Source organism: Nansenia antarctica (assembly GCF_963989245.1).
Source record: "Nansenia antarctica genome assembly, chromosome: 1".
Lineage (NCBI taxonomy): Eukaryota > Metazoa > Chordata > Actinopteri > Argentiniformes > Microstomatidae > Nansenia > Nansenia antarctica.
Genome location: NC_137674.1, coordinates 12769724 through 12841812, shown reverse-complemented (window position 1 = coordinate 12841812; position 72089 = coordinate 12769724). Strand labels below are relative to the sequence as shown.

The following is a 72089-nucleotide window of genomic DNA, read 5'->3' as shown; positions in this document are numbered from 1 at the left end:
CCCTTTTTCGCCATCTCAAACTCACGGCTTCGTGAGTTTGAGATGGCACAAGGTCCGTGACCTTGAACTCTCCCCGGTCTATCTACACAGAACAACTGTGCAATCATCAGTCCTCACAATGATCCGGCGCCCGCCGTGAGTTTGAGATGGCGAAAAAGGGCGTGGCACCCGCCCTTTTTCGCCATCTCAAACTCACGGCTTCGTGAGTTTGAGATGGCACAAGGTCCGTGACCTTGAACTCTCCCCGGTCTATCTACACAGAACAACTGTGCAATCATCAGTCCTCACAATGATCCGGCGCCCGCCGTGAGTTTGAGATGGCGAAAAAGGGCGTGGCACCCGCCCTTTTTCGCCATCTCAAACTCACGGCTTCGTGAGTTTGAGATGGCACAAGGTCCGTGACCTTGAACTCTCCCCGGTCTATCTACACAGAACAACTGTGCAATCATCAGTCCTCACAATGATCCGGCGCCCGCCGTGAGTTTGAGATGGCGAAAAAGGGCGTGGCACCCGCCCTTTTTCGCCATCTCAAACTCACGGCTTCGTGAGTTTGAGATGGCACAAGGTCCGTGACCTTGAACTCTCCCCGGTCTATCTACACAGAACAACTGTGCAATCATCAGTCCTCACAATGATCCGGCGCCCGCCGTGAGTTTGAGATGGCGAAAAAGGGCGTGGCACCCGCCCTTTTTCGCCATCTCAAACTCACGGCTTCGTGAGTTTGAGATGGCACAAGGTCCGTGACCTTGAACTCTCCCCGGTCTATCTACACAGAACAACTGTGCAATCATCAGTCCTCACAATGATCCGGCGCCCGCCGTGAGTTTGAGATGGCACAAGGTCCGTGACCTTGAACTCTCCCCGGTCTATCTACACAGAACAACTGTGCAATCATCAGTCCTCACAATGATCCGGCGCCCGCCGTGAGTTTGAGATGGCACAAGGTCCGTGACCTTGAACTCTCCCCGGTCTATCTACACAGAACAACTGTGCAATCATCAGTCCTCACAATGATCCGGCGCCCGCCGTGAGTTTGAGATGGCACAAGGTCCGTGACCTTGAACTCTCCCCGGTCTATCTACACAGAACAACTGTGCAATCATCAGTCCTCACAATGATCCGGCGCCCGCCGTGAGTTTGAGATGGCACAAGGTCCGTGACCTTGAACTCTCCCCGGTCTATCTACACAGAACAACTGTGCAATCATCAGTCCTCACAATGATCCGGCGCCCGCCGTGAGTTTGAGATGGCACAAGGTCCGTGACCTTGAACTCTCCCCGGTCTATCTACACAGAACAACTGTGCAATCATCAGTCCTCACAATGATCCGGCGCCCGCCGTGAGTTTGAGATGGCGAAAAAGGGCGTGGCACCCGCTCTTTTCCGCCATCTCAAACTCACGGCTTCGTGAGTTTGAGATGGCGGAAAAGGGCGTGGCACCCGCTCTTTTCCGCCATCTCAGACTCAACAGGATATGATAACCTAAACAAACACAGGTTTAATTTTAGTGGTTCTTACTAAAGTATGTGTCACTGACGACAGGGTGGGGGTGTGTTATTCTCATTTTTAGACACTTGTGTTTGTAGTTTATTTGTACTTAAACACACACACATGCATGGATTGTATATGATATGGACCTGTCTGTGGGGGAGTGTTGTGGAATGGCTCTTGCGTCTGTGACCTGCCCCCTGACTTAAGGCCAGGTGACATCATATTGGGCTCTCCCCTTTTCACCCCTTGACCATTTCTAGTGAAGGTGATAGGCTATGGTCTGGGGTAGATATTTGCATATGACATGAAAAGGAGAGCACAAGGGCAGATCGGGGTCTTCTCTCTCACCTCTTGACCAAGCAGCTCCCCCCCCCCCTCTCTCTCTCTCTCTCTCTCTCTCTCTCTCTCTCTCTCTCTCTCTCTCTCTCTCTCTCTCTCTCTCAGGCCGCTCCTCTCAGGCCCTCTCTCTCTCTCTCTCTCTGTGCCTGACCTCTTGACCAAGCAGCTCCCCCCCTCTCTCTCTCTCTCTCTCTCTCTCTCTCTCTCTCTCTCTCTCTCTCTCTCTCTCTCTCTGTCCCCCTCCCCCTCTCTCTCTCTCTCCCTCTCTCTCTGCCAGACCAGCGTCCAGCTTTGATGTCTGTATACTTTTGTATTTTGAATAAATGGTCTTAACCTGCTCAATAACTATTCTTCATTTTAGTAGCCAACAGGTTAGAAATATACAACATGTTCTATCTTCTACAGGCACTGAAGGAGAACCATAACTGTGGGAGAAGGGAGCTGCAGAGAAAGGTAAGCAATTCAAACCCTCTCATTTACTTAATTTCAAAATGTTTTTAAGTAACTCACTCCATCTTACATTTAATTTCATTCTGCAGCCAACATGCATTTTCAAATGGTCTAACTGTCCCAGTGGAGGTATGGAGGAGTTGAGGGGCATACGGTGCAAACTGGCAAAGAAAATCTCTCAGGTGAGTAACTGAAACATCTGGAACATCTTTCATCTATTCCATATCTTGTCCTCAATTATTATCATTAATTGGACATGTTTTATCTGTTTTCCACATGCATTTGACAGGTTTTCAGACAACAAAGGCATATAATTTAATAGGCTTCTGATTTTTCACAGGTTCCAAAATGTGAAAAAAAGGGAAAGCCGCACAAGAAGCAAAGAATAGGTTTTCGTAAATTTTTTGACTGTTGGTCCAACTTTATATTTGCAAACCTCACCACAGGATGAGATACAAAAACATCTGTTTGATCCTAGGATAAACCCTGTTCTGTTCCTTTCTTCTCCTTACATTTTTAAAATAAAAAATACAATGTGTGTCATCGTTTTTGTGTAATTATATATTAGGGTTGTATGTATCATCACACTTCTTATAATAGACATTGTAATGTATGTAGAAAATCATCAAAATTAGTCTCTTGCTGTAACAACAATGTTGAAGATTATTTTTTGTTATTAGTGTGTGTGTGTGTGTGTGTGTGTGTGTGTGTGTGTGTGAGTGTGTGTGTGAGACAGACAGACATACAGACAGACACCTAAGAATATTTGTTACCATGCCGATTGTACGTTATTGTTTCTAATTATGTTATTGGAGTATTACAAACAACACAATGGTATAAAAGGAGGTATAAAAACAACACAATGTAAAGTGTGACCGTTTTGTTATTTGTAAATATGCTGGTACGGGAACATCATTGTGTGCTTGGTTTGGTTTTTCTCATTCTCTAGATTCACAGCGAGAAGCTGTTTGCAGAACAAAAATTCCAGAGCATCACCCCTGTCTCTCTGACTCTGATGCACACATCTGAGGCCGGGCCGAGCCAAGTGCTTGCATCCATAGCTCCGTCTATGAATTTGAGAGTGGTCACATTTCTCCAGCCTCATCCCTGAGCTGTTTACCAAAAAAGTGGCAGGGAGACTGTTTTGTTATCCGCTTGTTAAGTCTGACGTCAAAAGTGTCGTTTAGGATGATTGTTCACGTATAAATCCCCTAAATCCCGGTGCGCGGGTATCATGCGCCCTTTAGGGATTTAGGGTGACCCCGCCGTACCGTCGGTGAGACCGCACGAAACGTCGACGCTCGCGGGCCCGCTGCTCTCTCTCCCGTTTTCGTGATTTCGGCCTCCGTAGCGTCGCGACCGCGCGACCGGGACGTCCGCGCTCGCGGGCCCGTGACTCTCTCTCCCGAGCCCGTTCGTTCTCTTACGGGAGGCCGAAATCAGGAAAACGGGAAAGGGCCTCTCGCTGCTATAAGGAGGGGGGGAGGGGGGGGGGGGGGGGGGGTTGGGGTTGGTTACCCCCCGCGTCACGCTCGCCACATAACAGCTCATCCTTATATCATATAAATCCCCTAAATCCCGGTGCGCGGTCGCGACGCTATCATGCACCCTGTATAAATCCCCTAAATCCCGGTGCGCGGTCGCGACGCTATCATGCACCCTAGAACCTAGGTCTTTGCTGTGTTCAGGGCCTGAATGCGTTAACCAGATTTGGGAACATGTATTTTACTGTTGTAGATACAAGGATACAAGCAAACATCAACATTAATACAACGTCAGTTTTTTTATTCTAAAATGTGCACAGGTTAATTTTAAGTTAATAGAATGTTATTTCTACAGTTATTACAGTGTTAATACATAGGATAAGCATGTGCTAATTCAACTGGCTTTCCGTCCTCCTTACCTGCTGTCTCCTTCCCTCTGAGTCCATGTCTGGTTTCAATGACACAGATTAAGACTAATCCTTGACTAAAATGCATCTTCAATTTAGATTTTCTATTGTATTTAGTCAGGATTTGGCTTAATCTGTGTCCAGGAAACTGGCCCTAAATCCAGAATTATATAAATGACATAGTTTTGAGTGTTCTGTACAAACTGCATACAGTGTATGGATTAAGGAAAAACTCATAGTGTGAAATTATGGTGAAGGTTTAAGCCACATACATTGAATAAATTATGTCTGTGAGAGCATTACACATAAAGGTACCCTGACTGAGTACAAGAAAACCTCATGTGTGGGAAAGGCACAGCTGTGTCACAGTCATGTTAAATGAGCATACACTCTGAAGATGTCCAGAGAGTACCAGCCTACCTGAAATGTATGGTATGAACAAGAGAAAACTAGAAAAGATAGCATTGTCAAATATTAAGGGAAATATTTGTATTAAATTTGACCACTTTAAACCCATTAACAAGCATCATAATGACCCATTTAATGCATATACTTCTACATTCTGTAGAGTTGAGCGTATCATTTAAATTAGGATTACATTCATTATATTAAGGGAAATATCTGTATTAAATTTGACCACTTTCATTTAACATAACTTTTACAGTATATACCATCTACCTGTTACATATTAGGTGGTAACAGTAAATTGATTATGCCCACACTATCTACAAACAGCTAATCAAAATTGAACAGTGAGTTGCATTTAATAAAGAAATAGCAAAGAGCACATGTGCAGTAAAGTATGTAACATGTACTAACCATTAATATATTCAATCAAATGCTTACTACAGTAGCCTACAACATTTCCTTATGATTACATAATTATTTCTATATTTCTTACACCATCAGAAGAGCTGGAATGATGATCAAATACAGGTGTAACTAAAAAATATATAATATCGTGCAAAAGTTCATTTATTTCAGTAATTCAACTTAGAGGGTTAAAGTTAGATATTATATAGACTCATTACATGCAAAGCTAGATATTTAAAGCCTTTATTTGTTATACATTTGATGATTATGACTTACAGCTTATGAAAACCCCAAATTAAATATCTCAGAAATGTTTAATATTACATGAAATCAATAAGAAAAGGATTTTAAATACAGAAATGTCAGCCCTCTGAAAAGTATAATCATGCATATGTACAATGCAATGAGTCTATATAATATTTAAGTTTAACCCTTTAAGTTGAATTACTGAAATGAATGAACTTTTGCACAATATTCAATTTTTTTGAGTTGCACCTGTATGTACTGGTTGGGATCAAGAAAAAATTACATTGATTTCAATGGAAAAGTAAATGTTCACTTCGAGATTCTCTTGACCTTGGCGGTCCACCATTTGCTTCCCAATGGCTAACTCTTGACCAATGAAATAGTCCCAAAGAACGGGGCGGCTCTCACGATTGTGGATATATAGCAGGGTGCAGGTGAACACCTCTCATCGACAGGATCACACAGCAACCATGATTTCTCTGGTCTTTGTTCTGCTCATCGGAGCCGCTTGTGAGTATGAATATTGCCATTGGAAAAAAGGGAAGACTTTCACCTTGTTATATTATTGACAATACAGTAATATTTATATCATATGAGAGCAAAGAATACTTTAACTTAAGAAGATTGTGGCAGAATTGAAATTGTCCCACTTCAAAGGGACTAGCCATGAAGATATAAGCTAAGGTCTGCCTTTCCTCTGTTTTCAGTTGCGGAGGAAGACAAGATCGTCGGAGGGTATGAGTGCGAGGCCCACTCCCAGCCCCACACGGTGTCCCTGAACTCTGGGTACCACTTCTGTGGAGGCTCCCTGATCAGTGAGGACTGGGTTGTGTCTGCTGCTCACTGCTACAAGTCGTAAGTACTGTACTGTAGGCTACAAATAATTTGTTCTCAACAAATAACAGACAAGTATCAAGCCTGACCAGGGGACAGAAGTTAATGTTACACACAAAATCATGAGACAATTGACTCTGCTCTTACTTTGACTCTTTCTATCTCTTTCAGCCGTGTGCAGGTTCGTCTTGGCGAGCACGACATCACAGTGACAGAGGGTACCGAGCAGTTCATCACTTCCTCTAAAGTGATCCGTCACCCCCAGTACAGCTCCTACAACATCAACAACGACATCATGCTGATCAAGCTGAGCAAGCCCGCCACCCTCAACAGCAACGTGCAGACCGTGGCTCTGCCCACCAGCTGTGCCGCCACTGGCACCATGTGCACAGTCGCTGGCTGGGGCAACACCATGAGCTCCGGTGAGTACAGCACAAGGGGCAAAGGTTAAATGTGGCAGTAGATCATCTTCATGATGAATGAGTGTGTATAGAGATGACAGGGAAGGTCAGATTACCTTTACAAACACAATGTCAATATATCTAACCGTTTCTCTCTGTCTTCCTTCTTCCCCCTCTCTCAATCCATCCTTTCTCTCTGTTAATAGTCAGCGGTGACCAGCTGATGTGCCTGGAAATCCCCACCCTGTCCTTCAACGCCTGTGACATTGCCTACCCCGGCATGATCACCGACGCCATGTTCTGCGCTGGATACCTGGAGGGAGGCAAGGACTCTTGCCAGGTACGCACTTGACAACAGAGAAGACTTTATATGAAGTCTATGATCCTTCACTACATGCACTTCAGTTGTCAATTGTTTAGATGTTGATATTGAATAACTACTTCATCTTTATCTGAACTAAATACTTCACTCTTACTACATCATCTCTCTCTCTCTCAGGGTGACTCCGGTGGCCCCGTGGTGTGCAACGGTGAGCTGCAGGGTGTTGTGTCCTGGGGCTACGGCTGTGCCGAGGCTGGTAACCCCGGTGTCTACGCCAAGGTGAGACTGGAAAGAGATTTCATCTTGGGATTTTTTGGAATAAAGTCGCTATCACATTATTTCCTACTTGGTTTGACCACTAATGTCTCCCTTTTCCCACTTCTAGGTCTGCATCTTCAACGACTGGCTCACCAGCACCATGGCCAGCTACTAAGTCTGATGCTTTGTACCTTCAGCACACTCTGACAACTTATCAACATCCTGAGCAGTCCAACTTCCACCTTTTGTACTGGAGATGAAAACCCTATGACAAATAAAACATCTCAAACTAACATGTTCTGTCTCTTGAGTCTACATCACTAGAAGAGTGTAGGACAGCATATTTTATTCTCTGTTCAAGGGGTTATTGTTACATAGAAAACATGAATGTTGTATTGGTAACATTTTACATGGTAATACTTTACAATATGATACACATGGATTAATGCCATAGTAACTTATGCATTAATAATGCCTTGTTCATGCTTCGTTAAGGCACTAACAAATGCTTTATAGTAGTTATTCATGTTAACAAAGGGGTGAAATATTAAATATTAAGAGGTACATTTTTGGGGTTTTACCACTGAGGCAATACTATTGTATGTGGTGTTTTGACAGTTAAACTACACAAGACGTGTTCAAGACGTAACTAATACATTACAAACATGATAGGAATGGGTGACATACATTTGTATGACTTGTTCTGTATACTGTATGTATGGCAGGTGACTAATTTTGACAATATAGAGGAATGTTCAATTTAATTAGTCATTTTGGCACACTTCTGGCATTTTATTTAACATACACAACAACACCATTGAATATAGTCTCTCTCATTATCTAGAGAATGCTTACAGGCGTCCTAAGCAGTCACCTATGTTAATAATAACTTTGAGCTAAGTAAATTAACCAAAATCTAGAATTGTTGACTCTATGTCCGGACTCTATGACTGCTTTCTATGCAAAACAAAATACATGTATACACTTATAACTGAATATATTATTTGAGGGAAATATATGTATTAAATTTGACCCCTTTAAACCCATTAACAAGCATCATAATGACCCATTTAAATTAAATGATTTAATGCATATACTTCAAAGTTCTGTAGAGTTGAGCGTATCACTTAAATTAGGATTAAATTAATTAGCCTTGAGGGCATTTTTCGTTGTGTTCCAGTCGCTGAAACTACTGAAATTGTGTGCCTGGACAATCGCACACATTCCAACTTGCATGTGCTGGTTGACACATAGCTTTAGGCTACTGGCAGGTGATTACAGGTGTAACGACTTGCATTGCAAACCGCAGATAGCTGGTTCGAATAGCGCTATGGAGAACAATATCTGCTCATTATTGTTGCTACTTACAGTATAGTGTAATTTAACTGTCAAAACACCACATACAGTAGTATTGCGTTGTTGGGCTCCATAGAGTCTCCTCCCACGAGTCCTGCTGTTTGAGATCCAGGAATGGAGCCAAGCAAGTGCATACTCCAGGGGAACAAGTGCGTACTCCTGGAGAACAAGTGCGTACTCCTGGAGAACAAGTGCATACTCCTGAAGAACAAGTGCGTACTCCAGGGAGGAGGGCAGAGCGATGACGTGTACTTCTCCCCTCCCAGTCTACCGAGGCCTTGTTTCATTGTGAAGTTTCACTCAACAGAAACATGGAAACTGCTGTGTATTTGTTTTTTGTAGTTCTTTCTTTTTTTTCTATTAATTTATTTCTCTCTTTTTTTCCTTTTGGGGAAGTGCATTATTGTTTGTTGTTGAAGCACACATACCGTTCTGGAAGAGTGTATGATTGCAATAGACCTTTGTATCTGCTGTAATGTTCTAATAAAAGTTTTTGGAATCTGTCACAGTGTTGTTTACACTTTAACCAAAGCAAATGAATCATCTATCCATCAGTCTCCATATGAAAAACAAATGCTAGGACCAGGGGCCATTGGAAGTCATTCTTTGTTCACAATAGAGGGCCTCTGAAACCTCCACTGCCCTGCCATCGTCTTTCGTCCAAAGCCGACCGTGGAATTTATAATGTCTGACGCAGAAAGAGCCCCAAGATGATTTTAGTGCTGCAATTAATTAAGCTCTGAAAACTAGGCCCTGTGTGGTTTCTAAGGAGTTCTTCAAACAACATTTGTTTTCATGAAATTGACGTACAGTCGTACAGAATCAGAATTATAGAATCTACAGAGCAGGAACAAAGATGATAGACCCTGCAATAAACGTATAGCTTTAGATCATTCTGATCTAGATTACATTAATGCTGGGCCCTGGTAACCCTGGTAACTGGGAATGCTGGGCCCTGGTAACCCTGGAAACGCCGCAAACCCTAGTGGCCACTTGTTGTACTGTTCTGGTTCTCACTTGTAGTAGTTCTGCCCAAAAAGACAATTCCCAATGTAATTCCGATGCAAGTGTGCAGTAACACACTTGTTAGTCCAGAGGATTCACAGCCATCAGCTGGATTCATAGTCGTTGCTTTACAACGCTCCTGTTTTTCGAAGTCATGTGGTTATTGGGGGGAGAGTGAGCGTCAATTACAGCGGCTTAAGACCCTCCTCCCTCAGTGAGGCAGATGTGATAGCTGCCTGCCCTAGTGCTTTTTCATCTCAGTTTTATGACAGGTCAGCGAGCCTAAATGTCTTTACACCAGTGGCGGCCTGGCGGGCTGTGAATTTTTTACACATATGCCTTCAGTGATATCCTCTCGCAATTACATTTTGCAGAATATGAGCCACTGAGTCAGCAGTTGTGGAGTAAAGGCCACTTGTGTTGTGTTTCCTTGTTTGCTGTAATGTGTCCTAGGTTCTGCAGTCTCTCCCACAAATTGATTCAAATGTGGTTGCAGTTAGGTTTAAGGTTCAGGGGAAGGGTTTGGTTGAAGGTGTATCACCTTATGTAGGTGTTACACCGAGATACAGCGTGTGCAAATGTGAACGTGCCCGTCAGCCCAGTAATGTAACCTGTTACTCCAGAAACGTGTTGAGCATGGATGCAGAATAAATATCCCCCCCTCCCGTTTCTGCATAGAACTTCAAATATATTTTCAAATGATGTTGAATTTGTGAGGGGGCACATATTTCTCATCATTTTTTATAATATATATATTTTGTATTATTATCAATATATCCATACAACAAACTATTTCAAGGCAAGGCAAGTTTATTTATTTATTTGGAGATCTGTTATGTATTTTGGTCCAAGGCCACCCTGACCTAAAGGGCAGCCTCTTCTTCATAGTCCGGGAGCCATGGGGTTGAACCTTGTTTTGTCGGGTAAATAAAAAAAATAAAAATAATAATAAAAATAATAATAATACATTTTATTCATGCGCCGCCTTTCAAGGCTATCAAAACATTAAAATCAACAAAGCAAAATGAGACAAAAACAGAAAAATCTGATAACAACAAACAAAATGCAGGAGATCAAACCAAGTGAGCCATTGTGAAAAGGTGTGTTTTAAGACTGGATTGTGAAAGTGGTGAGATTGTCAATATTACGTATGTTAGGTGGGGCAGAGGAGATCTGAGACTATGGGAGGGAGTGTGAGTAAGAAGGAGTTCAGAGAGGTATGAGGGTGCTAGGTTACGGAGAGCCTTAAAGGTGAGAAGGAGAATCTTAAAATGAATACGGAATTTGATGGGGAGCCAATGAAGTTGTTGGAGAACTGGAGTGATATGGTGAATGGAGGGATTTCTAGTAAAGTTTTTTTCTCTGCTAACCCTAACCCTAACCCTAACCCTTGTTGCTTGGGGGTACCAGATATTAACCCCTTCATGCCCGAAATGCCAAAATCCCAGATTTTTATTTATTTATGAGATTTCATGCAAAATACTCAAATCAAATGCATCAAATTTATGTTCACTCATGTTTACTCATAAAGGAGGTTGTGTACAATGTATTTTTTGTGTTACTATTCATTACTTTTTTTAAGTAAGTAAGTAAGTAAATTATACAGCACCTTTCATACAAGAAATGCAGCTTTACAACAGGAATAAGAACATAAAGAAAGGCAGTGGCTTGGTCGAGGACTTGCTGGAACGGTGCATCCACATTACCAATGGCTGATAGTTCGTACTCAGCTTTCAGGACTTTGATGACAGAGCCTTTTCCAAATCCCGATATGGCATGGGCTGATGAAAGGTTCTGAATGCTTGGCCAGTGTCGACTTGATGTCCACTATTGCCCTTTCCTTGCGGGGGGATTCCATGATGAGCGGTACATCCAGTCCTGCCTGAAGGTGATGGTGAAGGAGGAGGACAAACACGTCTGTGTCGTCAGAAACCACAGAGATCTGATGGGCTTCTCCAGCACACATCAGGACTTGTTGGACAACGATGGTGTCAGCTTCTTCCTGCTGATCTTCTTGATCATAGTGGTTCCTTCTTTCTTCCATCTTGATCTCGATGGGGCATGGGTCCTCCCCTGTCACCACCAACTTGTGTTTGTTGGTGCTCCGTGGATGGAAAAGCCTGTCTTGGGTCAGTTTCTCATATAATAACAGGTTCATCTGTTTCTTGTTGTAAATGGATGACAACCTTCTGGGCCGGTAGCTTTGTTGATAGGAGGAGATTATGTTTCTTGTTGACCCCTGTCTCTCTGACATCTCTGGTGACAGACTTGATACTGTAATCACGACAATAACAACAACAAACGCATGCACCAAACGCCTGCTGGATAAACTCCAGGGAAACATCAAATGGGCACGAATGGAGATTAAACCCAGTAAGTCCCGCAGTATCTCCATTGTCAAAGGCAAGCTTGCCAATGAGAGGTTCCACGTCAACAACGAGCCAATACCAACAGTTCTGGAGAAGCCTATCAAAAGCCTTGGCCGCTGGTATAGCGCAGAACTCAAAGACTCGAAGCAGGTGGAACAACTCAAGCAGGATATAATCAGTGGCCTCAAGCAGATCAACAACACTGCTCTCCCTGGGAAGCTGAAGCTTTGGTGCTTTCAGTTTGGACTGCTGCCCCGTCTCATGTGGCCAATTTCCATCTACGAGGTCACACTATCCCATGCCAACCGGCTGGAGAGACTGGTGAATGCACAAGTGAGGAAGTGGCTTGGACTGCCGAGAGGCCTTAGCAGCATAGGCCTGTATGGCAACGGAGCCCTCTCCCTACCAATCTCAAGCCTGGTGGAGGAGTACAAATGTGCCAAATCAAGGCTGGAAATGTCTCTCACAGAATCCCGGGATCCATTCGTCAGAGGTGCAGCTCCAATCCTAGCAACGGGGAGGAAATGGAAGCCATCTGCAGCAGTTGCGGTGGCAAAGACCGCCCTCAGACACCGGGATATAGTGGGGCATGTCCAACATGGCAGAGGGGGCCTTGGCTTAGAAACAACAACACCCACATGGCAAAAGGCTACTCCAACAGAACGGCGGAAGATGGTGGTTGAGGAGGTGCGCCACCAGGAGGAAGCAGCCAGGTGCGCCAAGGCAGTCTCCCAAGCCCAGCAAGGCCGCTGGATGAAGTGGGAGAGCGTGGAGAGGAGGAAAATCATGTGGAACGAGCTGTGGAGCATGGAGTCTAATGGCTAAGTTTCATCATCAGAGCCACATATGATGTCCTGCCCTCTCCTACCAACCTACATCTCTGGTATGGAGAGGACCCAGCCTGTCTCCAGTGTGCAGCCCCAGCAACCCTCAAACACATCTTGGTGGGTTGCAAGACCAGTCTAACTCAAGGAAGATACACCTGGCGCCACAACCAAGTGCTAAAGTGCTTGGCTGCCGAACTTGAGCACAAGAGGGTAACCACCAACGCCATGCCTCTAAATGCCCAGACTACCTTTCCACAGAAAACAACCTTCATCCGGGAAGGGGAGAAACAGCGGACCAAGCCATCACCTCCAGACTCAGGCCCACTGAACGCAGCCCGGGATTGGGAAATGCGGGTAGACCTCAGCCAGAGGCTCACCTTCCCACCCGAAATTGCAGTGACCAACCTGCGCCCAGACCTAGTCCTCTGGTCCAAGTCCTGCCGGCGTGTCTTCATCGTAGAACTGACGGTCCCATGGGAGGAGGCCATCGATGAGGCATTCGAACGGAAGAGGCTGCGGTATGCCAACTTAGCAGTCGAAGCAGAGGGGCGGGGCTGGAACGCGAAGGTGTGGCCAGTGGAGGTGGGCTGCAGAGGCTTTGTAGCCAGCTCCACCACAAGGCTCCTGAGGGCAGTAGGGATCAGAGGACAGGCCCAACGGAAGGCAATCAGAGAACTGTCCACTGCAGCAGAACGGAGCAGTCACTGGCTGTGGCTGAAACGTAGGGACCCAACATGGGCTCCCAAATGACCACGTGGTGCCACCGTGCGACACACACCCAGACCTGATCAGCCTGTGGTGGGCCAACCTCGGCAGAGGGTGTCTTGTGATAACTGGCCGAAACACCCAATGAGGTCGGGGACCACAACTGAAGATGTGTCGTACTGGTGGCACCACGTGATCATTGCAAAATTCCACTTCACCCAAGAGGACATCTCCAACTCCACTCAATTGTTGTGCTGAATATTTAGGGATTTTAACAGCCAGTCCTATTAAGAATCCTGATGTCTGGTGTCAAAACCAGTGACCGCTGCGAAAGGGCAGCTGACAACCTGGGAAAGACCTGGTGACGGCCTGAAGAGACAGCTGACAGGAGGGAACAGACCCCAACGGGGCTGGCATGGGTTAGCTACCCGTGTTGGCAGGAGCCTTTCACTACACAGTGACTTGGTTCCACCCAACTATGGCTACGAAAAATTCAAAAGGAAAAACACCCCTAGAGTCTGCGAGAGCGGGGGCGGAAGATGACTCATCGGCGGATCACACGGTAACAGACCCTGGAACGGAAATGACAACGAATCAAATGATCAGCACGGTAGTTGACATAGTAACAACACTGGCAGGACACAAGCTACAAAGCTGCATCTGTGGCTGGAAAAAGATAACATCAGAGAAGGGTCTCAAGATCCACCAGGGCAGGAAAAAGTGCCTAAGAGAGCTTAGCGAGGTGCCTCGCATTGACCACTACTTCCTCAGAGGTAGGGCAAATCAGTCGAGTGAAGCCCAGTGGCAGGATATTCACCACAGTCCACAGGGTATCAGAACCCCAGACGAAGCTCAACCAAGCACAGATCCATCAACGGACATGAGTCCAGAGCCAATCTAGCCACAGACAGCAGTGGAGAGGAAGATGAATGGACGAAAGCCTCAAATCTTGTGGCCTAAAGCCTGCCAGAAAAAGGAGTGGGAAAACACAGACACAGACCTTGTCCATCTTCTAGAAGGTCTGAAAGGAGGCGTGGAAAGAAAACTGGACAAGATTGGAGAGATAATTTACAGCTATGGAGCAGAGAGGTTTGGGGTGAAAAGTAAGAACCATGGGACACAGAAGGAACCATCAGCCCATCTCAAGTCCAGGAGACAACAAGAGATTGAAAGACTTGTGAAAGAAAGAAGGTGCCTGAGAAAACAGTGGAAGAAGGCCACAGAAGTGGAAAGGAAAGGACTTGAGGCACTACAGGCCGACATCAAGCGGCGTCTTGCAACACTGCGAAGAGCAGAATGCTTGAGAAAGCAACACAAGAAGAAAGAGCGAACGAGGACTGCCTTCTACAGAGATCCCTACAAGTTCGTCAAAGACCTCTTTGTCAAGGAGAAAACAGGGACCCTCAAAGTACCCATAAGGGAACTAGAGGAGCACCTGAGGAAGACCTACTCTGACAACCAGAGGCATGTGCCAGCCAGCATTCCGGATGACATGCCACCAATCCAACCACCTGAGCACCAGATGGAAACAAGGCCCCCTACATGGAGCGAAGTTGAGAGCACAGTAAAACGGGCAAGAACAGCCTCAGCCCCTGGGCCCAACGGCCATAGTACCTGTCGAAGATGAGGTAGACGTCACTGTCTGACAGGTATGAAGTCAGTCTTGTCTTTTCTTAGGGAAAGATTTCAACCACTATGCCTTGTGGCTCTGTTCAGAGGCTCTAAAGCGAGTGGCACTCCAAAACGAGCTGTAGGGGTAGGAAAGGGAATCGGGATCGGGCCCAAGTCCGTCACCAGAGATGTCAGAGAGACAGGGGTCAACAAGAAACATTATACAGGGTCATCCCTATGTTCCCATAACCCAATGGTCCCACAGCCCAATGGTCCCACATTTCTAATATTTCATAGGTGGGCTAGGGATAGGGTTAGGGTCAGTGTTAGGGTCAGTGTTAGGGTTAGGATTAGGGCTAGGGCTAGGGCTAGGGTTAGTTAGATTACTTAGAAATGTGGGAACATTGGCCGTGGGACCATTGGGCTGTGGGACCATCGGGCTGTGGGAACATAGACACACTCCCCATTATACAACGGATAGATCCGGTCCATTGTCTCTATTGGTCAGTTTGCGTTCTAGCCGTGCTGATATCCATGATATACGCACGGCTAAATGGAATGTTGACACATGTTTTCATATTACTCCGCGTTTGTATATATTACCGTTATCGAAGTAACATTCTTACTGTTGCTTAGCAACCAATAAACAACTGTTCAGAGGATTAATACACTTAAAACATAGTTCCATTCAAATACATTAATTAAAAGTTTGTCTTGTCTTTCTTTTGTGAAATATTGATAGATAAACGTGGTAACCGTTGTATAAAAGCGTTATGGAACTCGAAGCTTCTCGTTCCATAAAGCGTAATCATCTCCTCTTATCAACAAAGCTACCGGCCCAGAAGGTTGTCTCGTCATCCATTTACAACAAGAAACAGCTGAACCTATTATTATTATATACACAGTCACCAGCATGAAGTCCTCAATCTGCGCCTTGGACCGCATTCCCTCCTCCCTAGTCAAGGCCTGTCTCCCCACACTCACCCCACTCATCACAAACATAATTAACTTCTCCCTGTCCACCAGCATTGTCCCCCCTGCCCTCAAGTTCGCTGCTATTACACCCATACTTAAAAAACCCGGTCTCGCCCCTGACACCCCCAACAACTACCGACCCATTTCCAATCTCACCTTCCTGTCCAAAATCCTTGAAAAAGTTGTTGCTGCCCAACTCAAATCCCACCTCGACTGCAATAACCTGTATGAACCATTCAAATCTGGCTTCCATTCCAAACACAGCACTGAAACAGCACTACTAAAACTCACCAATGACATACTCCTTTCTGCCACCTCACCATCCTCATCCTCCTCGACCTCAGCGCCACCTTTGACACCATCAACCATTCCATCCTCCTCGCCCGTCTCCAACACATTGGCATAACCGGCACCGCCCTCTCCTGATTCAAGTCCTATCTCTCAGACAGATATCAATACATCTCAATAAATAACAGTAAATCCTCCACTGCTCCAGTCACCCACGGTGTCCCCCAGGGTTCAGTGCTAGGCCCCCTCCTCTTCATCCTGTACATCCTTCCCCTTGGACAGGTCCTCCGCCGCCATAGCCTCCGCTTCCACTGCTATGCTGATGACACCCAACTCTACCTCTCCTCCAAAACCATCTCCCCTAACACCCACTCCATTCTCACTACCTGCCTCAACGACATAAAATCATGGATACAATAACATTTTCTGAAACTCAACTGCAATAAATCGGAAATCCTCATCATCGGCCCAAAGTCCCTCACCCGTTCCACCCAGACATTCTCACTCAACATCGATGGCTTCACCGTAACCCCCCCCAACCACGTCCGCAACCTCATCTTTGACCCCAAGCATCATCTTTGACCCCACCCTCTCGTTCCTTCCCCATGCCAACCAGGTCACTAAATCAGCTTTTTTCCCACATTGCCTGCACCCGACCCTCCCTGTCCTTTTCCGCTGCTGCAACTCTCATCCACGACCTTCATGACTTCCCGACTCGACTACTGCAACAGCATCCCCTACGGTTTAACAACAATAACATCCTAAACAAATTCCAATACGTCCAGAACTCTGCTGCCCGTCTGCTCACCTCCACTTGCTGCTGTGACCACATCACCCCTGTCCTCCAAAACCTACACTGGCTCCCGGTAAAATACAGGATCCAATTCAAAATCCTACTCACCACTTACAAAGCCATCAACAATCTGGCCGCTTCCTACCTTGCCGACCTCGTGCCCCTCCACACCCCCTCCCGTTGCCTCAGGTCTGATGACCAAACCACCCTCAAGACCACCAGGACCAAGCTCCAGACCTGGGGTGATAGGGCCTTTTCAGCCACAGCCCCGTCCCTCTAGAACGCACTACCTCAATTAGGCCCCTATACTTCTATTTACCTTTTGTTTCTTTTTATTATTACTACTCAATCTTTTCAGTTTGTAAAGCGTCTTTGAGTGTCTAGAAAAGCTCTATATAAGTCTAATGTACACTACCGTTCAAAAGTTTGGGGTCACAGTTTTTTTCAATGAAGATAACATTAAATTAATCAGAAATACACTCTATACATTGTTAATGTGGAAAATGACTATTCTAGCTGCAAACATCTGGTTTTTAATGGAATATCTACATAGGTGTGTAGAGGCCCATTTCCAGCAATCGTCACTCCAGCATTGTGTTTGCTAATCGCGTTAAAAGCTAATGGATGATTAGAAAAACCTTGAAAACCCTTGTGCAATTACGTTAGCACAGCTGAAAACAGTTTTGCTGGTTAAAGCTATACAAATGGCCTTCCTTTGAGCTAGTTGAGTATCTGGAGCAGCGGTCGGGAACCTATGGCTCTTCCGGTGACGGCATATGGCTCCCAGACAATTGGGTTGAAAAGTTAAAAAAATAAATAATAAAAAGTTGGAAAACAAAAATCTGTTTGGAACTGATTTTAAAATACTTGTGATATTGCGTAATAATACTGTGTCATTTTAAAGTAAACAGAAATTAGTTTTGAAGTTAAATTTCACGGGACTCTTCACGGGACCCATGACCCGTGACCCGTGGGTCGGGTCGGGAACCAATGTCTCGCGAGAGTGTCAGAGGTCGTTGTAAAGGTGAATAAATAAAAAACTATTTGATCAGATAGTGAACTAGCTTATACGCTTCAACCCTTGTAACGAGAAAGATGGCAAAAAGAAAAAAAGACGATGATTACCGTGCATTCCAGGCTGCGTGGACAGAGGAATTTGCATTTGTGGAGATCGCAGGATCTGCGGTATGTCTAATATGCAATGATAAAATTGCATCGATGAAACGGTCAAATATAAAGCGGCACTTCGATACGCATCATGCTTCATTTGCATCGAAATATCCAGCGGGGGACAGCAGGAAAAAGGCATGCGAGGAGCTACAGCGGAAAGTGCAGACGAGTCAACAGCAACTGCGTGGGTGGACCAAGCAAGGTGACGGGAATTCCGCTAGCTTTGCGGGTGCTTTGGCAATAGTCAGGAATGGAAAGCCATTCACAGATGGCGAGTATGCCAAAACATTCATGCTTGATGTGGCCAATGAACTGTTTGATGACTTCCCAAATAAAGACAAGATAATCAAACGAATAAAACACATGCAGCAAGAACTGTTCACGATCGTAGCATCATGATGGCAAATCAAGTTGAGGAAACACAAATTAAGGACATAAACGCCGGGACATACTTTTCTCTCGCGTTAGATGAGTCAACAGATGTTAGCCATCTATCTCAGTTCAGTATATTTGCCAGGTATGCTGCAGGTGACACACTGCGTGAGGAAAGCTTGGCTGTTTTGCCAATGAAAGGGACAACCAGAGGAGAGGATTTATTCACGTCTTTCATGGAGTTTGCTAAAGAAAAAAAACTGTTGTTGCCCGAGCTTTAAATGATCGCCAGTTTAAAGCTCTGTTAGAAGAAGTTGGGAATCATTATCCCAGTCTGCTTTTACACAGCAACGTGCGTTGGTTGTCAAGGGGAAAGGTGCTCAGCCGTTTTGCAGCTTGCCTGAGTGAAATCCGGACTTTTCTTCAAATGAAAGGCGTCAAGCATCCTGAGCTAGACAACACTGACTGGCTCCTGCAGTTTCACTATCTCGTGGACATAACAGGCCATCTGAACCAGCTCAATGTGAAAATGCAAGGTATTGGAAATACAATCTCATCCCTTCAACAAGCAGTGTTTGCATTTGAAAGCAAGCTGGAAGTCTTTCTCAGGGACATTGAAACAGGTCGTCTTCTGCACTTTGTAACACTGCAACAATTTAGAGATGCATGCTTAGCAAGTGACTTCACTCAACATCTGGATCTCCAGCAGCTAGCTGGCTTTACGTCCAATCTCCTGCAGTCATTCAAAGCACGTTTTGGAGAATTTCGTGCGCGCACTGGTCTTTTCAAGTTCATCACTCATCCACATGAGTGTGCAGTGGACAAAATCGACCTGACATGCATCCCTGGGGTCTCTATGGGAGACTTTGAGCTGGAAGTTGCTGACCTGAAGGCATCAGACATGTGGATGAGTAAGTTCAAGACACTTAATGGAGAGTTGGAAAGTCTTGCGCGACAGCGAGCAGAGCTGGCGAGGGAACACAAGTGGACAGAAATGAAAAAACTGAAAAAAGACCAGCTGATTCTGAAAACTTGGAACGAGCTTCCTGTGACATACCACACAATGCAGCGTGTTAGTATTGCCGTATTGACCATGTTTGGCTCTACATACTGTATGTATGTGAGCAGTCATTCTCGCATATGAGGAACATTAAGACCAACCTACGCTCACGTTTAACTGATGGAAGCCTCAACGCCTGCATGAAGCTCAACCTCACCACGTATGAACCAGACTACAAGGACATCAGCAAAACCATGCAGCACCAGAAATCGCATTAAAAGTAAGACATATTTAATTTATTATATGTTAAAAATACTATATGGCTCTCAATGAAATACATTTAGAAATATTTGGCTTTTATGGCTCTCCCAGTCAAAAAGGTTCCCGACCCCTGAAATTCTGGAGCATCACATTTGTGGGTTCGATTATACTCTCAAAATGGCCAGAAAAAGATAACTTTCATATGAAACTCGACAGTCTATTCTTGTTCTTAGAAATGAAGGCTATTCCATGTGAGAAATTGCCAAGAAACTGAACATGTCCTACAACGGTGTGTACTAGTCCCTTCAGAGAACAGCACAAACAGGCTCTAACCAGAGTAGAAAGAGAAGTGGGAGGCCCCGGTGCACAACTGAGCAAGAAAACAAGTACATTAGAGTCTCTAGTTTGAGAAATAGACGCCTCACAGGTCCTGAACTGGCAGCTTCATTAAATGGTACCCGCAAAACGCCAGTGTCAACGTCTACAGTGAAGAGGCGACTCCGGGATGCTGGCCTTCTAGGCAGAGTGGCAAAGAAAAAGCCATATCTGAGACTGGCCAATAAAAGGAAAAGATTAATATGGGCAAAATAACACAGACATTGGACAGAGGAAGATTGGAAAAAAGTGTTATGGACAGACAAATCGAAGTTTGAGGTGTTTTGATCACACAGAAGAACATTTGTGAGACGCAGAACAAGTGAAAAGATGCTGGAAGAGTGCCTGACGCCATCTGTCAAGCATGGTGGAGGTAATGTGATGGTCTGGGGCTGCTTTTGTACATGCTAAAAGGGATTTTGAATAAGGAAGGCTATCACTAAATTTTGCAACGCCATGCCATACCCTGTGGACAGCACTTGATTGGAGCCAATTTCCTCCTACAACAGGACAATGACCCAAAGCACACCTCCAAATTATGCAAGAACTATTTAATGAAGAAGCAGGCAGCTGGTATTCTGTCTGTAATGGAGTGGCCAGCGGAGTCACCAGATCTCAACCCCATTGAGCTGTTGTGGGAGCTGCTTGACCGTATGGTACGCAAGAAGTGCCCATCAAGGGAGGTGCTTCAGGAAGCGTGGGGTGAAATTTCTTCAGATTACCTCAACAAATTAACCGCTAGAATGCCAAAGGTCTGCAATGCTGTAATTGCTGCAAAGCAATTTGACGAAAGCAAAGTTTGAAGGACAAAATTATTATTTCAAATAAAAATCATTATTTCTATCCATGTCAATGTCTAGACTATATTTTCTATTCATTTTGCAACTCATTTGATATATAAAAGTGCAGGTTTTCATGGAAAACACGAAATTGTCTGGGTGACCCCAAACTTTTGAACGGTAGTGTATTATTATTATTATTATTATTATTATTATTATTATTATTATTATTATTATTATTATTATTATTATTATTATATGAGGAACTGACCCAAGACAGGCTTTTCCATCTACGGAGCACCAACAAACACAAGTTGGTGGTGACAGGGGAGGACCCATGCCCCATCGAGATCAAGATGGAAGAAAGAAGGAACCACTATGATCAAGAAGATCAGCAGGAAGAAGTTGACACCATCATTGTCCAACAAGTCCTGATGTGTGCTGGAGAAGCCCATCAAATCTCTGTGGTTTCTGATCACACAGACGTGTTTGTCCTCCTCCTTCACCATCACCTTCAGGCAGGGCTGGATGTACCACTCATCATGGAATCCCCCCGCAAGGAAAGGGCAACAGTGGACCACTATTATACTAAATCAAGTCGACACTGGCCAAGCATTCACAAGAAATTGTCAAGAACCTTTCATCAGTCCATGTATGAATGTAATACCATATCGGGATGCAACACCGTAGCGTCTTACTATGGGTTGGGAAAAGGCTCTGTCATCAAAGTCCTGAAAGCTGAGTACGAACTATCAGCCATTGGTAATGTGGATGCACCGTTCCAGCAAGTCCTCGACCAAGCCACTGCCTTACTTTATGTTCTTATTCCTGTTGTAAAGCACTTTGAGCTGCATTTCTTGTATGAAAGGTGCTATATAAATAAAGCTTTACTTACTTACTTACTTAAAAAAAATCTTTCAAATTAATGAATAGTAACACAAAAAATACATTGTACATACATGAGTATGAGTAAACATGAGTGAACATAAATTTGATGCATTTGAATTGAGTATTTTGCATGAATATTTGGCATTTCGGGCATGAAGGGGTTAATATCTGAAATGCACAAGGGCTATCACAGGGCACCTTCCTGTATTTTGAAGAGGTACCCCCAAGCAACAAGAAACAGCAGAGAAAAAAAACTTTACCTGACAAAACAAGGTTCATCCAAAAAAAAAGAAGAAAAAAAAAGCTTTGGCTCCCGGACTATCAGTGTTGTTTCACATCTTCACTCTCCTCTTTGGCTTTGAGTCTTGCCCTTTCATAGGTCTCTGCCATCTTCTCTCTGAGTAGCTCCTTTGACGTTGTTTTTGGTCTGTCCTGCTTCTCATTTCTCTCTTCTGCCTCCTTTTCCTCTAATGCACGTTTCTTTTTCGTCCTTCTCCTTCTCATTTTCTCTCTTTCTCTGTTGCTCCTCCCAGTCTTTTATTTTCATATCTGCCTCCTTTATTTTTTGCATCGCAAGTTCAATTTTAGCAAATTTTTTCTGTTCCTCCCATTTCTCTTTCTCTTGCTTCTTCTCCTCTCTCCTCTCCTGATACTGTTTTATCTTCCGTTGATAGTCTAGTACTCTGGTACTCTAGTGCCATTCACACATCATTACTACCAGTCTTTAAAAGGTCTGGGGAACACAGGAAACAACCCAGGTAAAAAATCTATATCTTCTCCTGAACCGATAATGCACTTTGATTTTGTGTGCCTGTCCAGGCGAAACGCCTCCATTTCTACCACTAATACACACACACACACACACACACACACACACTCACACACTCACACTCACACACCACACACCACACACCACACACCACATGAGAACATCATTATGGCGATGCTAGGAAGAGATGGAGCCATCCCCCCACCCTCCCCTCTCCCCCCACCACTCTCCCCTCTCCCTCCACCACCCTCCCCTCTCCCCCATCACCCTCCCCTCTCCCCCCACCACCCCCCTTTCTCCCCCCCACCACCCTCCCCTCTCCCTCCACCACCCTCCCCTCTGCCCTCCACTACCCCAGCACCCTGAGAGGGGTGCCTATCAGCCCACCACCCTCCCCACCACACCACCACCCTGAGAGGGGTGCCTATCAGCCCACCACCCTCTCCCCCCTTCTCTTTTGTTCCTTCTCTTTCTTTTTCTTGTCCTTCTTCTGTATTTTCTTTTCAGTCTTTAGTCTCCTTTTCTCTTCTTCTGCAAACCTTTTATTTCCCTTTTCCTTCTCCTTATTCTCATTTTCAAGTTTCTTTATTCTCTCTTTTGCGTTCTTTTTTTCCTCCTTTAGTCTCCTTTTCTCTTCTTCTGCAAACCTTTTATTTTCCTTTTCCTTCTCCTTATTCTCATTTTCAAGTTTCTTTATTCTCTCTTTTGCGTTCTTTTTTTCCTCCTTTAGTCTCCTTTTCTCTTCTTCTGCAAACCTTTTATTTTCCTTTTCCTTCTCCTTATTCTCATTTTCAAGTTTCTTTATTCTCTCTTTTGCGTTCTTTTTTCCCTCCTCTAGTCTAATCTTCTCTTCCTTCTCTTTCTCTTTCTTCTCTTTCTCTTGCTTTTTCTTATTCTCTTTCTGTTGCTTTTTTTCTTCCTCCAACTTCACTTTCGCTTGCTTTTTTGCCTCCTCTGATTTCAGTTTCTCCTCCTTCTGTCGATGTTTCTCCTCCTTTTCAATCTCTTTTTTTTCTTGCTCAAGGCTCTTCTCTTTCTCTTTCTTCTCTTTCTCTTGCTTTTTCTTATTCTCTTTCTGTTGCTTTTTTTCTTCCTCCAACTTCACTTTCGCTTGCTTTTTTGCCTCCTCTGATTTCAGTTTCTCCTCCTTCTGTCGACGTTTCTCCTCCTTTTCAATCTCTTTCTTTTTTTGCTCAAGGCTCTTCTCTTTCTCTTTCTTCTCTTTCTCTTGCTTTTTCTTATTCTCTTTCTGTTGCTTTTTTTCTTCCTCCAACTTCACTTTCGCTTGCTTTTTTGCCTCCTCTGATTTCAGTTTCTCCTCCTTCTGTCGACGTTTCTCCTCCTTTTCAATCTCTTTCTTTTCTTTGCCAGGCGGTGAGTGACGTCCCACTGGGGCCTCTTGGGGGGGATGAAGGCAAGAGTCAATTCTCTGTGGAAAGAAAAAGCACTAAGGCTTAGGCTGTGTTCGAAATGGCATACTAGCATACTGCATACTAGCATACTCAATGAGTATATACTGTATACTGCCTACTAAATTCATAATAAGTATGCCAATACCAGCCAACCGTTTACACTGCAGTATGCATACTGCATCCCAGAATGCATTTCGCCGGTCCAGGAGCGGGGATTTTAAATCCTCTATTTAAAAATATATTGGCTAAAAGCTGTAATTTTGGCTCTACAAGTGTTAACATGTCATTTTATGAAGTTTTAATATGTTTTCAGGTGAGAAAGTAACCATATATATTCCAAAAATGTGATGTATGTATCTGATCTGACGTTACCTTAGTTACCGTAGATACCCGTAGATACTACTTCGACATAGTCCGAACTTAATAGCTAAACAAGTTGTAAAAAGATTTACAGATTTTTTTACATACTACTCATAAACATTTTAGCTAGTCAGATCTCGCATACTGTACAGTGTGAACGCTCTGGCATACTAAAATCTAGTATGAGTAGTATGCTAGTATGCCATTCCAAACACAGCCTTACAACGTAGCACACAAACCCAACACCAGATGAGTCACATAGCATTTTTCGTTTTTTTCTTTAAAGCCCATGTGACTTCCACCTATGGGTGTTGTATTGCCACAAAGAGCATGGTGGCGCAGTCGGACCTGTATAGGAGGGAAGACTACACCGGGAGGAGATGGCATGTCATTCATCAGGGGAAGAGGGCCAGGCGGTGAGTGACGTCCCACTGGGGCCTCTTGGGGGGGATGAAGGCAAGAGTCCTACAACGTAGCACACAAACCCAACACCAGATGAGTCACATAGCATTTTTCGTTTTTTTCTTTAAAAAAAAAAATCGGACAAAATAAATCCACAATTCCAAACGAATTCTATTACTCAACTACATGGAGAAAATATTGGCTATACCCAGCAAACACAGTTGAACCTTGAAGTTAGGCTGTGGTGAGGTTGTGGACAACATTCTCGGAATAGTCGGCTGTAGTGTGGCAACATGTTGGAAGCCTACCAGATGGGCTAAAGGCTAAAGTCTTCGCAGTTACGTTGTCGCGACCCTCAGTAGTATTAAAGTAGCATTTCATTGGCTACCTTCTAACAACGTTGCAACCTCACAGGAGGTTAACACACAGGCAACAACTTGGCTGTGTTTGCTGGGTACCTTAGTGTCATAGCATTGGCATTATAATAATAATAATAATAATAATAATAATAATAATAATAATAATAATAATAATATTTCTTTGAAAAGCACTTTTCCTGCAAACTTTGCAACTCGAAGTGCTTTAAAATATCCACACAGCATGAAAAAAAACAAAAAAAACAATAGTAATCAATAAAACACAATAGCAATAATATAAACGACATAATAAAACAAGAATAAGCCATACAGTCCACAAAGATAAACAAAATAACAAAATAATATAAAAAATACTATACGATTTAAGTAAATATGCAAATATATACAAATATATAGATTCATCAACTAACATTAAAAGATACATTAGATATTAATAAATAAATGGAAAGAGAAGACAAAGCTAACATACCGAAAGGGGGCGTCGTGGAAATGAAGAATTCCTCCTTTTTCTACCCCTCCTTAACTGTAGAAGTATCTCATTCTTCTTTTTCTCTCTTTCTTTCCTTTTCTCCTCTTCTTTCATTAATGTTGCTTCTTTTTGATTGAAAAGGTTTTCTCTCTTAACAACCTTTATGTGGTCCTCCTCTTTAGTATCCTCTTCCATCATCCTCCTTAATCCTTCCAGTACCCTCTCTTCTTCCTGTAAACTTTTCATGAGAAGCACTGCCTTTATTAGCTCTGGTTCGAGACATTCAAGATTACCCGGATCTGGAAGGCAAGGGCCGGGGCGCTTAGGCAACGGGCGTGGAGGGGGTGAAGGCCGGCCGGCTGGGAAGCCAGACATGAGGGTTAGGGAGCCCATGTGAGAGGAGCCCATGTGAATTCCACCTATGGGTGTTGTATTGCCACAAAGAGCATGGTGGCGCAGTCGGACCGGTATAGGAGGGAAGACTACACCGGGAGGAGATGGCATGTCATTCATCAGGGGAAGAGGGCCAGGCGGTGAGTGACGTCCCACTGGGGCCTCTTGGGGGAGATGAAGGCAAGAGTCCTACAACGTAGCACACAAACCCAACACCAGATGAGTCACATAGCATTTTTCGTTTTTTTCTTTAAAAAAAAAATCTGACAAAATAAATCCACAATTCCAAACGAATTCTATTACTCAACTACATGGAGAAAATATTGGCTATACCCAGCAAACACAGTTGAACTTTGAAGTTAGGCTGTGGTGAGGTTGTGCTAAAGCACAAGGGAATATCATATCATTTAATATATTTAATAATATGATGCAGCCATTTTGCAGAGACTATACAGAGAGTAAACACAGGGCCCATACTTAGTCTCTTCACCGTGTTCCAACTAATTGTGCATTATTGTATCACATTCACACACTCTATTCTCTCACCTTGATCCAAGGGTGTAGTAGACATTCCTCTGCTGTCATTCTCTCTCTGTTTGAGGAGATAATCACAGAATTACTAGTACCATACAGATGTGTACTGATATTAATCAACAAATGTATTGTAATCATATGTGACACGGTCTGGTCAATCGGTCCGCAAGTCAGCATCTGATTTGATGTTCGGACTTTTCTTTCGAAAAATGTTAACACATTTTTTATAATGACACACTCGCTTATCAACTAACACAGCTTGTTTTGTGAGCCTGCTGACAATGTAAAGTAGTGTTATAGTTAACTAGGTAGTAGTGGGAATTACTCACTGAATCCATTGCATTGCAGTATTTTGGCTTGACTAGCGAGTTCGTGTTGTGATTTTCAAAAACTTTGAAAAGTATTTCCGTGTTTCAAAATAAAAGTCGGAACATTTTGATTGGTTGCCGACTTGCGGCCCAAATGACCGGACCGTGTCACATATAAATTATATCAAAATATGAGTAATAGATTGTTTGATTACATTGGGTCTTTAACCAGCAGTTTTTCAATAAAGTCTTTGGCCATGACACTGGTCTGGCTGAAAGAGTTCTCCTCAAACTCGTAGTTCATCCCCACAATGTTCAGTAGTGTCTCATCATCATTATCTCCTTGAAAAGGGGACATGCCACTCAACCTGTAAAATAGGGTGGTGTTAGGGAGACATTAGGGAGCTAGATACTAGCTAACACTGTAATACTGCATCCACAGTGAAGTTCAACCTGTCAGCTTATCTTTGGATACTCACAATATGTAGGTTATGACGCCAATACTCCTGTATAGACAAGAGATACAAAGAGTAATGAAAGACTGTATTCAAAACAAGAAGAACTACATCTAGCCTACCACAACTATGACTACTGCATGGTTAATCCAGGAGTGTTAGGGCCTATCCCTCTTTGTCTTATGAACAACTTAAGATACAAATGAAAATTAATATAGTTTAATTTGTCAGTATAATGCACCTATTTGCTCATAGTAACATGTAAAATGGTTTACCACATGTCAGCGGCCTCACTCAGGGGTTCATAGTTGATCACCTCAGGGGCTGGGAGGGAGTGAGGATGGGGGGAGGAGTGAAATAGCAGAAATGTCATTATTCATTGCACATTTATCTGTGCACTAGTTGTAAAAGTTCATATTCTGACAAATCATACTTAAAATGTGTTGTTGACTCGTCCCTCTCTTGTATTTGTTCGTTTTAGTACACAGAACCTTAGTTTCCCAAATCTGTGCAAAAATGGTGATAATGGACCATTAAAAGTCTAACACAATCATACCCAATACCCAATACAGAGCAATACTGTAATAATGGTGATAATGGATAGGGCAGGATTAAGAACCAAGAGATGAAGAGAAATTAAAACAATCTACTCTGCAACATGAGTGTCGGTCATGCAGTTAAACAAGGCCGAAAGTCACCCTCACTGTGTACAGTTTGGTAAGCACATCATTTTGTAAAAAGCATTGGTTCTGTAAGGCACTGACAGTGTCTGTAGGCTACAGTAGAGCTGCCAGGGAGGGACCTGATACCATAGCTAGCAACCACATTTTCCTGGGAGAAATTAAAGTTTTGAAGAAGCCTCCATGATGCCAAATAACACACCCCAGCCTGTGGAGTCAGATGGCCATAATATGAACACAGAACAAGTAAGTGCTGTGAGCTGTGATTCGGTCATAGGTACGAGGCCGCAGGCAATCACAGCCGTGCTGATATTCAGTATAACAGCACGACCTTGAGTGTGATATTGCTTTTATACAACAGTTCTACAGCGCCATTTATTAGTTAACAGTAATAAGCGACAACAGATTATGATTTGTTTGTTTATTTAATCATAAAAATAAACAAAAAATAGTCCCGCAACTGAACTTCAAATGGACTGTTGCCTAGTAACCTGAACACAAACATGTAGTCTAATTAACGGTCATTTAGTAGAACATCTGTGCGGCGGAGTGATACATAAAGTCCCAGTGCTGTTATACTGTATATCAGCACTCATGGAATGCCTCTTGTCCAATCAAATCCAATCAAATGACTTGGTCGGAACTAACTGTTGTATAATATAATATAACCTAGATTTGCATCAAATGCCTTTCTAAAAGACCAGACTGTCAGGTGTCCTGGACCTTCCCCTGTGGCTGAGCCCTGTATGTGTACCATTTAGAGAAACACGCATGGAGAAATTACTTGTTTTCAACTCTGATATTAGAAACTAATATTTCTGGACAAATGTTATTGTTGTCATATAAACTGTGTAGAAATGGTAGGTGCTAAAAAAAATTGTATGTTCCAACATTTGTAATGTTTTGCATGAATGTGCAAAAGGGATAAGAACTGACAAAATTATATATTTGTATAACAGTGAGAAAGGAAATGAAAGAGTGTTAAGAGAGAAACATGTGGTTCACCCCCTTCGACCATACAGGTCGGTAGCAGGTAGAAGCGTGAATGACTTTTGTTCTTTTGTTCTGCAACTGCCACAGATACAGCAGCTCATTGTATTTGAGTAACACTGTAAGATGCACACACATGTCTATTGCACAATATTGCACACAAGACAGACAAATAGATAGAGAGATATGGGTTCATTCTACTGCAGAATTGTTACAGTGTTTCTGTGACTCAGTTGTAACATGTTCCCCCCTGCATTTCCTGCTGGGCCTATGTAAACTTCTCACCTAGCCAGAAGCCTTCTCTCACTACCCCCTGCTCCCACACCGCACGCTCTGACGTCACATCCTGTCCATAACCACCACCACTACCCGTTTGTTGTCTCCATGACAACCTGCGCAGGTTCCGCAAGGTTCAAGCTAAATAAAGACTGACAGATAGACATAAAGAGAGATTGCTTAAACAAGTCCACATATTGTTCTTCAACATGCTTTCTGTAGCCCCAAATCGTCTCATCTGGTTAACATGGTGGAATGTTGATTTTAGGCCAACATTCCTAGAGCCCTTTTGTTACTGCAACTGCTGTGGAACTTTCCGGACTCTTATATAAAAACAACAGGAAACCTGCAGAACACATTCTGATTACTCAACAATGCACTCTCTTGGCTACCAGTTCTACCCCACTGAAGCCACTCTCAACCACTTCAACACCCAACTATACCACTCTCAACCTCACAACCATCTATCTATCTATCTATCTATCTATCTATCTATCTATCTATCTATCTATCTATAGTAGATATGCTTTGCTATTGACAATACATTGCCAAAATGTCTTTGCCAACCGCATATTGGGGTAGTGGTGGTCTAGTGGATAGTGAGTTGGACTTGTGATCGGAAGGTTGTGAGTTCAAATCCCGCCTGAAACCACACCACTACTAGTGTGCCCTTGAGTAAGGCACTTTGCCCTCAGTTACTCCAGGGGGAATGTCCCTGTAATTCGTACCGTAATTGTAAATCGCTTTGGATTAAAAGCGTCTGCTAAATGTCAAAATTAATTAAAATTAATATTGTAACTGTCATCCTATAAGGCCCGACAGACAGACAGAAAGAAAGACACAAAAGCCAGTAGACACATCAAACATACACGCTCGCATGCTCCTCAATCACACATACCGTACACAATTAAATGTTCTAAGACCACTGAAAACACCCACATCAGACATAGACTTCTAATTGTTCATGTGACCATTGTGAGAATGTGGGTTGTTCCACTTACCAATGTACTCCGGGGTACCCCAGAGACTTCTGTACTCGTCCCCCGGTGTGAAGCGGTGGGCCAGCCCAAAATCAATGATTTTGATGTGGGGGTGTGGCACTGTCTTATCAACCAGCATGATATTCTCTGGCTGAACAGAGAGGAGAAACACTTGTTACTTACGTGAAGCGTTCAACAATGTAAAATATCAAGGTGTCAGAAGAGTGTCCGAAGTTTAATAAACATGTAGTGGAGGTGGTTCAGTGAACCACAGTACAGTACCACAGCACAGTAGGATGATAATAACGGACCTTGCCTGAGATCCGAAGACTTGCATTAGCTCCCAGAACTAATGCCTGGGCTTTAGCTCCACGGGCTAACACAGTCTAATGGAAGACCACGGTTTGAACCTAGTAGGTCACACCAGCTACAAGACCATGATTTGAACCTAGTAGGTCACACCAGATAGGGGGAACCACCTTCCCATTTGTCTATAATACCTCTAATTTCTACACCCATTAAATCTCCCCTTTTTCTGTGATTGCGTCCCAATTGTCTGTCTTCGCTCCCTTCTCAAAAGGATTGGATCATAATATAACTGCCAAGAGGGGTGGGAGGGTACGAGCAGATGGGGTGATTATTATTATTATTATTAGTGTTCCTACTACGTAGTAGTAGGAACAGTATTGTTATTGGTCTTTATTTGTTTTTTACTCTGTGTGTTTACTTTATACTTTATACTACTTACCTTTGCTTTTGATATGTTGAAAACATTTACTTTCTCGAATGCTCCTTGTTGTGCTCCTTTTCTCTTGCTGATTTATTTCCTGCCCATGTTCATCACTACATTTTCTTTACTAAAAGCACATTTCCCCCATTCTAGTGACTCTTTATTTGATCGTGATTTGGATGTGAGGACAGAGGGTGTGAGGACAGAGGGTGTGAGGACAGATGTGAGGACAGAGGAAGTGAGGACCATGCGCCCCCTGTGTGTGCCCCTCTCACCTTGAGGTCAAAGTGGGCGATGCGTTTGCTGTGCATGAAGCCCACTCCCTTCAGGATCTGCTTGAGGAACTCGATGGCCTCTTCCTCTGACAGGTTCTCTTTCGCCACTATGAAGTCTAACAGCTCCCCTCCGCTGATACTGTGGCATGGAGAGGAGGGAGGGGGCGTAGTGAGGGAAGGAGAGGGGAAGGTGAGGGTGACAAAGAGAGAGAGAGAAAGAGAGAGAGGGAGAGAGAGAGAGAGAGAGAGAGAGAGAGAGAGAAAATATGGGAAGTTGATTGTATTAGTGCTGCTTACTGATTACAAGGAAAGTCAATAGTTCTGTCTGTCTATACAGGCCGCTCCATTAACAGCTCAGACAAGTACTGAACCAGCACAAAGGCACAAACTCACTCCCTCACTCCCTCAATCTCACACACACACACACACACACACGCACAGAAACAACCTCAGTCGGCACACTTATTCTGATTACATTAGATTGCATTTGTGACTCTATGTGTGTGTGTATGTGTGTGTGTGTGTGTGTGTGTGTGCGTGTGTGTGTGTATGTCTCACACATGTGTGGATCTCTGCATTGCTGCTATATTTATAGGAAGTGGGCGGGGCCATAGGGAGCCAGTGTCTGGCTGTTAAGATTAGAGGTAGTAATGATAGTTGATTCTCGTTGTCTTCCTATTAAACAGGATAGGTGAGGTGATCCACACAATGTTTTCTATCATACCCACTGTGTCCTGAGGGGGCAGACACACAGACACACGTCACACAGACAGGCACACACATGTGACACGGCATGATTGCATCTGCACATTATGAGCAATCATGTCTGACACCCATGCGATATACAACAGACCACCACAAAACCAAACACACACACACACACACACACACACACACACACGTCACAACAGAGACAGACCCTGTCACTGTACCAAACACGTCATCCAGCTTTGTTCTGATCCAGAGTCTCACTTTCGCCCCATATCAGTTTTCCTTCTAGACTAACATCACTTGGAAGTAACACCAGTCTAGTTTTATCTCTTTCTTTCCTACAAAGTCTCTCTAACTCCCTATGGTCTTTGCCCTTTTAATTTTTCATTGCCTACATTTTCCTATTTTTTTTCTTTTCTAATCTTTTCTTTTCTAATCTAATCTATGGGAGTAACCTTAACCAGTTGTTCAAAACTTAATCTGGATCAGATTGATCCCGATTCTTTTCTCTGATCGAGGATCAAATCGAGCTGGCTGATCCTGATCAGAAAAAAAAGAAAGAAAAAAGATCTGATCCTGGATCAATCCTGGATCAAAGAATCGGAATCCAGATCAAAAGTTTTAAACAATTGGGCCAGATAGACAGATCCCATAATCGGACAGGCAGAGAGAAAGACAGACAGGCTCCTAGACAGGCTTCTAGACAGGCTCCTAACACGCAGTGGATACAGAAGTTGGGCTTTGTTGCCATAACGTTGACATGTTGCAGCACTTCGTGCCTCCTTCTCCATCCCTTCATCACATCCCACTTCATTCACAGCTCCACAATAAGCTGTGAATGAACACCTCCTCTCAAACACCTCACTCTTTCCACCCAACACCCTCTCCTCCCCATCCTCCATCTCCTTTTCTCCATCCCTCCATCCTATACTCACAGCTCCACGATGAGCACCACCTCGGCGCGGCTCTCGAACACGTCCCTTAGCGCCATGACGTTGGCGTGCTGCAGCGCCTGCAGGATCTCCACCTCTCTCTCCACGTCCCTCCTCTCCATACCCAGCTGGCTGCTGGCGCTCCTCCGCAGCTTCAGGAATTTCCCGGCCCAGCGGACTCCCGAGGAGCGCTCCCGCACCGCCCGCACCTGCCCAAAGTTACCACTATGGGGAGGGAGAGGTGTGGGAAACATGGGTTTCTTTGGTTTATTTTCTGGAATACTTTGGTTTGATTGAGCCTGCCTGGAGTGGTAGATGGGCGGGCTTGCACTTTTCAGACTATTCCCGTTAGTTCCATTGTACCAAGCTCAAATCAAGTTCAGATAAGGAGAGAAAACTATATAGGACAGGCACCCAGGTTTCATGTTGGTACTGCTCTGGGTCAAATATGTACGTACAGTGCCCTGCATAAGTAGTGGGACAGTGAAGCATTTTTTCTTCTTTTGCCTTTGAAGGTTTGGCTTTGAAATCAAACAATTACATTTGTAGAGATTATCAGCTTTTATTTTATGGTATTTTGTACATATTGGATACATATATATACACATGCATATCTTCTTTTGCCTCTACACTCCAAAAATGTGGTTTTGAAATCAATGATGGTATTTTGTACATATTGGGTGCACCATTCAGAAATTACAACACTTTTCTCCATAGTCCCCCTTTTTCAGGGTACCCTAAAGTGATGGGACAATTGGCTTGACAGGTGTTTCTGGTGTGTTACGTCACATAATTTTGCAGTTATAAGAGAGCTCTCAATGTCAATTGATTCTAAGCTTTGCATTTGCCTTTGGAGTCTGCTATTGGTGTCTGTCAACATGAGGACCAAAGAGACGTCAATAAAAATGAAGGAAGCTGTTACAGCCATAGTGTGGTTGTGTGTGTGGTTGTGTGTGTGTGTGTTTACTGTTGTAATGTGGTTGTGTGTGTGTGTTTCTGTTATTCCCTGTGTCTCTCCCCAGGTTATTGTCCTTCCCCCTTCCTATCGCCATGGTGATGGCATAAGGGAGCACACCTGTATTCACTTGCTCATCAAGGATGGAGGATAAAGGACAGGTGGAACTAACAGATGGTGCCAGTGGGCAACTGTGTGTTGGTTGCTAGACAGATACTACTGTAGTATGTGCCTGTGTGTTGGTTGCTAGACAGCTAAAGCTACTACTGTAGTGAATTTCTGTGTGTTGCTACAATTTGTAGCGTGTACTGGCGTCAGTAACCGTGACTCATTTTTTAGACGGAGTGTGTCTGTTAGTATTGTGTTTGGCCACTTTAATTGGCTTCTACCTTGTTAAACAATCTATCATTTTCTCCCTGTTTTTGAAAGTAGTTTTCAGTTAAGTGTTTTTCTGAAAACTGTTTATTTTTAAGTTATACAATAGATTCTTGGTTTATTTATATTCTCCTGTCCGCCTCTTTGTCCTCCGGTTCATTTCATTATTACTTGCCGCGTCCCCTGGATATTATTTGGGGACATAACAGAAGCGTTTATGAGGCTGAAATATCAGAAAAGAATCTAGAAGAAACATAACCAAAACCTCAAATGCAAATGCAACTGGTAGGCCAAGGAAGGCTTCTACAGTGGATGACCGAATAATGTGCACCACAAGAAAAACCTGAACTTCACTAGCAGAACTAGAGGCGACATTGCAAGACACAAACCACAAAAACAGGATTATGGTTTGCTAAAAAATACCTAAAGAGCCTGCAGACATCTGGAAAAAGATGAGAGAAAGATTAACATGTACCAGAATGATGGAGTAAAGTGTGGAGAAAAAAGGGAACTGCCCAACCTCCACAGCATAACACCTCATCTGTGAAATATGGTGGAGGGGGTGTTATGGCTTAGCCATAGATGGCCTCCAATAGACCTGAATAATTGTCTTCATTGATGACGTAACCGCTAAGCTAACCCCAGTGTACAGAAACATTTCTTCAGCCCAAGAACGAGCCAATGCCTCCAAACTCATTAGATGGACATTCATCATACAGCAGGACAATGACCCAAAACATACAGCCATAGCAACTAGGGAGCTTTTCAGGGACTGGCCAAGTCAATCTCGATTTAAATCCTTTTGCATTTAAGCATTTGCTAAAGAGGAGACTTAAGGCAAAACCTCCTCAAAAGAAACAACTGAAGATGGCTGACGTACAGGCCTGGCAGACCTTCACCAGAGAGGATACCCAACTTTTGGTGTGGTTAATGGGTTGTATACTTTGTATACAAAGGATTAAATAGGGTACTATATGTCTAAAACGTGTTGTAATGGCTGCATGGTGATAGCAACATCCACAGAACACTTCAATAAAAGCTGAGAATCTCTACTTTAACTTCACTCAACTTTTCAAGTATAGATCCAAACGAAGAGCAGCACTATTTTGGGTGAGGACTGAGGGTTAGTCTAGAGCCAGAGTGGTGAATGTCATAGCTCTCTCCTCTCTCTCTCTCAATGTAACCCCACCTCTACAACTTCTACCTATCTAAATAAAGAAACATAAAGAGTGAAGGAGGGTAGATGTCCACTCTCCTTTAAAAAAAGAAAAAAGAGGAGTCTGAGGATCATCATTGTAGCTGCATCTCTACTCACACCTCCTAGTAAAGATTTGACATGTGTGTGGCCTAGCAGTGTAACAACTGTCTAAACATACACACTTGTCTCTGGAGTTTACTTCTTTGTTTTTTTAATAAGGGGGCGTTTAATTATTATTATTTTTTTAAATCCTAATAACACTTCAACACTTTTTGTGCAGCAGTGTGTTCAACATTTCATATGATGTTCAATTTAGATCAATAACAAAACCAACTAATTTACATACATTTTTTATGTTATTTGCAGTAGAGAAACAGTACCGGGGGTAGTGGGGATGAAGAGGTCTTTAGGAGAGACAGTAGTACTCTGTACGATTATACTCTCTCACCTGCCCAGCACTTCTCCGATCTCATAGTAGTCCTCCACATTCTGTAGTTTAAAAACAGCCATTCTGATGCTCTTCTTTCTCTCTCCCTCGTTGTCCTCCACGTCTACTGCATTCTATATAAGTTATAGGGATGACAGAACATACAGTATATGTAAGGTTAACAGATGTAAATCATATGAAGGATAGGACATGCTTATTTGCACGAATCAGACCATGGAATCCAGGATGATACACAGACCAATGTGAACGCAAGAGAGCCATAACATTCCACTGAGGCATATACAGTACACTAAGGGAGAAGGCAGTGAGACTGAAATGTGTTATGCTACTGATGTGTGAAGAATCCTGGCATACAGTCATAGAAAATACTCTCCAATGGGGTTCTTACAGACACAAACTGTCATTTGGGATGCCTTTCTTGGATATATTAATGTATATATACCCATGTTGATTCTTGAAAGATATTTGTTCCGTCTATGAATTTGAGAGTGGCACATTTCTCCAAACCCATCCCTCAGCTTTTTGTGGCTGGGCTGGCGTTTAGAAATTATGGATTGTCCCTTTAATGGATACCATTGAAGAGAAGCATTTGAAAGGCAAGGTGAACATAAAACATGTAGTAACAGCTTAACATGAAAACTGAAAAATGCATTCACACACAACTACTGGTACTACTACAAACACACATTCAATTTCACATCCTGTACTGTAAATAGACCCATTGATTTGTATCACTTTCTTGAGTTAAATCAAGCTTTCTACTCCCTTTTAAATATGCATTGATCAAAGGCCATAATGTGTGTGTGTGTGTGTGTGTGTGTGTGTGTGAGTGTGTGTGTGTGCGTGTGTGTGTGTGTGTGTGTGTGTGTGTGTGTGTGTGTGGTCATAATGTATAAATAACACAACTATAACCTGTCACAGCCTTAATGAAGTCACTGGAGACACTCTATGAAACTTGCAGAAAATGTGTGTGTGACATCAATTACAGTAAGCTGGTACTGATGTATGTATTCCTGGCAACCAAGATCACAAACATATAAGTTGTCTATTGTTAGCCAATCACGCGATTACAAGGCACGGATGCATGCGACAATGTCACGTGAAGTCTTATTTAGAAAATGAACATCTAGTTGGGGGCCTTAGGGCTATATGAGGCCTAATTAGCATATTTCCAAGATGGCGGCTCCCCGAAAATGAAAAAAAAGAAATTGAAAATAAAAAATAAAAAATCCAATATTGACCCATTTTGAATGTTGGGGAGCATGTGGGAGGGCCAGACCTCGTGAACTTAAAGACGGTTACAATTTGAAGTTATTTTTTCTGAGTGGGGCAGTCCCACTCATATTTTTCCTTTTTATTGACAGTTACAGTGAAGATTTAGACAGGAAGGATGGGTGAGAGAGAGAGGAGGGATGACATGCAGGATATGTCCCCGGCCGGAGTCGAACAATATGACGTTGGCTCCTCCTTAGTAGTGAGTCCTAAAAAGCTTCGATCATGTCAACCCAAAGCCTGTGGCATTCATTGTGTCATAGCCTATGTGAGGGGGAGTATGGATGACCTTCCAAGTATGGATGACCTTCACAAGGCAGTAACAGATAATGTTGATTCCAATCTGAAAAGCTGGGCAGAATCCTGTAAACATTTTTAGCTTCTTGGTAGATTAGTTACACAACCTTCCGATGTGCATGCAGCAGGTGTGTACTACATGCCAAATGTTATCTCATGTTGCGATATGCAGCAAAACGGCAAGCATCTCATGACACTGCCAGACCAGGGTATCAGAAGGGGAAGCATCTACCAGTGAGTGGGGGACAACCTTTGACCATCTAACTATTGCACAAATTGTTGCTCTAGTTGAGGATTCAGATCCTCCTTCACAATCTCCTATTACGGCAACTCTACAGGAACCTTATGAAAGAACACAGGTGTTTGTGTCTGATTATGAACCCCACACAACAACATTCAACAACATCTCCTCAGCTATCTGCCTGAATAGAGTGAACACCAGAAGGGGAGGGAAACCTACATCGCAAACAAGGAACAAGTGGCTAAGAGGAACAATTAGCTCAGGATGATTGTAGTTATCAGCGGCAGGAGAGTGGGGAGGGAGACTATGACCAGGGAGGAGGGCAGGGGGTCAAGTTGGCAGGTGGATGGCTTGGATTTCCGGATGAGTTTAGATAAATCGGCAGCAGAGGGGAGATGGAAGCAGGAGAGAGGTACAGAGAGGGGGGATGGGGAGATAGGGGAGATGGACAACTGGACATAAGAGGGGTCAGTTGTTGGTGGATGTTGGCTATTTTTGAGTTGAAAAATGACATCAGAGAGTTACAGTGGTCAGTGGAGTAGAAGTGTGGGGGAAGGGAGTCGGGGGGGGCGGAGTGAGTTGTTGACCACTGAGAACAGGGCCCTGGTGTTCCCAGCACCAGCAGTGATTTTGTCTGTAAGATATTGGGATTTGGCTGAGGAGAGGGCGTCTTTGTAAAGGAGGATGTGGGCATGGTGCATCTGTTTGTGAACAGTGAGACCGTTTTTTCTTGAAAGCCGCTCCAGCTGACGTCCTTTGGCTTTCAGCAGACGTAGGTGAGGGGAAAACCAGGGGGCAGAATGGGGGAATGAGACAGTCCGGGTTTTGAGGGGGGCGAGTGAGTCCAGCAGAGTTTGGAGTCCATCATTGTAATGAGAGACGAGCTGATCAGGGGTGCATGGGGGGGTGATGATGGGGAAAGTGTCGATGCCTGTTATGAGATCTGCTAAATTATTATGTCTGATGTTGCGGAAGAACATAGTACGTGACTGTTTGGTTTTGGATAGAGACAAACTTAAGTTAAATGAAACAAGCATGTGGTCAGAGATGGGGAGGTCAACAGCAGAACAGTTGAGGGGAGTGACACCTGAGCAACAGACCAAGTCCAAAATATGACCTTTAGAATGGGTAGGGAAATCAATATTGTTGGAGACCAAAACTGTCCAGGCAAGAGATGAAGTCCTTAGTGAGAGCATGATTACTATTATCCATGTGAATATTTAAATCACCTAACAGAATTATGTTGGATGAGAGTGAACAGATGTGGGTGAGAAATGTGTTGAATTCATCAAAGAAATCCTTGTTTGGTTTGGGTGGGCGGTAGATATTAACTAAAACAGTTGGGGTAGGTCCATTTAGTTGTAGAGCCACAGACTCAAAAGAATGAGACACTGGCAGAGTGACAGGAGAGACCTTCCAGGACTCGCGGTGGATTATCGCGAGACCCCCCCCTCTGCCGGTGAGACGAGACCCCCCCCTCTGCTGTTGAGACGAGACGCCCACAGCAGGTTAGACACGCCTACATTAGGTTAGACACGCCCACAGCAGGTTAGACACGCCCACCGCAGGTTAGACACGCCCATATCATGTTAGACACGCCCACAGTAGGTTAGACACGCCCACAGCAACTAACACCAGGACGAGGGTCAGGGGATGCACAATATCAGGCTGGATGCATAAGTGTCTAATCAGGGTCACCAGGTGGAGTATTGTAAGACCTTAACTGGGTTCAAGTTCGTGGAACACTTGTTGATTTATAAATATGTCTGAAGCCTCGGGTTGCACTTACAACTACCATTACGAGGCGGACACACTCACACACACACACACACACACACACACACACACACACACACTCAGACACACACACACACACACACACACACTCAGACACACACACACACACACACACACACACACACACACACACTCAGACACACACACTAACACACACACACACACACACACACACACACACACACACACATACACACACACACACTCAGACACACACACACACACACACACACTAACACACACACACACACACACACACACACACATACACACACACACACTCAGACACACACACACACACACACACACACACACACACACAAACACACACTTTTGGCTCTTAGATATCTCACATACCGAAAGGGGGCGTTGTGGAAACGAAGAATTCCTCCTTTTTCTACTCATCCTTAACTGTATCCCCGCGGACAGTCTGTCTATCATGTACCGTTATACATATTTAAGTAAATATGCAAATATATACAAATATATAGATTCATCAACTAACATTAAAAGATACATTAGATATTAATAATATTAACATGAATAACATTATTAGATATAAGATATTATTATTATTATTAAATGGAAAGAGAAGACAAAACTAACATACCGAAAGGGGGCTTCGTGGAAACGAAGAATTTCTCCTTTTTCTACTCATCCTTATGAAAGTAGCAGACTGTAGCAGAAATGGTATATAATATATATATATATATATATATATATATATATTCTCAGCGGACAATCTCTCTATCTATATATGTACCGTTATACAAGTCTGTATGTACCGTTGTCACACAAAAGTTTGACCAAACCATTCTATTATAGGTTTATCATGACGCCATAGTGCCGTTGTCACACCAACCCATTCTATTGGGTTTTTATGACGTCATGGTGTATTTTTTACGTCTGCGGTCAAACTTCGGAGGGCGCGCTCAAACAGATATGTTTGCATGATAATAATAATAATAATAATGATGATTATTATTATTATTATCATTATTATAATCATAATCATAATCATAACCCTTTTTTGTATAGCACTTTTCCTGCAAACGTTGCAGCTCAAAGTGCTTTAACATATAAATACAAATGATGCAATTCAACCCCCTCTCTGCAAGCCAAGCACACATATCTGTATACGCCTGTCTTCCTCATAAATAAATATTGCCTATGTTTTCTTTCCTGTCCTGATTATGATAGTATATGTTCTGTGCATAGGCTATTATGTCCCTGTTAAACCTACGGTTAGACTTTCAAACGTTCAAATGTTGCAATATGGTGATCAGACGTTGGTCAGCCTCAAATTCGTTCTATATGTATGTGTGCTGATTTGTCAACTTATCAACAAGTTATGCTGCTATAAGCCTATATTTTGTTTTGGTCTGAGTTAGTTAGCCTTTGGTTGACATGATATGATTTATATATTGTATAACGAATACAACTCGCCCCGGCTCCCACCAATCAATGTCATACAGGGACTGTTTTCCTGACAATTCACTCGCCTCTTCCTCGTCTATACTATATGATATTATAGTAATAGTATTATTGTAGTATGCTTAGTACTGTATCAACAACTCATAAACGTCAACTGCGCAATATCGATGTTGATTATGGTGTTGAAATTGCACCTACTTTCCTTGCACCTACTCTGCCTATGATGTATTACGGATGTAATACGGTATTATTAATACATAATAATAATATATATGTTTAAAAGACTGGGCTAACCCTGTTGTGTCCACACATAGGGTTACCGGTACTTGGGGATACTCTGCAGGGTTGATACGGTGATTAATGTATGATCGATTACTGTGATTGTGATGTGTAGCCTAATTGATCTGTGATTTATTTGTATTTGTATTTTATTTTTTATTTAACCTTTATTTAACCAGATAAGTCAATTGAGAGCCAATTCTCATTTACAAAGACGATCTGGCCAATTGGCAGAACAGAGGCAAGTATGTACACAAAACACAACACAATATATACAATATAAAACACAACCCAATATAAAACATGAATGCCATGATACACATGTATCAAAAACATCTATACATTACAATACAATATGTAAAAGACAGCAGGGACCAGGGGGAAGTTAACTTAAAAGCAGGTGCAGTGATCCGAGACAACATGTAAAAGTGAGTGTTTAAAAGTGGTGAGTTTTCGTGTCACTGCAACACGTTCCAGTCAGTGGGGGTGTAGGTACCTACAGCTACCTACAGGGGGCAGCGAACTGAACAGAATGACTCAGGCCAAAGGAAAAATATCTAATCTCGTTATGAGCTGTTTATTTTATATTGTAGTGCTTTTCCCGTTGAAAGGTGGGCAAGATGGAAATCTATGTTTATTTTATATTGTAGTGCTTTTCCCGTTGAAAGGTGGGCAAGATGGAAATCTATGTTTATTTTTGTACTAATCTTACTATCCTTGTATCTATTTTCAGTTTTTGTTTTTGTTTTGTCTTGTGTGTTTGTATGTGCTATCCTACCTTTCTGCTGGATATGATTTTGTTTGTGGTTTCTTTTCTCCTATTGACATGCAGTAAATGTCCCTAGATTTTTATTTTAAACATTGATATTGACGTGGAGTGGAACTCTGTACAAGCCTTCTGGGCGTCGTTCCCTCCTTGCACAATTTCTTGTGTGCTAAATAAACAAACTAAACTAAACAAAGGAGGTGCGGACTTTGGGGGGGGGGGGGGCAGAGTGATAGTATATTTGTTGGAGCGGAGATTGCTGTGCTGGATGAGAAGTTCAGTAGTAAGCAGAGGTAGGGGGGGGATCTGCCGATGATGGATTATCAAACATGTGAATGGCCATAGCAAACACGTGAATACACATGGAAAAAAAACAAGAATCCTTCTTGTAGCATTATGACTGCCAATGTCCCCTGTCCCGAGCATAGATGACTTTTTCTTTCTATGACTGATGGATAGAGTATTCACTTAGTTAGACAAATGCATTTGTTGTAAGTTATTTACTGATAAATGCAAAAAATGGAAATGGAAATGGAAAAGAACACCATGCAGGTGAATTATATTCCATGCATTACAATGAGGCCCAGTATCTTCAGCATTGTTCAGTTGTAGTCTATTAGTCCATTAGTGAGATATTGATCCCAGCATGTATGAAAAATCTATGTCTGAGGATCATAGCGTTTTTACAAGGTACTTACAGTAAGTGGGGTGGATTATAGGTTGGCCGTTTTTTCTCTCATGATTGACTTGTCTCAAACACAATCTCTTGTTGTTGTGCGCCCTCTAGTGGTACTAAAACCATATGAGCAGTATGAACTTCTTACTTTGACCCTTTTAGTCTGAGGACAATATTTGATCAGATATTCTACTGCAAACAAATTGCCCAACAATCAAACATGCTCGATCTTTATCTTCCATGTGTCGTCATTGTAAATACGTTAGAATTGCAACTTATTTCCTTTTTAAGTACAGTGGACAAGATGACAATAGTTCATGGAAAACATATGGTCTTACTGAATAAATCCATAGGTGTAACATATTATTACATATTTATTGATGAACTGAACCAGTGGGTCAGTCGCCTGGTGTGGAGTGATGGCCAGTTGACTTGGACAGGTCAGGTCGCAGTGATGTGTGTTGAAAGGGGCACCGGTGACAAAGCGGATGACAGTGTGATGGTGGATGACGTCCAGTTTATTGAGAAGGTTTTTGGGGGCAATCCTGTCAATGATATCTCCATAGTCCAGAATTGGCAGGATGGTCATTTTTCACCAAAGTGTGTTTTTGCAGAGTGGGTGAAGGAGGCTTTGTTGCGGTACAGGAAACCAATTCTTGTTCTGACAGTTTGGTGAGAAGGTTATTGATGTGGGTTTGGAAGGAGAGTGAACTATCAAGCCAGATACCTAGATATTTGTATGTATTGACACATTCTAGTACTGACCCATCCAGTGAGGTGATTTTTTTGGGGACAGGAGGCTTGGGGGTAGGGTCCGATTGAAGATCATGCATTTAGTTGTATTGGTGTTTAGGAGAAGATGGAGGTTGGAGAAGGCATATTGGATGCTGTTAAAGCTCTGTTGGGGGTCGGTCAGGGCAGTGTTCAGAGAGGGGCCAGACGTGTAAAGAATGGTGTCGTCGGCGTACATTTAAGTAGGGATTTAAGTTGGTGTGAAGATGGGAAACAATCACAGTCTCTCTTTTTAGTGTTTTCCTGTGCTTTTATATTCATTCTATGCTTGTATATGTTTATATATATGTTTTTATATTCACTTGATGTTCTTATTCCTGTTGTAAAGCACGTTGAGCTGCATTTCTTGTATGAAAGGTGCTATATAAATAAAGCTTTACTTACTTACTTACTTACATGTGATGTGTTGCTCTTGTCTATTGTTGATACTTCAGTAAAGAACACAGTGACGCTATGATACAGTGTGTTGTGTGTGTGTGTGTGTGTGTGTGTGTGTGTGTGTGTGTGCACGCGCTCGAGCGTGTGTGTGTGTGTGTGTGTGTGTGTGTGTGTGTGTGCTATGATCCAGTGTGTTGTGGTGCTTCTTACCTCAAACAGAACAAACCCTAACCCATATGTACAGTCAGTGTGTAGGGAATCAGCAGTGTTCGTCTGGTTTGCCTGCAATTAATCTCGTTGTCAGACTGATGATGATGACTACATGTGTTGTTTACTAAAACTGTTGTTTCTCTCCCTCTCTCTCTCTCCCTCTCTCTCTCCCCCTCTCTCTCTCTCCCCCTCTCTCTCTCCCTCCCCCTCTCTCTCTCCCCCTCTCTCTCTCCCCCCCCTCTCTCTCCCTCTCTCCCCCTCTCTCTCTCTCACACACACACACCCCCCCTGTAGGATATCTCGTTCCTGTTCTTGGAGCCCTAATATAATTAATAATAATTTATTGAATTTATATAGCGCTTTTCCAAGGCTCAAAGACGCTGACAATATAGGGGATATGGGAAACACAAAAACAACAAGTAACATGGAACACAGAGTCAGCGAACGGGGATGGGGGGGGGGGGGTGTAGAGTCCGGTGTCGATGTTGCTGGGAGCCTCGATGGATGTAGCGGCGGCGCTGGAGAATGCCCGCCCTGGTGGCGGCGGCGGCGGCAGCAGCGAGGCGATGGCCGTTGTCCAGCGAGTGCAGGTCAGCGGCAGCATAGGTGAGAGCGACAGCGCGGTGCCGCCGCTGCCGCCGCCATCTGCGCCGCCAGCCCGGGACCGAACCCGCGCGGCCGACCAGCCTAGCCGTGCCATGCCAGCGACCAATTCCCGCAGCAGTGAGCGAAGGCTGGGAAGGACCGATACCCACCTGCGGAGACGGCAACCCCCAAACCGGGGAGGGAATGGTGGCCACCTCCCGGGACGAGGGTAGTAGCACAGCACGGCCAGGCTAGCGATGTCTGAGAGCGGCGCGCAGCGGGCCGGCCGGCAACACAGAGCCGGGGGACAGGAACGAAGAGGCGGTGAACACTGCAGTCCGGCAGCGGAGGCGGCGAACACTGCAGCCCGGCAGTAGAGGCGGTGAACACTGCAGTCCAGCAGCGGAGGCGGCAAACACTGCAGTCCGGCAGCGGAGGCGGCGAACACTGCAGTCCGGCAGCGGAGGCGGCGAACACTGCAGTCCGACAGTAGAGGCGGTGAGAGGCGGGAGACGGCGGGGGGGGGGAAAGCAGCGGAGGCAGTGAGAGGCGGGAGACGGCGGGGGGGAAAGCAGCGGAGGCAGTGAGAGGCGGGAGACGGCGGGGGGGAAAGCAGCGGAGGTCGGCGAAAAAATCAAACAAAACAAAGTGAAAAAATACCTGGAAAAGAAAACAAGCTCAGGCTCCTCCGCGAGGTACCAGTCGTGTCTGGCGTGTCTGTCGGACCAGTCCTGCGGCTGGTGTCCGTCCCTGGGCCGCTGCCTGGCGGAGCAGGGGGGCGGAGAGCACCACCTACAATCATCATAAAAACATCTAACAAAGAAGAAGAATGACATCAACATAACATCACAGAACATATAACAAAGGAGGAAAAAAAAGGCATCAACATACACGACAACAACATAAAAAAAAAAAAAATACCAACAAAATAAAAGTTGTCAATGCAATCCATCAGTTTGCTGAACAGGCATCCTTCCTTCCCAACCCTCTGATGTAATCACCGATCTGATCTGACATATTTAATTAGTCTTCCATTAGGCCCCTACATCCTTTGTCAGCTTATATCTGGGACTGCGTATAACTCTGTGTGTCCGCTCGTGAACTTTGACCCCACAGGACCCTTACTGCGAGTGGCAGATCAACTCTAGCAAGAAGGGCGACTACCAATGCAGCCGACGGGGCAGACTGGAGGGGTCCATTCGCGACCCAGAGGGGTGTCCGAGAGTCTGCAACCAGTGAGTAGCTCGCTGCTTCCTTTAGGCCCTCGCTGCAATGGCCCACAGTGTGTTCCTAGTAGCAATCACGTTTTGCCAAGACAATACACAATACGACCTCGAGTGTGATATTGCTTTTATACAACAGTTCTACAGCGCGATTTATTAGTTAACAGTAATAAGCAACAACATATTATGATTTGTTTGTTTATTTAATCATAAAAATAAACAAAAAATAGTTCCGCAACTGAACTTCAAATGGACTGTTGCCTAGTAACCTGAACACAAACATGTACTCTAATTAACGGTCATTTAGTAGAACATCTGTGCCGCGGAGTGATACATAGTTAAAAGTCCCAGTGCTGTTATACTATATATCAGCACTCATGGAATGCCTCTTGTCCAATCAAATTACTTGGTCGGAAATAACTGTTGTATAAAAGTAAACAATGCGAAAGACACTGAGTACCCTCTCTGCTCCCCCACCCCCTCTTTCTCTCTCCCGTAGGAGGAAGACATGCGGGGAGTGTCTGTCTAACTCGAGTCAGTGTGCGTGGTGTGAGTCTGCCCAGGCCTGCTTCTACTTCGCTGCCTACCTCACCAAGTACCCCTACGGAGAATGCAGGGACTGGTATGACAGGTAAACACTGCTTAGACCAAGTACCCCTACGGAGAATGCAGGGACTGGTATGACAGGTAAACACTGCTTAGACCAAGTACCCCTACGGAGAATGCAGGGACTGGTATGACAGGTAAACACTGCTTAGATTCACAGGGCAGCGGTCAACTCCCAACTCTCTGCCAAACTGTGTTGTTGTTGGTGAACATTTGATTGACGTTTTAACACAACAATGCACCAACAACAATGTGCATTCAACTCCTCTCTGTTGTCTTTCTTCCTCTTCCTTCTCTGTTGTTTTCGCTCTTCTTCATCTCTCTCTCTCTCTCCCTCTCTCTCTCTCTCTCTCTCTCTCTCTTTCTCTCTCTCTTTCTCTCTCTCTCTCTTTCTCTCTCTCTCTCTCTCTCTCTCTCTCTTTCTCTCTCTCTCTCTCTCTCTCTCTTTCTCTCTCTCTCCCTCCCTCTCTCTCTCCCTCTCTCTTTCTCTCTCTCTCTTTCTCTCTCTCTCTTTCTCTCTCTCTCTCTCTCTCTCTCTCTCTTTCTCTCTCTCTCTTTCTCTCTCTCTCTCTCTCTTTCTCTCTCTCTCTCTTTCTCTCTTTCTCTCTCTCTCTCTCTCTCTCTCTCTCTTTCTCTCTCTCTCTCCACCCCCCCTGCTCTCTCGTCTGTCTGTCCTCCTCCCCAGTGTCCACTCCGTGCCTCAGTGTAAGCAGTGCTCTGCTCTGGCCACCTGCACAGACTGTCTGCAGACCTTCCAGTGTGGCTGGTGTGGCGACTACAACAACCCCACCATCGGGAGGTAGGAGACCGACACACACACACCAGGGTTTCCGTTAGAAAAATTTGCCGTCGGACATCGTGTCCGGGAAGAATTCGATTTACCGGACAAACGTGATATATTCCGGTCATCATATTAAAATATAATATTTTTTTTTTTTTTCAAAATCATATTTCTTTTTTTCAAATCTAATATAGCTGTTTGTCGCGGTGATTACTGTTGTGTAGCGGCCTATATATGCCATTTAATGTCTATTTCTCATCCGATACGATTAGATGCGAGCTATATAATATATAATAATATAACATGATTTGACGCATGCGCGCTATGCCATGCGTCAAATCCAGCGCTGAACGGGCGCCTCACTGGGAACTGAACAGACAGCATCGATCAATGAACGGACTCCACATTACGTTAACTGAAGTTTGTTAAATTGTTTGGGATTAATGTGAGTTTTCTATTTTCTCTTTCCAGTTTTACCCTTTTTTTTAAATCAATAAAACAACGTCATTTCTATAACCAGGTCTCGCTGGTTGGGAAGGCATTTCGTTTCGCTCGGGAGTATGACAATGGGGAGAACATAACTGTTTATTGAGAAACAATTGATAGGCAGTCTGGGATACGTATATAAAGAAATACCACAATGTCTAGATGTATAACATTTTATTGAACAGTAACAGTGCAAGCATGTAGGCTTCTGGCGTGACACGGCTAGCCTAATTTCCGTTCATATGCCTTTTATCAGATAAAATAAAATAGAATAAAACTCTTTGAAAATAAATAGGCTTTAAATTAACTTGCAATGCGTATAGGCTAATTTCCGTTCGATGTTACAGCCTAGGCTATGCCTTTTCTCAGATAGATAGGGGATAGCCCTGTAAGCTCATACGGGTCTGTATGTCGTCCTGAAGACCGGCTGTTAGATCATATCGCTGAAGTTTGTCTCCATCTTAGTGTAAATGTTGTCCGTTTTGTTTGTTATCCTTGTTATTGTGCGATAAAGTTAAAGCGCTCCGCTTCGGGACACCATTTTCAGCTGAGCACCAAACACACACACACACTCGTGTAACACTGCCCGAGAGAGAAGGACCCGCCCCCTTTAGTTAGCCTATAGCCTATAGGCTAACTAAAGGGGGCGGGTCCTTCTCTCTCGGGCAGTGTTCTGTGTGTGTGTTTGGTGCTCAGCTGAAAATGGTTAGAGGGAATTATTTTCACCGGACATTTATGTCCGACGAGTTTTCAACTTGTCGGACTTCCACTAATTTTACCGGACAAAGACCGGTAATTATCGGTTAACGGAAACCCTGACACACACATTCTTGAGAACTTTTTTTTTTTTATCTTCTTTTAAATACAGGGTTCCCACGGGTCCTTGAAATCCTTGAAAGTTTGTGAATTTGAGAAAAGAAAATCAAGGCCTTAAAAGTTTTTGAAAATAGACATGGGTCATTGAAAGTGCTTGAATTCCCCCCTCTCTCTCTCTCTCTGTCTAAAAAAAAGATATATATATTAAAAAATGTTTTTACTTAGCTCGTCAACTAGTAAATAAGTCTTGACTTTACACATATTTCACAATATATTGTGATTGATACATATGGGCTCAACTTGTAAGATGTGAAAATGTTACCTTGGTGGTAGGGCGTTCTTGGGCATGTAGGCGAAATCGAGCAGAGGGAAGAACTCCTTAGGTCCCATGATGCCGAAACCCTTTGTCAGGTTAGCGTGCAGCCTGGGGAGCGAACGGCCATGCACACGCACACACACACAGTAAGCAACGCACTACTACATACTACAATAATCATTTTAAAAAAAACGACCGTATTTAAAATACCAAAAACAACTTGTTCAACTTGGACTTACAGGAGGAGTCTCTCTAGGTAGGCGATGGCATACGAGGACAGGGCCTTCACCCCCAGCACTGGCAGCATGATGCCGAGCCATACTGACGGACACAAAACATTGTTCATTCAGTAACTGGGTCACACCAGAATTTCATTTTGGGGATGTGTGTACGTCTGTGGTTTCTATTGCGTGCTCTTGCTCTATGTTAACCCCCGTCCCACAACTCTCGCCAACACACTTTCACCCTGCCAGACATTAGGAAAGCGGGGGGACAGACAGACAGACAGCGACAGGGAGAGAGACAATGCTTGTGCATGTGTGTGAATGTATGAGTACGGTAACTACATGCCTGTGTGTGTGTGTGTGTGTGTGTATGTGTGTGTGTGTATATGTGTGTGTGTGTCCCACCTCGTAGCCCTTGGCTGAGGTCATAGTATCCAGCCTGGCCCAAAGCCCACATGATGGTCAGGCACTTCACTGGCCGGTTCTGAACTGACCGTAACAACTCTAGATACTAGAGAGAGATGGAGAAAGAGAAAGAGAGAGATGGAGAAAGAGAAAGAGAGAGATGGAGAAAGAGAAAGAGAGAGATGGAGAAAGAGAGAGAGATGGAGAAAGAGAGAGAGAGGGAGAAAGAGAGGGAGAAAGAGAGAGAGATGGAGAAAGAGAGGGAGAGATGGAGAAAGAGAGGGAGAGATGGAGAAAAAGAGGGAGAGATGGAGAAAGAGAGGGAGAGATGAAAAAAAGAGAGATGGAGAAAGAGAGAGAGGGGGCGGGGGGATTGGTGGAAGGGGAGAGGTTATAGCAAACAGCCAATACAGGCACTGGGTGGTTTCAGATTGTGCAGTTCAAACATTGTGACCACATCGTCTTCCATCAGCTAAATCAACGCAACGTGCTCTTGCTCAAAAACGGTTTCAAAAAAGTGCAGACAGGGTAGCAGACAAGGGCCCCTAGAGCAGTGACCCACCCACACTGACCCCGGACAGATTCAACTTTTCACAAACAGACACACAAAGCAAGACTCACATCGGCCAGGTTCTGGGTGGCTATTCTGGGCTTGTCCTGTAGGATGGCCTGAATACACACTCTGTAGCCATGGAGAGGTTCTCCTAGAGACAAGAGGGAAAGGGAGATTGTTATTTCATTTTTATCAGATCATATGACAATATATAAATAGTCGTAGCAGCAGTGTCTTTGTGTTTGTCTGTGTACCTGTCTGTTTGTCCAGCTCCCTGAGCATGGTATAGACGCAATGGTCAAAGAAGTCTTGCCGATTGTCACTGCATCGGACAATCAGGGCCTTGATTACGCCCTTCAGCTCCTTCCCCGCAAGGCAGTATGGGTAATCTGGGAGCAGCCACAAAGAAAAGGGTGGGGTTACGACCAAACTTAGGGTTATGGTTGTAGCCAATGGGAAAGGTTTAGGTTAGTCTTACTGACCGTGAGCATAGCTGCTCAGTGTAGGCTCGATCTCTGGAGCGGTCAGTTTGTGGTTGAGATACCCTGCGAGGTCTTTGACCCACACGGACGGGTTCTCTGGGAACAGAGTCTGACTGCGTTCCAACTGCTGCTTCAACTCCACAATCTCCAACTGAGACAGAGCAAGAGAGAGAAATTTGGAGGGGGTGAGGTAAGAAGAGAGAGAGAGAGAGAGAGAGAGAGAGAGAGATAGAGTGAGGAAAATAGTGTGGGGAAGGTGGAGAGATGGAGACATACGATTAGGGAATAAAAAATAAACATTAGTAAAAACAAAAAGACATAAAGTTATTTATATGAGATTTGTGATTCAACATCTGACTTCTGCCCAAGATTCGTCCCCCCCTTCAACACAGGGTGTATTTCAATACTCACAGCTTTGAAGGCATCCTCCAAGGTCTTGTGCTGAGTGGAGCTGGGCGTGGTCGTGGCAGGGGCTGGTTTCTTGGGTTTGCCCGCTGGGGGTTTCTTGTGTTGAGGCTCGGCAGGTGGGGGTACCTGCTCCTTGTTCTGCTTTTTCGCCATCTTCTCAAACCCCTCGAACAAGGTCTCTGACGTCTTCAGAGGCGCTGTGACAGAGAGAGAGAAGGGGTGAGGGGTCGATGTAGATCAGTCTGTCTGTCTGTTGCTCGGTGGTCCTGGTATGGTTCTAGAAGGCCTGTTGTTGTGCCCTAGCCTTGTCAAGCAAACCCACTTCAACAGAAATGTGAGTTTTGTTTTGTGGTTTTACAAGGCTAGCTATGCTCCTCTCGCTGATCTGTCCGTTTCCAAAAACCCAAATGAGGCAGAGACTGCAGGAGACAACTTTTCTTGCCCTCTTCTCTCCTCCCTCATTCTCCTCCCATTCTGGAGTCAGTCGTTTCGTTTCCCCCTCAGGGTAGAGAATAGAGAGAGAGAGAGTTCTCACCCCTCTGCTAGAGTGCTATAACTCAGTGGCGGGCGGTGCATTTCACACCTAGGCCTTCAGTGATGTCCGACACATTCCTACCTGAATTATTCTACCTCTTAATACCATCGTTATGACGCCATGGCTCTAGAAACTAGACAGAAACACAGTATAACCGGGCGTTACATCACCTTAACATAGTCAGACAAGTACAACAGAGTTATATTAATATTTCCGAAGCATTTTTAATCAATAAATCCGCATTTACAATGAAGAGTGTTAAACTAACATCTTTAAGATCGCTACATTACCCACGTCTGTCGTCTCGTCCACCATAATAGCGACAAAGGGTGCCTTTTTAATCTCCATTTTGATCTCTTCTCCCATCACTTAAGCAATAGCAAAAATCAGGTCGTTTTGTATTTTGCCTGACGTCCCAGTAAACACTTTGTTTGTGGACAGGTGGTAATGTAAAACTGGGTTGTTTTCAGCCAGAAAAGAAATAAGCTCAACGTAGTTTCCTCTGTTTGTGGACTCGGTGCTTTCATCGTGTCCCCTAAATGATAGTTATTGTTTACCCAAAAACAGGACACAATCGATCAGTATTATCGATCAGTCAACGAAAGCTTTCGTTGTGATGCTCCGTTTCCCTGCGCACTTTCGAAAGTTTCACATCTACCGGCATATACGCATCTCAATAGTGAATATCAATAGTGCGTATCAATAGTGCGTATCAATAGTGCGTATCCAATCAAAAGACGTGCTGGGTGCTGACATCATTGAGCCTTCCAGCAGGCTCCGTTGTTGCTTTTGCTCGCATCTACGTAGGTTTACTAGGAACGCCACAGGTTTTCTCGTTCCAACGTTAAGTTACAGGTCGAATCGGCGGCACCGCTTAACGTGCAGGCAGGCAGATTTTGGAGCCCCCTAGCAACACATTTTGATTGGATAAAAGCTCTAACATAAAGGCCAGCCCTCCAAATCTCAATCGGAGACTGGAAGCAGCGCAACCAAGAGGAAAGCTATGAAATGAAGAGAATAGACTATGGGGAATCATTAATACATATTTGTGGAAAAAATATATTAAAATAAAATGTATATTCTGATGATGTTTAGGCCAGCAGAGAAGGCCTTGCTGGCCCTGACGGCACACCACTGCTATAACTACACAGACACATGACTAACACAACACTAAATGAATGTTGTATTGGTAACATTTTACATGGTAATACTTTACAATATGATACACATGGATTAATGCCATAGTAACTCATGCATTAATAATGCCTTGTTCATGCTTCGTTAAGGCACTAACAAATGCTTTATAACAGTAGTTATTCATGTTAACAAAGGGGTGAAATATTAAATATTAAGAGGTACATTTTGGGGGTTTTACCACTGAGGTAATACTACTGTATGTGGTGTTTTGACAGTTAAACTACACAAGACGTGTTCAAGACGTAACTAATACATTACAAACATGATAGGAATGGGTGACATACATTTGTATGACTTGTTATGTATACTGTATGTATGGCAGGTGACTAATTTTGACAATATAGAGGAATGTTCAATTTAATGAGTCATTTTGGCACACCTCTGGCATTTTATTTAACATACACAACACCATTGAATATAGTCTCTCTCATTATCTAGAGAATGCTTACAGGCGTCCTAAGCAGTCACCTATGTTAATAATAACTTTGAGCTAAGTAAATTAACCAACATCTAGAATTGTTGACTCTATGTCCAGACTCTATGACTGCTTTCTATGCAAAACAAAATCCATGTATACACATATAACTGAATATATTATTTGAGGGAAATATACTGTGGGCCGGTTTCAGAGACAAGGCTTAAGCCTAGTCCTGGACTAAAAAGCATCTTCAATGGAGATTTTACATTGAGGGCCGGTTTCACAGACAAGGCTTAAGCCTAGTCCTGAACTAAATCACACTTTCAATGTAAAATCTCCATTGAAGATGCTTTTTAGTCCAGGATTAGGCTTAAGCCTTGTCTGTGAAACTGGCCCTGAAAGTGTGATTTAGTCCAGGACTAGGCTTAAGCCTTGTCTGTGAAACCGGCTTAAATGTATTAAATTTGACCCCTTTAAACCCATTAACAAGCCAAAAAGACGTTCTAAAGACGTTGTGTTGACGCCTTTCAGAGACGTCCAGAACTAGGCCAGATCATGTCGTTTAGGGGATTTTTTTTTTACGTCTTTCCAGGACGTAATTTAAACGACTTTTTGGTGACCAGAATACAACCAGCTGTTTTAGGTCACCAAAAAGTCGTTGAACTGACGTCCTGAAAAGACGTCAAAAAAATCCCCTAAACGACATGTGATCTGGCCTAGTCCTGGACGTCTCTGAAAGACGTCTTTATAACGTCTTTGTGCTTGCTGGGCAATAACATGTAGAAAAATGGACGCTTTCAGTTTTCCATCATTACCCCCAGCTCCACTTGCAGCTAAATATGTGTTGAATCTCTGCTTGAAACGTTTCCAGTTATCAGCAATATTACCAGTCAACTGCATACAGGTGGAGTAAGCTTATCCATGACGACAGGTTGAGGTAGTAGTTTTAGACTATACTGACGGAAAGTTTTAGATTATCTTAGACTGTTTTAGACTAGTTTTAGTTTTAGACTATGTAGTTTTAGTTTAGTTTTAGACTATGTAGTTTTAGTTTAGTTTTAGACTATGTAGTTTTAGTTTAGTTTTAGACTATGTAGGCCAGGTGTTGTATTGTATTTGTTTGTGGTGGATGTTGTTGTTGTATGCCTGTGAACAGGTCACACTTGAAAATGAGCCCTTGGGGCTCAATGTGTTTTTTACCTGTATAAATAAAGGTTAAATAAAAATAAAATAAAACAGGGATTTCTACTACTTCAATAACTTGGTTGTCTCCAGGAACAATATTATCATCTGCTTGTGTTAACTGTTCCTCCGTTTCCAGGGTATATACAGGAATCTTGAGGTTAATTTGAAAGTGACAGTTGGATCTAAGTGACAGTTGGATCTCAGTGACAGTTGGATCTAAGTGACAGTTGGATCTAAGTGACAGTTGACACTAGAACAGCCGTGTCTATGTTACCTACTCAGGGTATATACAGGAATCTTGAGGTTAATTTCAATACCTTTCTAAGACTTTTTAAAGACCTTGTCAATATGTTTCCAGACCTCACCGCCACTTGGAGCTGTAACCGTTTACATCAGTGACACATTTAACTTAACAGCTTTAGTTTGCAATAGACTAGACCACTATCATACAACAGAATGTCCGGTTCATCTTTGTTTTTTGAATAAAACTAATAAATTCACGAACTTTTACTAAAAGTTTTTAGGACTCAAACTCTTTGGACAGAGTCTAATTCAGAAAAATACCTACAAAATTCAAGACCTCATAAAATCGTGATTCGAATCGAATCGTGACTTTTTAATACTTATTAAGGGTCTTGATTTTCCCAAAATTGATTTATCAACTTTTAATACTTTTCAAGACACCACGGATACTCTGGTTTCACTATCACTGGCACTATCAGCAGACATCCCTTGAACTAGCTAGCTGCTAGCATATCGTTACATTGAACTAAGCTGCTAGCATAATCGTTACATTTCTTTTAGCTTCCCGCTACTCACGCCATGTGTAGGCTCTCTGGCTCCCTCTCATGTTTAACGGGTTTTCTCCGTTTTCATTCACTCTATCACTCTTTCGTGTCAAATTGCAGAGTAGTTTTCCACTTTGTCCTGTCTTTGTCCTTGCCAACGACCGCTCCTGACACCGTGTTATGTTCGTAGTTGTATTGTATAACAAACCAGGCGAGGGTTTTAAGTCTTCTGTTTAATTAACCATATCAACGTGCCGGTAAGCGACAACAGTAAACCGTCTTCAAGTATATACATACACGACTGCGCATGCGTAACTCTGCTGGTGCATGCTGGGAACTGAAGTCTTAATGTTGTTAATACATAACACCAGGGTGCGAAATAAGGGGGAGCTCGGGGAGCTATAGCTCCCCTAGTGGTGACATGAGCTCCCCTGGAAACATGGTTTGTGAAATGTTGGGGGAGCTCTAAAATATTCCAAATTGCGATGGATTTATTCCAAGTTGTGACGGATTTTACCTGGTGTAATATGATTTGTAGAGGCATACAATCTATTTTGATGTTGGTATTAGGTATATAAATGTTATATAATAGCCTATATAGCCTACATATAGGCCTTTATTGGCTACAACTATGCGAAGGTAACAGAGCGGGGTGCACTGACGTTGAACCCCTCATAGTGATAAGTAGGTGGACATGGTGCGTGCTGCTGAAATAGCCGACATGCGGTGTGTGGTTTAAAAAGCCAGCTCAGTAAATAATTCAAACTTAATGTTTACTTATAGGCTATGTGAATGTGACTGCACCACACATGTGAACAGTAACAAAGCAAATGCAGTTTAATTTTATGAAAAACATTGACAACTAAATCGGCGCCAAAAAAAAAAAAAGCTGAATCCGCTTAGCCTATATGCTCCTGAAACGACAGAGCAAACACGCTACATTACCAGGGATATTAATTACAATGAGCCATTCATTAAAAATAGAAAAAATAATATTAGGCTATTAAATCTCACTTAATGAGAAAACTGGCATCTCCCATCGGTCACTATTTGTTGGCTATCTGGTGATATGGACGTCTTTGAGTGTCTAGAAAAGCGCTATAAGCAGTGGCGGATACAGAAAGTGGCTGATGGGTAGGCCTGGAAAAATCTGGGTAGGCCTGAGTGAAACTCATCACCGCACGTTTTAGACCTATGTATGAGCAGCCAGATGGATGGAACACAACCGGGCTCGCGATCATAGGCGTCGATTTATGTTTCTGCCCGTGGGTGCTCAAAACATTTGGGTACGACCAACACGCATGCACACACACGCACACACACGCACACGCACGCACGCACACACGCAAAATATTCGCAGGGACTGGAGGAGATCACTATGCAGACCATGAAACGAACGGAAAATAAATAAAGTACCTGTCTACCCAGAGAATGCAACGGACAGCCAAACAAGTTATTATAATACACACACGCAAGGCATTCAAGCGCACGCAATAGTCAATGAATTAACCAATAACCATCAACTATGGAGGACCAAGTATAGAAATTGTAATAAGAAATGCCTGTATTATCATTTGCAAGCTTTTAACTGTGGGTGTTGACAGTCCAGTGCAAACCGAAAGCTCAAGTTGAATCATACATGTTATGTACCTGGCTCGGACCAGTTGTGGTGATCCATCATTTTATTACAAAACTTAACGCTGCTTATTAGGGGATTTACGTAAACTGGTGTATACACATATATTGTTGTGTAAAGTTGTGTGCTTCTATTGTATTATATTATTATATCCAGTGAAGGCATACACAATGTTGTTCCACACAAATGTTCCCCCTCTTCGTTTTAATCTTGGAAAGTCTCATAAAAAATATACTTCACTGAACTATTACAGCGCTGTCTCGGACTCTCCGCACGTCGGCGTGTGGCGTCATCATCTGTTATTGTGAATAAATAAGATTTCTAGACAAGGCCTGGTCCAAACTTTCATTATTTTCACTGACTTCCAGACGTGGCTTTTTAAGAAAGCGGGACAATATTAGCTGTTTAGCCATCGTAGCGCGCACACTGAACAACTGGTCAAGGTCAACTGAACAATCAGAGTAAACGTAAAAGAGGAAGCAATGTAAACGTAAGAGAGGAAGTTGAATATTATTAGTATTAATACATACTTTTAATCATTTCCAAGACAAAACTATTCACATTACAGTTAGTTAGTGAAAATTTAACTTTTAAAATATTTTATTATAAAAAAAATGTATTTTTATGAATCTGACTGGGTGGGCCAGCTGGCCCACCCAGGCCCACCCATAGATCCGCGCCTGGCTATAAGTCTAATGTATTATTATTATTATTTATTATTATTATGGACGTCACTTTAATCCGGCAGTTCTCAAGGTTTTTATGCACCAATCGATTCCTCTAGTCCGTCTTTATCACATTCATTGACGAAAAGGACGACTCGCATGTATAGGTGGAAGGGAACATTCATTGTGAGCTCGGAAAATGTGAGTCTCACAACGGCTTTGCATTGATGAAACCAGGTAGGATGAACGCATAGTTCACTGTCCATTCCTAAATGCCCTGTTTCCACCGTCAACTTTCCTCTTTAGACCTTTGGAGAGTGACATGATGTTTCTCTTGCTAGCAGGTTAAATGTTTAGCTAACTTCACCCGGCACGCAAACAACCAATCCAATAATAATGTGACCTTGTAAGTCTGGGAGGAGGGGGGAATAATTATCACAATAAAACTATGTTAAATAATTATTTGATTAAGTTAGGCTGCGCTACATCGTCAGTCCACACATTTATTATTTAAAAATATGGAAAAAGGTGAAACTACGTTTCAACGTTGTTGAGAATCACAACACAAACTTGCTAGTCAAGCCAAAATACTGCAACGTAATGGATTGGACTGCTACCTAGTTAACTACAACACTACTTTACATTGTTAGCAGGCTCATAAAACAAGCCGTGTTAGTTGACTAGCGATGTGTCATTGATTTTCGACAACGCGGAAATGTATTCATTTTTCGAAAGAAAAGTCAAAGCATTAGAACGTAGAACGGAAAATCGCACGCGCGCTTTGCGCACGGAAAGCCGGCCCCGATTTGGCCAGAATTTTTTTTTTTCCGTCAGGAGATTCTTTTTTTTTTTTTGCTTTAATCCCTGGGCTCCCCCGCACACCGTGATTTAATTCGCACACTGCATAACACCACACTAACCACTTATCATTTACCGTCACACAACCTATATTTAACTCAAACAAACAACTATCATTTACCATAACCACAGTAGGCTATGATTGCCTAATACTGTGTAATCGCCACGTAATTCGAGAGTAATGAGGATTACCTTCTTACGTAAATCACACAAATCCACTTACACTAACGTATGGAATCAATTGTTGACATAATCGTCTAAAAATCAGTTGAATGAATGAATGAATGAATGAATGGTCTTTATTGTCATTAATACAGTACAGGTACCATACAACGAAATTTAGGAGGGGGGGCTCCCCTGGTGCTAGGAAAAAAATACTAAAAACAAGAGGGGAAAAGAGCTGGTTTACATAAATAAAGGCTATGTACACTATCCACTATACTATACTATACAAATAAAACACTGTGCTGTACTCTATGCTATGCTATAAATATCCTAACATTTCCTATTCTGAACCTTATGTACACAAGGGTTGTCATATTGCACATAGTGTTATTGCACATTCATTTAAAGTGTCGCAGTTTGCAGGTTTGAAATGTTCACAGTTGTGTTTCAGTATTGCACTTGATTACAATCTAGTAGCTGCCATCAAATTGTCTAGATTGTCCAGGGCCTAGAACCTAGGTCTTTGCTGTGTTCAGGGCCTGAATGCGTTAACCAGATTTGGGAACATGTATTTTACTGTTGTAGATACAAGGATACAAGCAAACATCAACATTAATACAACGTCAGTTTTTTTATTCTAAAATGTGCACAGGTTAATTTTAAGTTAATAGAATGTTATTTCTACAGTTATTACAGTGTTAATACATAGGATAAGCATGTGCTAATTCAACTGGCTTTCCGTCCTCCTTACCTGCTGTCTCCTTCCCTCTGAGTCCATGTCTGGTTTCAATGACACAGATTAAGACTAATCCTTGACTAAAATGCATCTTCAATTTAGATTTTCTATTGTATTTAGTCAGGATTTGGCTTAATCTGTGTCCAGGAAACTGGCCCTAAATCCAGAATTATATAAATGACATAGTTTTGAGTGTTCTGTACAAACTGCATACAGTGTATGGATTAAGGAAAAACTCATAGTGTGAAATTATGGTGAAGGTTTAAGCCACATACATTGAATAAATTATGTCTGTGAGAGCATTACACATAAAGGTACCCTGACTGAGTACAAGAAAACCTCATGTGTGGGAAAGGCACAGCTGTGTCACAGTCATGTTAAATGAGCATACACTCTGAAGATGTCCAGAGAGTACCAGCCTACCTGAAATGTATGGTATGAACAAGAGAAAACTAGAAAAGATAGCATTGTCAAATATTAAGGGAAATATTTGTATTAAATTTGACCACTTTAAACCCATTAACAAGCATCATAATGACCCATTTAATGCATATACTTCTACATTCTGTAGAGTTGAGCGTATCATTTAAATTAGGATTACATTCATTATATTAAGGGAAATATCTGTATTAAATTTGACCACTTTCATTTAACATAACTTTTACAGTATATACCATCTACCTGTTACATATTAGGTGGTAACAGTAAATTGATTATGCCCACACTATCTACAAACAGCTAATCAAAATTGAACAGTGAGTTGCATTTAATAAAGAAATAGCAAAGAGCACATGTGCAGTAAAGTATGTAACATGTACTAACCATTAATATATTCAATCAAATGCTTACTACAGTAGCCTACAACATTTCCTTATGATTACATAATTATTTCTATATTTCTTACACCATCAGAAGAGCTGGAATGATGATCAAATACAGGTGTAACTAAAAAAAATATATAATATCGTGCAAAAGTTCATTTATTTCAGTAATTCAACTTAGAGGGTTAAAGTTAGATATTATATAGACTCATTACATGCAAAGCTAGATATTTAAAGCCTTTATTTGTTATACATTTGATGATTATGACTTACAGCTTATGAAAACCCCAAATTAAATATCTCAGAAATGTTTAATATTACATGAAATCAATAAGAAAAGGATTTTAAATACAGAAATGTCAGCCCTCTGAAAAGTATAATCATGCATATGTACAATGCAATGAGTCTATATAATATTTAAGTTTAACCCTTTAAGTTGAATTACTGAAATGAATGAACTTTTGCACAATATTCAATTTTTTTGAGTTGCACCTGTATGTACTGGTTGGGATCAAGAAAAAATTACATTGATTTCAATGGAAAAGTAAATGTTCACTTCGAGATTCTCTTGACCTTGGCGGTCCACCATTTGCTTCCCAATGGCTAACTCTTGACCAATGAAATAGTCCCAAAGAACGGGGCGGCTCTCACGATTGTGGATATATAGCAGGGTGCAGGTGAACACCTCTCATCGACAGGATCACACAGCAACCATGATTTCTCTGGTCTTTGTTCTGCTCATCGGAGCCGCTTGTGAGTATGAATATTGCCATTGGAAAAAAGGGAAGACTTTCACCTTGTTATATTATTGACAATACAGTAATATTTATATCATATGAGAGCAAAGAATACTTTAACTTAAGAAGATTGTGGCAGAATTGAAATTGTCCCACTTCAAAGGGACTAGCCATGAAGATATAAGCTAAGGTCTGCCTTTCCTCTGTTTTCAGTTGCGGAGGAAGACAAGATCGTCGGAGGGTATGAGTGCGAGGCCCACTCCCAGCCCCACACGGTGTCCCTGAACTCTGGGTACCACTTCTGTGGAGGCTCCCTGATCAGTGAGGACTGGGTTGTGTCTGCTGCTCACTGCTACAAGTCGTAAGTACTGTACTGTAGGCTACAAATAATTTGTTCTCAACAAATAACAGACAAGTATCAAGCCTGACCAGGGGACAGAAGTTAATGTTACACACAAAATCATGAGACAATTGACTCTGCTCTTACTTTGACTCTTTCTATCTCTTTCAGCCGTGTGCAGGTTCGTCTTGGCGAGCACGACATCACAGTGACAGAGGGTACCGAGCAGTTCATCACTTCCTCTAAAGTGATCCGTCACCCCCAGTACAGCTCCTACAACATCAACAACGACATCATGCTGATCAAGCTGAGCAAGCCCGCCACCCTCAACAGCAACGTGCAGACCGTGGCTCTGCCCACCAGCTGTGCCGCCACTGGCACCATGTGCACAGTCGCTGGCTGGGGCAACACCATGAGCTCCGGTGAGTACAGCACAAGGGGCAAAGGTTAAATGTGGCAGTAGATCATCTTCATGATGAATGAGTGTGTATAGACATGACAGGGAAGGTCAGATTACCTTTACAAACACAATGTCAATATATCTAACCGTTTCTCTCTGTCTTCCTTCTTCCCCCTCTCTCAATCCATCCTTTCTCTCTGTTAATAGTCAGCGGTGACCAGCTGATGTGCCTGGAAATCCCCACCCTGTCCTTCAACGCCTGTGACATTGCCTACCCCGGCATGATCACCGACGCCATGTTCTGCGCTGGATACCTGGAGGGAGGCAAGGACTCTTGCCAGGTACGCACTTGACAACAGAGAAGACTTTATATGAAGTCTATGATCCTTCACTACATGCACTTCAGTTGTCAATTGTTTAGATGTTGATATTGAATAACTACTTCATCTTTATCTGAACTAAATACTTCACTCTTACTACATCATCTCTCTCTCTCTCAGGGTGACTCCGGTGGCCCCGTGGTGTGCAACGGTGAGCTGCAGGGTGTTGTGTCCTGGGGCTACGGCTGTGCCGAGGCTGGTAACCCCGGTGTCTACGCCAAGGTGAGACTGGAAAGAGATTTCATCTTGGGATTTTTTGGAATAAAGTCGCTATCACATTATTTCCTACTTGGTTTGACCACTAATGTCTCCCTTTTCCCACTTCTAGGTCTGCATCTTCAACGACTGGCTCACCAGCACCATGGCCAGCTACTAAGTCTGATGCTTTGTACCTTCAGCACACTCTGACAACTTATCAACATCCTGAGCAGTCCAACTTCCACCTTTTGTACTGGAGATGAAAACCCTATGACAAATAAAACATCTCAAACTAACATGTTCTGTCTCTTGAGTCTACATCACTAGAAGAGTGTAGGACAGCATATTTTATTCTCTGTTCAAGGGGTTATTGTTACATAGAAAACATGAATGTTGTATTGGTAACATTTTACATGGTAATACTTTACAATATGATACACATGGATTAATGCCATAGTAACTTATGCATTAATAATGCCTTGTTCATGCTTCGTTAAGGCACTAACAAATGCTTTATAGTAGTTATTCATGTTAACAAAGGGGTGAAATATTAAATATTAAGAGGTACATTTTTGGGGTTTTACCACTGAGGCAATACTATTGTATGTGGTGTTTTGACAGTTAAACTACACAAGACGTGTTCAAGACGTAACTAATACATTACAAACATGATAGGAATGGGTGACATACATTTGTATGACTTGTTCTGTATACTGTATGTATGGCAGGTGACTAATTTTGACAATATAGAGGAATGTTCAATTTAATTAGTCATTTTGGCACACTTCTGGCATTTTATTTAACATACACAACAACACCATTGAATATAGTCTCTCTCATTATCTAGAGAATGCTTACAGGCGTCCTAAGCAGTCACCTATGTTAATAATAACTTTGAGCTAAGTAAATTAACCAAAATCTAGAATTGTTGACTCTATGTCCGGACTCTATGACTGCTTTCTATGCAAAACAAAATACATGTATACACTTATAACTGAATATATTATTTGAGGGAAATATATGTATTAAATTTGACCCCTTTAAACCCATTAACAAGCATCATAATGACCCATTTAAATTAAATGATTTAATGCATATACTTCAAAGTTCTGTAGAGTTGAGCGTATCACTTAAATTAGGATTAAATTAATTAGCCTTGAGGGCATTTTTCGTTGTGTTCCAGTCGCTGAAACTACTGAAATTGTGTGCCTGGACAATCGCACACATTCCAACTTGCATGTGCTGGTTGACACATAGCTTTAGGCTACTGGCAGGTGATTACAGGTGTAACGACTTGCATTGCAAACCGCAGATAGCTGGTTCGAATAGCGCTATGGAGAACAATATCTGCTCATTATTGTTGCTACTTACAGTATAGTGTAATTTAACTGTCAAAACACCACATACAGTAGTATTGCGTTGTTGGGCTCCATAGAGTCTCCTCCCACGAGTCCTGCTGTTTGAGATCCAGGAATGGAGCCAAGCAAGTGCATACTCCAGGGGAACAAGTGCGTACTCCTGGAGAACAAGTGCGTACTCCTGGAGAACAAGTGCATACTCCTGAAGAACAAGTGCGTACTCCAGGGAGGAGGGCAGAGCGATGACGTGTACTTCTCCCCTCCCAGTCTACCGAGGCCTTGTTTCATTGTGAAGTTTCACTCAACAGAAACATGGAAACTGCTGTGTATTTGTTTTTTGTAGTTCTTTCTTTTTTTTCTATTAATTTATTTCTCTCTTTTTTTCCTTTTGGGGAAGTGCATTATTGTTTGTTGTTGAAGCACACATACCGTTCTGGAAGAGTGTATGATTGCAATAGACCTTTGTATCTGCTGTAATGTTCTAATAAAAGTTTTTGGAATCTGTCACAGTGTTGTTTACACTTTAACCAAAGCAAATGAATCATCTATCCATCAGTCTCCATATGAAAAACAAATGCTAGGACCAGGGGCCATTGGAAGTCATTCTTTGTTCACAATAGAGGGCCTCTGAAACCTCCACTGCCCTGCCATCGTCTTTCGTCCAAAGCCGACCGTGGAATTTATAATGTCTGACGCAGAAAGAGCCCCAAGATGATTTTAGTGCTGCAATTAATTAAGCTCTGAAAACTAGGCCCTGTGTGGTTTCTAAGGAGTTCTTCAAACAACATTTGTTTTCATGAAATTGACGTACAGTCGTACAGAATCAGAATTATAGAATCTACAGAGCAGGAACAAAGATGATAGACCCTGCAATAAACGTATAGCTTTAGATCATTCTGATCTAGATTACATTAATGCTGGGCCCTGGTAACTGGGAATGCTGGGCCCTGGTAACCCTGGAAACGCCGCAAACCCTAGTGGCCACTTGTTGTACTGTTCTGGTTCTCACTTGTAGTAGTTCTGCCCAAAAAGACAATTCCCAATGTAATTCCGATGCAAGTGTGCAGTAACACACTTGTTAGTCCAGAGGATTCACAGCCATCAGCTGGATTCATAGTCGTTGCTTTACAACGCTCCTGTTTTTCGAAGTCATGTGGTTATTGGGGGGAGAGTGAGCGTCAATTACAGCGGCTTAAGACCCTCCTCCCTCAGTGAGGCAGATGTGATAGCTGCCTGCCCTAGTGCTTTTTCATCTCAGTTTTATGACAGGTCAGCGAGCCTAAATGTCTTTACACCAGTGGCGGCCTGGCGGGCTGTGAATTTTTTACACATATGCCTTCAGTGATATCCTCTCGCAATTACATTTTGCAGAATATGAGCCACTGAGTCAGCAGTTGTGGAGTAAAGGCCACTTGTGTTGTGTTTCCTTGTTTGCTGTAATGTGTCCTAGGTTCTGCAGTCTCTCCCACAAATTGATTCAAATGTGGTTGCAGTTAGGTTTAAGGTTCAGGGGAAGGGTTTGGTTGAAGGTGTATCACCTTATGTAGGTGTTACACCGAGATACAGCGTGTGCAAATGTGAACGTGCCCGTCAGCCCAGTAATGTAACCTGTTACTCCAGAAACGTGTTGAGCATGGATGCAGAATAAATATCCCCCCCTCCCGTTTCTGCATAGAACTTCAAATATATTTTCAAATGATGTTGAATTTGTGAGGGGGCACATATTTCTCATCATTTTTTATTATATATATATTTTGTATTATTATCAATATATCCATACAACAAACTATTTCAAGGCAAGGCAAGTTTATTTATTTATTTGGAGATCTGTTATGTATTTTGGTCCAAGGCCACCCTGACCTAAAGGGCAGCCTCTTCTTCATAGTCCGGGAGCCATGGGGTTGAACCTTGTTTTGTCGGGTAAATAAAAAAAATAAAAAAAATAATAAAAATAATAATAATACATTTTATTCATGCGCCGCCTTTCAAGGCTATCAAAACATTAAAATCAACAAAGCAAAATGAGACAAAAACAGAAAAATCTGATAACAACAAACAAAATGCAGGAGATCAAACCAAGTGAGCCATTGTGAAAAGGTGTGTTTTAAGACTGGATTGTGAAAGTGGTGAGATTGTCAATATTACGTATGTTAGGTGGGGCAGAGGAGATCTGAGACTATGGGAGGGAGTGTGAGTAAGAAGGAGTTCAGAGAGGTATGAGGGTGCTAGGTTACGGAGAGCCTTAAAGGTGAGAAGGAGAATCTTAAAATGAATACGGAATTTGATGGGGAGCCAATGAAGTTGTTGGAGAACTGGAGTGATATGGTGAATGGAGGGATTTCTAGTAAAGTTTTTTTCTCTACTAACCCTAACCCTAACCCTAACCCTTGTTGCTTGGGGGTACCAGATATTAACCCCTTCATGCCCGAAATGCCAAAATCCCAGATTTTTATTTATTTATGAGATTTCATGCAAAATACTCAAATCAAATGCATCAAATTTATGTTCACTCATGTTTACTCATAAAGGAGGTTGTGTACAATGTATTTTTTGTGTTACTATTCATTACTTTTTTTAAGTAAGTAAGTAAGTAAATTATACAGCACCTTTCATACAAGAAATGCAGCTCAAAGTGCTTTACAACAGGAATAAGAACATAAAGTAAGGCAGTGGCTTGGTCGAGGACTTGCTGGAACGGTGCATCCACATTACCAATGGCTGATAGTTCGTACTCAGCTTTCAGGACTTTGATGACAGAGCCTTTTCCAAACCCCGATTGCATCCCGATATGGCATGGGCTGATGAAAGGTTCTGAATGCTTGGCCAGTGTCGACTTGATGTCCACTATTGCCCTTTCCTTGCGGGGGGATTCCATGATGAGTGGTACATCCAGTCCTGCCTGAAGGTGATGGTGAAGGAGGAGGACAAACACGTCTGTGTCGTCAGAAACCACAGAGATCTGATGGGCTTCTCCAGCACACATCAGGACTTGTTGGACAACGATGGTGTCAGCTTCTTCCTGCTGATCTTCTTGATCATAGTGGTTCCTTCTTTCTTCCATCTTGATCTTGATGGGGCATGGGTCCTCCCCTGTCACCACCAACTTGTGTTTGTTGGTGCTCCGTGGATGGAAAAGCCTGTCTTGGGTCAGTTTCTCATATAATAACAGGTTCATCTGTTTCTTGTTGTAAATGGATGACAACCTTCTGGGCCGGTAGCTTTGTTGATAGGAGGAGATTATGTTTCTTGTTGACCCCTGTCTCTCTGACATCTCTGGTGACAGACTTGGTACTGTAATCACGACAATAACAACAACAAACGCATGCACCAAACGCCTGCTGGATAAACTCCAGGGAAACATCAAATGGGCACGAATGGAGATTAAACCCAGTAAGTCCCGCAGTATCTCCATTGTCAAAGGCAAGCTTGCCAATGAGAGGTTCCACGTCAACAACGAGCCAATACCAACAGTTCTGGAGAAGCCTATCAAAAGCCTTGGCCGCTGGTATAGCGCAGAACTCAAAGACTCGAAGCAGGTGGAACAACTCAAGCAGGATATAATCAGTGGCCTCAAGCAGATCAACAACACTGCTCTCCCTGGGAAGCTGAAGCTGTGGTGCTTTCAGTTTGGACTGCTGCCCCGTCTCATGTGGCCAATTTCCATCTACGAGGTCACACTATCCCATGCCAACCGGCTGGAGAGACTGGTGAATGCACAAGTGAGGAAGTGGCTTGGACTGCCGAGAGGCCTTAGCAGCATAGGCCTGTATGGCAACGGAGCCCTCTCCCTACCAATCTCAAGCCTGGTGGAGGAGTACAAATGTGCCAAATCAAGGCTGGAAATGTCTCTCACAGAATCCCGGGATCCATTCGTCAGAGGTGCAGCTCCAATCCTAGCAACGGGGAGGAAATGGAAGCCATCTGCAGCAGTTGCGGTGGCAAAGACCGCCCTCAGACACCGGGATATAGTGGGGCATGTCCAACATGGCAGAGGGGGCCTTGGCTTAGAAACAACAACACCCACATGGCAAAAGGCTACTCCAACAGAACGGCGGAAGATGGTGGTTGAGGAGGTGCGCCACCAGGAGGAAGCAGCCAGGTGCGCCAAGGCAGTCTCCCAAGCCCAGCAAGGCCGCTGGATGAAGTGGGAGAGCGTGGAGAGGAGGAAAATCATGTGGAACGAGCTGTGGAGCATGGAGTCTAATGGCTAAGTTTCATCATCAGAGCCACATATGATGTCCTGCCCTCTCCTACCAACCTACATCTCTGGTATGGAGAGGACCCAGCCTGTCTCCAGTGTGCAGCCCCAGCAACCCTCAAACACATCTTGGTGGGTTGCAAGACCAGTCTAACTCAAGGAAGATACACCTGGCGCCACAACCAAGTGCTAAAGTGCTTGGCTGCCGAACTTGAGCACAAGAGGGTAACCACCAACGCCATGCCTCTAAATGCCCAGACTACCTTTCCACAGAAAACAACCTTCATCCGGGAAGGGGAGAAACAGCGGACCAAGCCATCACCTCCAGACTCAGGCCCACTGAACGCAGCCCGGGATTGGGAAATGCGGGTAGACCTCAGCCAGAGGCTCACCTTCCCACCCGAAATTGCAGTGACCAACCTGCGCCCAGACCTAGTCCTCTGGTCCAAGTCCTGCCGGCGTGTCTTCATCGTAGAACTGACGGTCCCATGGGAGGAGGCCATCGATGAGGCATTCGAACGGAAGAGGCTGCGGTATGCCAACTTAGCAGTCGAAGCAGAGGGGCGGGGCTGGAACGTGAAGGTGTGGCCAGTGGAGGTGGGCTGCAGAGGCTTTGTAGCCAGCTCCACCACAAGGCTCCTGAGGGCAGTAGGGATCAGAGGACAGGCCCAACGGAAGGCAATCAGAGAACTGTCCACTGCAGCAGAACGGAGCAGTCACTGGCTGTGGCTGAAACGTAGGGACCCAACATGGGCTCCCAAATGACCACGTGGTGCCACCGTGCGACACACACCCAGGCCTGATCAGCCTGTGGTGGGCCAACCTCGGCAGAGGGTGTCTTGTGATAACTGGCCGAAACACCCAATGAGGTCGGGGACCACAACTGAAGATGTGTCGTACTGGTGGCACCACGTGATCATTGCAAAATTCCACTTCACCCAAGAGGACATCTCCAACTCCACTCAATTGTTGTGCTGAATATTTAGGGATTTTAACAGCCAGTCCTATTAAGAATCCTGATGTCTGGTGTCAAAACCAGTGACCGCTGCGAAAGGGCAGCTGACAACCTGGGAAAGACCTGGTGACGGCCTGAAGAGACAGCTGACAGGAGGGAACAGACCCCAACGGGGCTGGCATGGGTTAGCTACCCGTGTTGGCAGGAGCCTTTCACTACACAGTGACTTGGTTCCACCCAACTATGGCTACGAAAAATTCAAAAGGAAAAACACCCCTAGAGTCTGCGAGAGCGGGGGCGGAAGATGACTCATCGGCGGATCACACGGTAACAGACCCTGGAACGGAAATGACAACGAATCAAATGATCCGCACGGTAGTTGACGGAGTAACAACACTGGCAGGACACAAGCTACAAAGCTGCATCTGTGGCTGGAAAAAGATAACATCAGAGAAGGGTCTCAAGATCCACCAGGGCAGGAAAAAGTGCCTAAGAGAGCTTAGCGAGGTGCCTCGCATTGACCACTACTTCCTCAGAGGTAGGGCAAATCAGTCGAGTGAAGCCCAGTGGCAGGATATTCACCACAGTCCACAGGGTATCAGAACCCCAGACGAAGCTCAACCAAGCACAGATCCATCAACGGACATGAGTCCAGAGCCAATCTAGCCACAGACAGCAGTGGAGAGGAAGATGAATGGACGAAAGCCTCAAATCTTGTGGCCTAAAGCCTGCCAGAAAAAGGAGTGGGAAAACACAGACACAGACCTTGTCCATCTTCTAGAAGGTCTGAAAGGAGGCGTGGAAAGAAAACTGGACAAGATTGGAGAGATAATTTACAGCTATGGAGCAGAGAGGTTTGGGGTGAAAAGTAAGAACCATGGGACACAGAAGGAACCATCAGCCCATCTCAAGTCCAGGAGACAACAAGAGATTGAAAGACTTGTGAAAGAAAGAAGGTGCCTGAGAAAACAGTGGAAGAAGGCCACAGAAGTGGAAAGGAAAGGACTTGAGGCACTACAGGCCGACATCAAGCGGCGTCTTGCAACACTGCGAAGAGCAGAATGCTTGAGAAAGCAACACAAGAAGAAAGAGCGAACGAGGACTGCCTTCTACAGAGATCCCTACAAGTTCGTCAAAGACCTCTTTGTCAAGGAGAAAACAGGGACCCTCAAAGTACCCATAAGGGAACTAGAGGAGCACCTGAGGAAGACCTACTCTGACAACCAGAGGCATGTGCCAGCCAGCATTCCGGATGACATGCCACCAATCCAACCACCTGAGCACCAGATGGAAACAAGGCCCCCTACATGGAGCGAAGTTGAGAGCACAGTAAAACGGGCAAGAACAGCCTCAGCCCCTGGGCCCAACGGCCATAGTACCTGTCGAAGATGAGGTAGACGTCACTGTCTGACAGGTATGAAGTCAGTCTTGTCTTTTCTTAGGGAAAGATTTCAACCACTATGCCTTGTGGCTCTGTTCAGAGGCTCTAAAGCGAGTGGCACTCCAAAACGAGCTGTAGGGGTAGGAAAGGGAATCGGGATCGGGCCCAAGTCCGTCACCAGAGATGTCAGAGAGACAGGGGTCAACAAGAAACATTATACAGGGTCATCCCTATGTTCCCATAACCCAATGGTCCCACAGCCCAATGGTCCCACATTTCTAATATTTCATAGGTGGGCTAGGGATAGGGTTAGGGTCAGTGTTAGGGTCAGTGTTAGGGTTAGGATTAGGGCTAGGGCTAGGGCTAGGGTTAGTTAGATTACTTAGAAATGTGGGAACATTGGCCGTGGGACCATTGGGCTGTGGGACCATCGGGCTGTGGGAACATAGACACACTCCCCATTATACAACGGATAGATCCGGTCCATTGTCTCTATTGGTCAGTTTGCGTTCTAGCCGTGCTGATATCCATGATATACGCACGGCTAAATGGAATGTTGACACATGTTTTCATATTACTCCGCGTTTGTATATATTACCGTTATCGAAGTAACATTCTTACTGTTGCTTAGCAACCAATAAACAACTGTTCAGAGGATTAATACACTTAAAACATAGTTCCATTCAAATACATTAATTAAAAGTTTGTCTTGTCTTTCTTTTGTGAAATATTGATAGATAAACGTGGTAACCGTTGTATAAAAGCGTTATGGAACTCGAAGCTTCTCGTTCCATAAAGCGTAATCATCTCCTCTTATCAACAAAGCTACCGGCCCAGAAGGTACAACAAGAAACAGCTGAACCTATTATTATTATATACACAGTCACCAGCATGAAGTCCTCAATCTGCGCCTTGGACCGCATTCCCTCCTCCCTAGTCAAGGCCTGTCTCCCCACACTCACCCCACTCATCACAAACATAATTAACTTCTCCCTGTCCACCAGCATTGTCCCCCCTGCCCTCAAGTTCGCTGCTATTACACCCATACTTAAAAAACCCGGTCTCGCCCCTGACACCCCCAACAACTACCGACCCATTTCCAATCTCACCTTCCTGTCCAAAATCCTTGAGAAAGTTGTTGCTGCCCAACTCAAATCCCACCTCGACTGCAATAACCTGTATGAACCATTCAAATCTGGCTTCCATTCCAAACACAGCACTGAAACAGCACTACTAAAAATCACCAATGACATACTCCTTTCTGCCACCTCACCATCCTCATCCTCCTCGACCTCAGCGCCACCTTTGACACCATCAACCATTCCATCCTCCTCGCCCGTCTCCAACACATTGGCATAACCGGCACCGCCCTCTCCTGATTCAAGTCCTATCTCTCAGACAGATATCAATACATCTCAATAAATAACAGTAAATCCTCCACTGCTCCAGTCACCCACGGTGTCCCCCAGGGTTCAGTGCTAGGCCCCCTCCTCTTCATCCTGTACATCCTTCCCCTTGGACAGGTCCTCCGCCGCCATAGCCTCCGCTTCCACTGCTATGCTGATGACACCCAACTCTACCTCTCCTCCAAAACCATCTCCCCTAACACCCACTCCATTCTCACTACCTGCCTCAACGACATAAAATCATGGATACAATAACATTTTCTGAAACTCAACTGCAATAAATCGGAAATCCTCATCATCGGCCCAAAGTCCCTCACCCGTTCCACCCAGACATTCTCACTCAACATCGATGGCTTCACCGTAACCCCCCCCAACCACGTCCGCAACCTCATCTTTGACCCCAAGCATCATCTTTGACCCCACCCTCTCGTTCCTTCCCCATGCCAACCAGGTCACTAAATCAGCTTTTTTCCCACATTGCCTGCACCCGACCCTCCCTGTCCTTTTCCGCTGCTGCAACTCTCATCCACGACCTTCATGACTTCCCGACTCGACTACTGCAACAGCATCCCCTACGGTTTAACAACAATAACATCCTAAACAAATTCCAATACGTCCAGAACTCTGCTGCCCGTCTGCTCACCTCCACTTGCTGCTGTGACCACATCACCCCTGTCCTCCAAAACCTACACTGGCTCCCGGTAAAATACAGGATCCAATTCAAAATCCTACTCACCACTTACAAAGCCATCAACAATCTGGCCGCTTCCTACCTTGCCGACCTCGTGCCCCTCCACACCCCCTCCCGTTGCCTCAGGTCTGATGACCAAACCACCCTCAAGACCACCAGGACCAAGC

At 43.6% G+C, this 72089-nt stretch overlaps 4 protein-coding genes and 1 long non-coding RNA gene across 5 annotated transcripts; 2 read left to right on the top strand and 3 right to left on the bottom strand.

Annotated features, from left to right (window-relative positions):
- Positions 1 to 5664: 5664 nt before the first annotated feature.
- On the top strand, positions 5665 to 7229 carry LOC308158295 (trypsin-1-like). The gene is made up of 6 exons (XM_080531887.1): positions 5665 to 5739; positions 5937 to 6084; positions 6235 to 6485; positions 6671 to 6804; positions 6964 to 7065; positions 7172 to 7229. Exons 1-6 carry the CDS (start codon positions 5700 to 5702, stop codon positions 7217 to 7219), a joined length of 723 nt encoding a protein of 240 aa, XP_080388013.1. The 5' UTR covers positions 5665 to 5699; the 3' UTR covers positions 7220 to 7229.
- A 17525-nt stretch (positions 7230 to 24754) lies between these two features.
- On the bottom strand, positions 24755 to 35932 carry LOC308156302 (death-associated protein kinase 2-like; the record flags this gene model as incomplete). The annotated part of the gene is made up of 10 exons (XM_080529647.1): positions 35848 to 35932; positions 32875 to 33096; positions 31229 to 31367; positions 30245 to 30374; positions 27573 to 27621; positions 27322 to 27348; positions 27058 to 27210; positions 26547 to 26592; positions 25901 to 25966; positions 24755 to 24799 (listed from the first exon to the last, which is right to left on the bottom strand). The coding sequence occupies exons 1-10, from the start codon at positions 35907 to 35909 to the stop codon at positions 24755 to 24757; spliced, it is 939 nt and encodes a 312-aa protein (XP_080385773.1). The 5' UTR covers positions 35910 to 35932.
- Positions 35933 to 48804: 12872 nt separating this feature from the next.
- Positions 48805 to 50131, bottom strand: LOC308156193 (transmembrane protein 214-like; the record flags this gene model as incomplete). The annotated part of the gene is made up of 4 exons (XM_080529548.1): positions 50053 to 50131; positions 49432 to 49537; positions 49042 to 49123; positions 48805 to 48910 (listed from the first exon to the last, which is right to left on the bottom strand). Exons 2-4 carry the CDS (start codon positions 49481 to 49483, stop codon positions 48805 to 48807), a joined length of 240 nt encoding a protein of 79 aa, XP_080385674.1. The 5' UTR covers positions 49484 to 49537; positions 50053 to 50131.
- Positions 50132 to 50262: 131 nt separating this feature from the next.
- On the bottom strand, positions 50263 to 51011 carry LOC308149533. Its single transcript, XR_013937253.1, has 3 exons — positions 50878 to 51011; positions 50467 to 50617; positions 50263 to 50373 (listed from the first exon to the last, which is right to left on the bottom strand). It is a non-coding gene; the product is annotated as an uncharacterized lncRNA (long non-coding RNA).
- A 9545-nt stretch (positions 51012 to 60556) lies between these two features.
- On the top strand, positions 60557 to 62121 carry LOC308171198 (trypsin-1-like). Its single transcript, XM_080546048.1, has 6 exons — positions 60557 to 60631; positions 60829 to 60976; positions 61127 to 61377; positions 61563 to 61696; positions 61856 to 61957; positions 62064 to 62121. The coding sequence occupies exons 1-6, from the start codon at positions 60592 to 60594 to the stop codon at positions 62109 to 62111; spliced, it is 723 nt and encodes a 240-aa protein (XP_080402174.1). The 5' UTR covers positions 60557 to 60591; the 3' UTR covers positions 62112 to 62121.
- The last annotated feature ends 9968 nt before the right edge of the window (positions 62122 to 72089 follow it).

Coding starts and splice junctions, on each gene's coding strand:
- LOC308158295 (XM_080531887.1), top strand. CDS start 5,700: ATGATTTCTCTGGTCTTTGTTCTGCTCATCGGAGCCGCTT. Junction 6,805..6,963: donor GAGGCAAGGACTCTTGCCAG/GTACGCACTTGA, acceptor TCTCTCTCTCAG/GGTGACTCCGGTGGCCCCGT. Junction 7,066..7,171: donor ACCCCGGTGTCTACGCCAAG/GTGAGACTGGAA, acceptor TCCCACTTCTAG/GTCTGCATCTTCAACGACTG.
- LOC308171198 (XM_080546048.1), top strand. CDS start 60,592: ATGATTTCTCTGGTCTTTGTTCTGCTCATCGGAGCCGCTT. Junction 60,632..60,828: donor TCTGCTCATCGGAGCCGCTT/GTGAGTATGAAT, acceptor CTCTGTTTTCAG/TTGCGGAGGAAGACAAGATC. Junction 61,697..61,855: donor GAGGCAAGGACTCTTGCCAG/GTACGCACTTGA, acceptor TCTCTCTCTCAG/GGTGACTCCGGTGGCCCCGT.